The following is a 72,089-nucleotide window of genomic DNA, read 5'->3' as shown; positions in this document are numbered from 1 at the left end:
TTGATTTTATATTCTATCGATGCAGAATAAAGAATATAACAAGAATATAACGTGTTTGCTATGCTTAAATAGGCGTTTTCATATGATTTTTATCGAAAAACTTAACCGACATACGCGAATTTCGCTATACGCGAATTTAATTTCGTGAAATCTTTAGTAATAGTTGCGCCACAGTTTGAAAAATGTTACCAATCGATGCAGAACATTGCATTTCATAAGATCAAACATCTATTTTATATTGGAATAGAAGTTTTAACATTGTTTCGTTCGTATATGAGATTTTTCGCTCATATACGCGTATCGTCGAAAAACCAAAAGTAGATATCTCGTTCAATTTCATTGATTTTATATTCTATCGATGCAGAATAAAGAATATAACAAGAATATAACGTGTTTGCTATGTTTAAATAGGCGTTTTCATATGATTTTTATCGAAAAACGTAATCGGCATACGCGAATTTCGCTATACGCGAAGTTAATTTCGTGAAATCTTTAGTAATACTTGAGCCACAGTTTGAAAAATGATACCAATCGATGCAGAACATTGCATTTCATAAGATCAAACATCTATTTTATATTGGAATCAAAGTTTTAACATTGTTTCGCATCGTATATACGATTTTTCGCTCATATACGCGTATCGTCGAAAAACGAAAAGTTGAAATCTCGTTCAATTTCATTGATTTTATATTCTATCGATGCAGAATAAAGAATATAACAAGAATATAACGTGTTTGCTATGTTTAAATAGGCGTTTTCATATGATTTTTATCGAAAAACTTAATCGACAAACGCGAATTTCGCTATACGCGAAGTTAATTTCGTGAAATCTTTTGTAATACTTGCGCCACAGTTTGAAAAATGTTACCAATCGATGCAGAACATTGCATTTCATAAGATCAAACATCTATTTTATATTGGAATCTAAGTTTTAACATTGTTTCGCATCGCATATACGATTTTTCGCTCATATACGCGTATCGTCGAAAAACGAAAAGTTGAAATCTCCTTCAATTTCATTGATTTTATATTCTATCGATGCAGAATAAAGAATATAACAAGAAGATAACGTTTTTACTATGTTTAAATAGGCGTTTTCATATGATTTTTATCGAAAAACGTAATCGGCATACGCGAATTTCGCTATACGCGAAGTTAATTTCGTGAAATCTTTTGTAATACTTGAGCCACAGTTTGAAAAATGATACCAATCGATGCAGAACATTGCATTTCATAAGATCAAACATCTATTTTATATTGGAATCAAAGTTTTAACATTGTTTCGCATCGTATATACGATTTTTCGCTCATATACGCGTATCGTCGAAAAACGAAAAGTTGAAATCTCGTTCAATTTCATTGATTTTATATTCTATCGATGCAGAATAAAGAATATAACAAGAATATAACGTGTTTGCTATGTTTAAATAGGCGTTTTCATATGATTTTTATCGAAAAACTTAATCGACATACGCGAATTTCGCTATACGCGAAGTTAAATTCGTGAAATCTTTTGTAATACTTGCGCTACAGTTTGAAAAATGATACCAATCGATGCAGAACATTGCATTTCATAAGATCAAATATCTATTTTATATTGGAATCAAAGTTTTAACATTGTTTCGCATCGTATATACGATTTTTCGCTCATATAGTCGTATCGTCGAAAAACGAAAAGTTGAAATCTCGTTCAATTTCATTGATTTTATATTCTATCGATGCAGAATAAAGAATATAACAAGAATATAACGTGTTTGCTATGTTTAAATAGGCGTTTTCATATGATTTTTATCGAAAAACTTAACCGACATACGCGAATTTCGCTATACGCGAAGTTAATTTCGTGAAATCTTTAGTAATAGTTGCGCCACAGTTTGAAAAATGTTACCAATCGATGCAGAACATTGCATTTCATAAGATCAAACATCTATTTTATATTGGAATCAAAGTTTTAACATTGTTTCGCATCGTATATACGATTTTTCGCTCATATACGCGTATCGTCGAAAAACGAAAAGTTGAAATCTCGTTCAATTTCATTGATTTTATATTCTATCGATGCAGAATAAAGAATATAACAAGAATATAACGTGTTTGCTATGCTTAAATAGGCGTTTTCATATGATTTTTATCGAAAAACTTAACCGACATACGCGAATTTCGCTATACGCGAAGTTAATTTCGTGAAATCTTTAGTAATAGTTGCGCCACAGTTTGAAAAATGTTACCAATCGATGCAGAACATTGCATTTCATAAGATCAAACATCTATTTTATATTGGAATCGAAGTTTTAACATTGTTTCGTTCGTATATGAGATTTTTCGCTCATATACGCGTATCGTCGAAAAACGAAAAGTAGATATCTCGTTCAATTTCATTGATTTTATATTCTATCGATGCAGAATAAAGAATATAACAAGAATATAACGTGTTTGCTATGTTTAAATAGGCGTTTTCATATGATTTTTATCGAAAAACGTAATCGGCATACGCGAATTTCGCTATACGCGAAGTTAATTTCGTGAAATCTTTAGTAATACTTGAGCCACAGTTTGAAAAATGATACCAATCGATGCAGAACATTGCATTTCATAAGATCAAACATCTATTTTATATTGGAATCAAAGTTTTAACATTGTTTCGCATCGTATATACGATTTTTCGCTCATATACGCGTATCGTCGAAAAACGAAAAGTTGAAATCTCGTTCAATTTCATTGATTTTATATTCTATCGATGCAGAATAAAGAATATAACAAGAATATAACGTGTTTGCTATGTTTAAATAGGCGTTTTCATATGATTTTTATCGAAAAACTTAATCGACAAACGCGAATTTCGCTATACGCGAAGTTAAATTCGTGAAATCTTTAGTAATACTTGCGCCACAGTTTGAAAAATGTTACCAATCGATGCAGAACATTGCATTTCATAAGATCAAACATCTATTTTATATTGGAATCTAAGTTTTAACATTGTTTCGCATCGCATATACGATTTTTCGCTCATATACGCGTATCGTCGAAAAACGAAAAGTTGAAATCTCCTTCAATTTCATTGATTTTATATTCTATCGATGCAGAATAAAGAATATAACAAGAAGATAACGTTTTTACTATGTTTAAATAGGCGTTTTCATATGATTTTTATCGAAAAACGTAATCGGCATACGCGAATTTCGCTATACGCGAAGTTAATTTCGTGAAATCTTTAGTAATACTTGAGCCACAGTTTGAAAAATGATACCAATCGATGCAGAACATTGCATTTCATAAGATCAAACATCTATTTTATATTGGAATCAAAGTTTTAACATTGTTTCGCATCGTATATACGATTTTTCGCTCATATACGCGTATCGTCGAAAAACGAAAAGTTGAAATCTCGTTCAATTTCATTGATTTTATATTCTATCGATGCAGAATAAAGAATATAACAAGAATATAACGTGTTTGCTATGTTTAAATAGGCGTTTTCATATGATTTTTATCGAAAAACTTAATCGACAAACGCGAATTTCGCTATACGCGAAGTTAAATTCGTGAAATCTTTTGTAATACTTGCGCCACAGTTTGAAAAATGTTACCAATCGATGCAGAACATTGCATTTCATAAGATCAAACATCTATTTTATATTGGAATCTAAGTTTTAACATTGTTTCGCATCGCATATACGATTTTTCGCTCATATACGCGTATCGTCGAAAAACGAAAAGTTGAAATCTCCTTCAATTTCATTGATTTTATATTCTATCGATGCAGAATAAAGAATATAACAAGAAGATAACGTTTTTACTATGTTTAAATAGGCGTTTTCATATGATTTTTATCGAAAAACGTAATCGGCATACGCGAATTTCGCTATACGCGAAGTTAATTTCGTGAAATCTTTAGTAATACTTGAGCCACAGTTTGAAAAATGATACCAATCGATGCAGAACATTGCATTTCATAAGATCAAATATCTATTTTATATTGGAATCAAAGTTTTAACATTGTTTCGCATCGTATATACGATTTTTCGCTCATATACGCGTATCGTCGAAAAACGAAAAGTTGAAATCTCGTTCAATTTCATTGATTTTATATTCTATCGATGCAGAATAAAGAATATAACAAGAATATAACGTGTTTGCTATGTTTAAATAGGCGTTTTCATATGATTTTTATCGAAAAACTTAATCGACATACGCGAATTTCGCTATACGCGAAGTTAAATTCGTGAAATCTTTTGTAATACTTGCGCTACAGTTTGAAAAATGATACCAATCGATGCAGAACATTGCATTTCATAAGATCAAATATCTATTTTATATTGGAATCAAAGTTTTAAAATTGTTTCGCATCGTATATACGATTTTTCGCTCATATACGCGTATCGTCGAAAAACGAAAAGTTGAAATCTCGTTCAATTTCATTGATTTTATATTCTATCGATGCAGAATAAAGAATATAACAAGAATATAACGTGTTTGCTATGTTTAAATAGGCGTTTTCATATGATTTTTATCGAAAAACTTAACCGACATACGCGAATTTCGCTATACGCGAAGTTAATTTCGTGAAATCTTTAGTAATAGTTGCGCCACAGTTTGAAAAATGTTACCAATCGATGCAGAACATTGCATTTCATAAGATCAAACATCTATTTTATATTGGAATCAAAGTTTTAACATTGTTTCGCATCGTATATACGATTTTTCGCTCATATACGCGTATCGTCGAAAAACGAAAAGTTGAAATCTCGTTCAATTTCATTGATTTTATATTCTATCGATGCAGAATAAAGAATATAACAAGAATATAACGTGTTTGCTATGCTTAAATAGGCGTTTTCATATGATTTTTATCGAAAAACTTAACCGACATACGCGAATTTCGCTATACGCGAAGTTAATTTCGTGAAATCTTTAGTAATAGTTGCGCCACAGTTTGAAAACTATTACCAATCGATGCAGAACATTGCATTTCATAAGATCAAACATCTATTTTATATTGGAATCGAAGTTTTAACATTGTTTCGTTCGTATATGAGATTTTTCGCTCATATACGCGTATCGTCGAAAAACGAAAAGTAGATATCTCGTTCAATTTCATTGATTTTATATTCTATCGATGCAGAATAAAGAATATAACAAGAATATAACGTGTTTGCTATCTTTAAATAGGCGTTTTCATATGATTTTTATCGAAAAACGTAATCGGCATACGCGAATTTCGCTATACGCGAAGTTAATTTCGTGAAATCTTTAGTAATACTTGAGCCACAGTTTGAAAAATGATACCAATCGATGCAGAACATTGCATTTCATAAGATCAAACATCTATTTTATATTGGAATCAAAGTTTTAACATTGTTTCGCATCGTATATACGATTTTTCGCTCATATACGCGTATCGTCGAAAAACGAAAAGTTGAAATCTCGTTCAATTTCATTGATTTTATATTCTATCGATGCAGAATAAAGAATATAACAAGAATATAACGTGTTTGCTATGTTTAAATAGGCGTTTTCATATTTTTTATCGAAAAACTTAATCGACAAACGCGAATTTCGCTATACGCGAAGTTAAATTCGTGAAATCTTTTGTAATACTTGCGCCACAGTTTGAAAAATGTTACCAATCGATGCAGAACATTGCATTTCATAAGATCAAACATCTATTTTATATTGGAATCTAAGTTTTAACATTGTTTCGCATCGCATATACGATTTTTCGCTCATATACGCGTATCGTCGAAAAACGAAAAGTTGAAATCTCCTTCAATTTCATTGATTTTATATTCTATCGATGCAGAATAAAGAATATAACAAGAAGATAACGTTTTTACTATGTTTAAATAGGCGTTTTCATATGATTTTTATCGAAAAACGTAATCGGCATACGCGAATTTCGCTATACGCGAAGTTAATTTCGTGAAATCTTTAGTAATACTTGAGCCACAGTTTGAAAAATGATACCAATCGATGCAGAACATTGCATTTCATAAGATCAAACATCTATTTTATATTGGAATCAAAGTTTTAACATTGTTTCGCATCGTATATACGATTTTTCGCTCATATACGCGTATCGTCGAAAAACGAAAAGTTGAAATCTCGTTCAATTTCATTGATTTTATATTCTATCGATGCAGAATAAAGAATATAACAAGAATATAACGTGTTTGCTATGTTTAAATAGGCGTTTTCATATGATTTTTATCGAAAAACTTAATCGACATACGCGAATTTCGCTATACGCGAAGTTAATTTCGTGAAATCTTTAGTAATACTTGAGCCACAGTTTGAAAAATGATACCAATCGATGCAGAACATTGCATTTCATAAGATCAAACATCTATTTTATATTGGAATCAAAGTTTTAACATTGTTTCGCATCGTATATACGATTTTTCGCTCATATACGCGTATCGTCGAAAAACGAAAAGTTGAAATCTCGTTCAATTTCATTGATTTTATATTCTATCGATGCAGAATAAAGAATATAACAAGAATATAACGTGTTTGCTATGTTTAAATAGGCGTTTTCATATGATTTTTAACGAAAAACTTAACCGACATACGCGAATTTCGCTATACGCGAAGTTAATTTCGTGAAATCTTTAGTAATAGTTGCGCCACAGTTTGAAAAATGTTACCAATCGATGCAGAACATTGCATTTCATAAGATCAAACATCTATTTTATATTGGAATCGAAGTTTTAACATTGTTTCGTTCGTATATGAGATTTTTCGCTCATATACGCGTATCGTCGAAAAACGAAAAGTAGATATCTCGTTCAATTTCATTGATTTTATATTCTATCGATGCAGAATAAAGAATATAACAAGAATATAACGTGTTTGCTATGTTTAAATAGGCGTTTTCATATGATTTTTATCGAAAAACTTAATCGACATACGCGAATTTCGCTATACGCGAAGTTAATTTCGTGAAATCTTTAGTAATACTTGAGCCACAGTTTGAAAAATGATACCAATCGATGCAGAATATTGCATTTCATAAGATCAAACATCTATTTTATATTGGAATCAAAGTTTTAACATTGTTTCGCATCGTATATACGATTTTTCGCTCATATACGCGTATCGTCGAAAAACGAAAAGTTGAAATCTCGTTCAATTTCATTGATTTTATATTCTATCGATGCAGAATAAAGAATATAACAAGAATATAACGTGTTTGCTATGCTTAAATAGGCGTTTTCATATGATTTTTATCGAAAAACTTAACCGACATACGCGAATTTCGCTATACGCGAAGTTAATTTCGTGAAATCTTTAGTAATAGTTGCGCCACAGTTTGAAAAATGTTACCAATCGATGCAGAACATTGCATTTCATAAGATCAAACATCTATTTTATATTGGAATCGAAGTTTTAACATTGTTTCGTTCGTATATGAGATTTTTCGCTCATATACGCGTATCGTCGAAAAACGAAAAGTAGATATCTCGTTCAATTTCATTGATTTTATATTCTATCGATGCAGAATAAAGAATATAACAAGAATATAACGTGTTTGCTATGTTTAAATAGGCGTTTTCATATGATTTTTATCGAAAAACGTAATCGGCATACGCGAATTTCGCTATACGCGAAGTTAATTTCGTGAAATCTTTAGTAATACTTGAGCCACAGTTTGAAAAATGATACCAATCGATGCAGAACATTGCATTTCATAAGATCAAACATCTATTTTATATTGGAATCAAAGTTTTAACATTGTTTCGCATCGTATATACGATTTTTCGCTCATATACGCGTATCGTCGAAAAACGAAAAGTTGAAATCTCGTTCAATTTCATTGATTTTATATTCTATCGATGCAGAATAAAGAATATAACAAGAATATAACGTGTTTGCTATGTTTAAATAGGCGTTTTCATATGATTTTTATCGAAAAACTTAATCGACAAACGCGAATTTCGCTATACGCGAAGTTAAATTCGTGAAATCTTTTGTAATACTTGCGCCACAGTTTGAAAAATGTTACCAATCGATGCAGAACATTGCATTTCATAAGATCAAACATCTATTTTATATTGGAATCTAAGTTTTAACATTGTTTCGCATCGCATATACGATTTTTCGCTCATATACGCGTATCGTCGAAAAACGAAAAGTTGAAATCTCCTTCAATTTCATTGATTTTATATTCTATCGATGCAGAATAAAGAATATAACAAGAAGATAACGTTTTTACTATGTTTAAATAGGCGTTTTCATATGATTTTTATCGAAAAACGTAATCGGCATACGCGAATTTCGCTATACGCGAAGTTAATTTCGTGAAATCTTTAGTAATACTTGAGCCACAGTTTGAAAAATGATACCAATCGATGCAGAACATTGCATTTCATAAGATCAAACATCTATTTTATATTGGAATCAAAGTTTTAACATTGTTTCGCATCGTATATACGATTTTTCGCTCATATACGCGTATCGTCGAAAAACGAAAAGTTGAAATCTCGTTCAATTTCATTGATTTTATATTCTATCGATGCAGAATAAAGAATATAACAAGAATATAACGTGTTTGCTATGTTTAAATAGGCGTTTTCATATGATTTTTATCGAAAAACTTAATCGACATACGCGAATTTCGCTATACGCGAAGTTAAATTCGTGAAATCTTTTGTAATACTTGCGCTACAGTTTGAAAAATGATACCAATCGATGCAGAACATTGCATTTCATAAGATCAAATATCTATTTTATATTGGAATCAAAGTTTTAACATTGTTTCGCATCGTATATACGATTTTTCGCTCATATAGTCGTATCGTCGAAAAACGAAAAGTTGAAATCTCGTTCAATTTCATTGATTTTATATTCTATCGATGCAGAATAAAGAATATAACAAGAATATAACGTGTTTGCTATGTTTAAATAGGCGTTTTCATATGATTTTTATCGAAAAACTTAACCGACATACGCGAATTTCGCTATACGCGAAGTTAATTTCGTGAAATCTTTAGTAATAGTTGCGCCACAGTTTGAAAAATGTTACCAATCGATGCAGAACATTGCATTTCATAAGATCAAACATCTATTTTATATTGGAATCAAAGTTTTAACATTGTTTCGCATCGTATATACGATTTTTCGCTCATATACGCGTATCGTCGAAAAACGAAAAGTTGAAATCTCGTTCAATTTCATTGATTTTATATTCTATCGATGCAGAATAAAGAATATAACAAGAATATAACGTGTTTGCTATGCTTAAATAGGCGTTTTCATATGATTTTTATCGAAAAACTTAACCGACATACGCGAATTTCGCTATACGCGAAGTTAATTTCGTGAAATCTTTAGTAATAGTTGCGCCACAGTTTGAAAAATGTTACCAATCGATGCAGAACATTGCATTTCATAAGATCAAACATCTATTTTATATTGGAATCGAAGTTTTAACATTGTTTCGTTCGTATATGAGATTTTTCGCTCATATACGCGTATCGTCGAAAAACGAAAAGTAGATATCTCGTTCAATTTCATTGATTTTATATTCTATCGATGCAGAATAAAGAATATAACAAGAATATAACGTGTTTGCTATGTTTAAATAGGCGTTTTCATATGATTTTTATCGAAAAACGTAATCGGCATACGCGAATTTCGCTATACGCGAAGTTAATTTCGTGAAATCTTTAGTAATACTTGAGCCACAGTTTGAAAAATGATACCAATCGATGCAGAACATTGCATTTCATAAGATCAAACATCTATTTTATATTGGAATCAAAGTTTTAACATTGTTTCGCATCGTATATACGATTTTTCGCTCATATACGCGTATCGTCGAAAAACGAAAAGTTGAAATCTCGTTCAATTTCATTGATTTTATATTCTATCGATGCAGAATAAAGAATATAACAAGAATATAACGTGTTTGCTATGTTTAAATAGGCGTTTTCATATGATTTTTATCGAAAAACTTAATCGACAAACGCGAATTTCGCTATACGCGAAGTTAAATTCGTGAAATCTTTAGTAATACTTGCGCCACAGTTTGAAAAATGTTACCAATCGATTCAGAACATTGCATTTCATAAGATCAAACATCTATTTTATATTGGAATCTAAGTTTTAACATTGTTTCGCATCGCATATACGATTTTTCGCTCATATACGCGTATCGTCGAAAAACGAAAAGTTGAAATCTCCTTCAATTTCATTGATTTTATATTCTATCGATGCAGAATAAAGAATATAACAAGAAGATAACGTTTTTACTATGTTTAAATAGGCGTTTTCATATGATTTTTATCGAAAAACGTAATCGGCATACGCGAATTTCGCTATACGCGAAGTTAATTTCGTGAAATCTTTAGTAATACTTGAGCCACAGTTTGAAAAATGATACCAATCGATGCAGAACATTGCATTTCATAAGATCAAACATCTATTTTATATTGGAATCAAAGTTTTAACATTGTTTCGCATCGTATATACGATTTTTCGCTCATATACGCGTATCGTCGAAAAACGAAAAGTTGAAATCTCGTTCAATTTCATTGATTTTATATTCTATCGATGCAGAATAAAGAATATAACAAGAATATAACGTGTTTGCTATGTTTAAATAGGCGTTTTCATATGATTTTTATCGAAAAACTTAATCGACATACGCGAATTTCGCTATACGCGAAGTTAAATTCGTGAAATCTTTTGTAATACTTGCGCTACAGTTTGAAAAATGATACCAATCGATGCAGAACATTGCATTTCATAAGATCAAATATCTATTTTATATTGGAATCAAAGTTTTAAAATTGTTTCGCATCGTATATACGATTTTTCGCTCATATACGCGTATCGTCGAAAAACGAAAAGTTGAAATCTCGTTCAATTTCATTGATTTTATATTCTATCGATGCAGAATAAAGAATATAACAAGAATATAACGTGTTTGCTATGTTTAAATAGGCGTTTTCATATGATTTTTATCGAAAAACTTAACCGACATACGCGAATTTCGCTATACGCGAAGTTAATTTCGTGAAATCTTTAGTAATAGTTGCGCCACAGTTTGAAAAATGTTACCAATCGATGCAGAACATTGCATTTCATAAGATCAAACATCTATTTTATATTGGAATCGAAGTTTTAACATTGTTTCGTTCGTATATGAGATTTTTCGCTCATATACGCGTATCGTCGAAAAACGAAAAGTAGATATCTCGTTCAATTTCATTGATTTTATATTCTATCGATGCAGAATAAAGAATATAACAAGAATATAACGTGTTTGCTATGTTTAAATAGGCGTTTTCATATGATTTTTATCGAAAAACGTAATCGGCATACGCGAATTTCGCTATACGCGAAGTTAATTTCGTGAAATCTTTAGTAATACTTGAGCCACAGTTTGAAAAATGATACCAATCGATGCAGAACATTGCATTTCATAAGATCAAACATTTATTTTATATTGGAATCAAAGTTTTAACATTGTTTCGCATCGTATATACGATTTTTCGCTCATATACGCGTATCGTCGAAAAACGAAAAGTTGAAATCTCGTTCAATTTCATTGATTTTATATTCTATCGATGCAGAATAAAGAATATAACAAGAATATAACGTGTTTGCTATGTTTAAATAGGCGTTTTCATATGATTTTTATCGAAAAACTTAATCGACATACGCGAATTTCGCTATACGCGAAGTTAAATTCGTGAAATCTTTTGTAATACTTGCGCTACAGTTTGAAAAAAGATACCAATCGATGCAGAACATTGCATTTCATAAGATCAAACATCTATTTTATATTGGAATCGAAGTTTTAACATTGTTTCGTTCGTATATGAGATTTTTCGCTCATATACGCGTATCGTCGAAAAACGAAAAGTAGATATCTCGTTCAATTTCATTGATTTTATATTCTATCGATGCAGAATAAAGAATATAACAAGAATATAACGTGTTTGCTATGTTTAAATAGGCGTTTTCATATGATTTTTATCGAAAAACGTAATCGGCATACGCGAATTTCGCTATACGCGAAGTTAATTTCGTGAAATCTTTAGTAATACTTGAGCCACAGTTTGAAAAATGATACCAATCGATGCAGAACATTGCATTTCATAAGATCAAACATCTATTTTATATTGGAATCAAAGTTTTAACATTGTTTCGCATCGTATATACGATTTTTCGCTCATATACGCGTATCGTCGAAAAACGAAAAGTTGAAATCTCGTTCAATTTCATTGATTTTATATTCTATCGATGCAGAATAAAGAATATAACAAGAATATAACGTGTTTGCTATGTTTAAATAGGCGTTTTCATATGATTTTTATCGAAAAACTTAATCGACAAACGCGAATTTCGCTATACGCGAAGTTAAATTCGTGAAATCTTTTGTAATACTTGCGCCACAGTTTGAAAAATGTTACCAATCGATGCAGAACATTGCATTTCATAAGATCAAACATCTATTTTATATTGGAATCAAAGTTTTAACATTGTTTCGCATCGTATATACGATTTTTCGCTCATATACGCGTATCGTCGAAAAACGAAAAGTTGAAATCTCGTTCAATTTCATTGATTTTATATTCTATCGATGCAGAATAAAGAATATAACAAGAATATAACGTGTTTGCTATGTTTAAATAGGCGTTTTCATATGATTTTTATCGAAAAACTTAATCGACATACGCGAATTTCGCTATACGCGAAGTTAAATTCGTGAAATCTTTTGTAATACTTGCGCTACAGTTTGAAAAATGATACCAATCGATGCAGAACATTGCATTTCATAAGATCAAATATCTATTTTATATTGGAATCAAAGTTTTAAAATTGTTTCGCATCGTATATACGATTTTTCGCTCATATACGCGTATCGTCGAAAAACGAAAAGTTGAAATCTCGTTCAATTTCATTGATTTTATATTCTATCGATGCAGAATAAAGAATATAACAAGAATATAACGTGTTTGCTATGTTTAAATAGGCGTTTTCATATGATTTTTATCGAAAAACTTAACCGACATACGCGAATTTCGCTATACGCGAAGTTAATTTCGTGAAATCTTTAGTAATAGTTGCGCCACAGTTTGAAAAATGTTACCAATCGATGCAGAACATTGCATTTCATAAGATCAAACATCTATTTTATATTGGAATCGAAGTTTTAACATTGTTTCGTTCGTATATGAGATTTTTCGCTCATATACGCGTATCGTCGAAAAACGAAAAGTAGATATCTCGTTCAATTTCATTGATTTTATATTCTATCGATGCAGAATAAAGAATATAACAAGAATATAACGTGTTTGCTATGTTTAAATAGGCGTTTTCATATGATTTTTATCGAAAAACGTAATCGGCATACGCGAATTTCGCTATACGCGAAGTTAATTTCGTGAAATCTTTAGTAATACTTGAGCCACAGTTTGAAAAATGATACCAATCGATGCAGAACATTGCATTTCATAAGATCAAACATCTATTTTATATTGGAATCAAAGTTTTAACATTGTTTCGCATCGTATATACGATTTTTCGCTCATATACGCGTATCGTCGAAAAACGAAAAGTTGAAATCTCGTTCAATTTCATTGATTTTATATTCTATCGATGCAGAATAAAGAATATAACAAGAATATAACGTGTTTGCTATGTTTAAATAGGCGTTTTCATATGATTTTTATCGAAAAACTTAATCGACATACGCGAATTTCGCTATACGCGAAGTTAAATTCGTGAAATCTTTTGTAATACTTGCGCTACAGTTTGAAAAATGATACCAATCGATGCAGAACATTGCATTTCATAAGATCAAACTTCTATTTTATATTGGAATCAAAGTTTTAACATTGTTTCGCATCGTATATACGATTTTTCGCTCATATACGCGTATCGTCGAAAAACGAAAAGTTGAAATCTCGTTCAATTTTATTGATTTTATATTCTATCGATGCAGAATAAAGAATATAACAAGAATATAACGTGTTTGCTATGTTTTAATAGGCGTTTTCATATGATTTTTATCGAAAAACTTAACCGACATACGCGAATTTCGCTATACGCGAAGTTAATTTCGTGAAATCTTTAGTAATAGTTGCGCCACAGTTTGAAAAATGTTACCCATCGATGCAGAACATTGCATTTCATAAGATCAAACATCTATTTTATATTGGAATCGAAGTTTTAACATTGTTTCGTTCGTATATGAGATTTTTCGCTCATATACGCGTATCGTCGAAAAACGAAAAGTAGATATCTCGTTCAATTTCATTGATTTTATATTCTATCGATGCAGAATAAAGAATATAACAAGAATATAACGTGTTTGCTATGTTTAAATAGGCGTTTTCATATGATTTTTATCGAAAAACTTAATCGACATACGCGAATTTCGCTATACGCGAAGTTAAATTCGTGAAATCTTTTGTAATGCTTGCGCCACAGTTTGAAAAATGTTACCAATCGATGCAGAACATTGCATTTCATAAGATCAAACATCTATTTTATATTGGAATCAAAGTTTTAACATTGTTTCGCATCGTATATACGATTTTTCGCTCATATACGCGTATCGTCGAAAAACGAAAAGTTGAAATCTCGTTCAATTTCATTGATTTTATATTCTATCGATGCAGAATAAAGAATATAACAAGAATATAACGTGTTTGCTATGTTTAAATAGGCGTTTTCATATGATTTTTATCGAAAAACTTAATAGACATACGCGAATTTCGCTACACGCGAAGTTAAATTCGTGAAATCTTTTGTAATACTTGCGCTACAGTTTGAAAAATGATACCAATCGATGCAGAACATTGCATTTCATAAGATCAAATATCTATTTTATATTGGAATCAAAGTTTTAACATTGTTTCGCATCGTATATACGATTTTTCGCTCATATACGCGTATCGTCGAAAAACGAAAAGTAGATATCTCGTTCAATTTCATTGATTTTATATTCTATCGATGCAGAATAAAGAATATAACAAGAATATAACGTGTTTGCTATGTTTAAATAGGCGTTTTCATATGATTTTTATCGAAAAACTTAATCGACATACGCGAATTTCGCTATACGCGAAGTTAAATTCGTGAAATCTTTTGTAATATTGCGCCACAGTTTGAAAAATGTTACCAATCGATGCAGAACATTGCATTTCATAAGATCAAACATCTATTTTATATTGGAATCTAAGTTTTAACATTGTTTCGCATCGCATATACGATTTTTCGCTCATATACGCGTATCGTCGAAAAACGAAAAGTTGAAATCTCCTTCAATTTCATTGATTTTATATTCTATCGATGCAGAATAAAGAATATAACAAGAAGATAACGTTTTTACTATGTTTAAATAGGCGTTTTCATATGATTTTTATCGAAAAACGTAATCGGCATACCCGAATTTCGCTATACGCGAAGTTAATTTCGTGAAATCTTTAGTAATACTTGAGCCACAGTTTGAAAAATGATACCAATCGATGCAGAACATTGCATTTCATAAGATCAAACATCTATTTTATATTGGAATCTAAGTTTTAACATTGTTTCGCATCGCATATACGATTTTTCGCTCATATACGCGTATCGTCGATAAACGAAAAGTTGAAATCTCGTTCAATTTCATTGATTTTATATTCTATCGATGCAGAATAAAGAATATAACAAGAATATAACGTGTTTGCTATGTTTAAATAGGCGTTTTCATATGATTTTTATCGAAAAACTTAATAGACATACGCGAATTTCGCTAAACGCGAAGTTAAATTCGTGAAATCTTTTGTAATACTTGCGCTACAGTTTGAAAAATGATACCAATCGATGCAGAACATTGCATTTCATAAGATCAAATATCTATTTTATATTGGAATCAAAGTTTTAACATTGTTTCGCATCGTATATACGATTTTTCGCTCATATACGCGTATCGTCGAAAAACGAAAAGTAGATATCTCGTTCAATTTCATTGATTTTATATTCTATCGATGCAGAATAAAGAATATAACAAGAATATAACGTGTTTGCTATGTTTAAATAGGCGTTTTCATATGATTTTTATCGAAAAACTTAATCGACATACGCGAATTTCGCTATACGCGAAGTTAAATTCGTGAAATCTTTTGTAATATTGCGCCACAGTTTGAAAAATGTTACCAATCGATGCAGAACATTGCATTTCATAAGATCAAACATCTATTTTATATTGGAATCTAAGTTTTAACATTGTTTCGCATCGCATATACGATTTTTCGCTCATATACGCGTATCGTCGAAAAACGAAAAGTTGAAATCTCCTTCAATTTCATTGATTTTATATTCTATCGATGCAGAATAAAGAATATAACAAGAAGATAACGTTTTTACTATGTTTAAATAGGCGTTTTCATATGATTTTTATCGAAAAACGTAATCGGCATACCCGAATTTCGCTATACGCGAAGTTAATTTCGTGAAATCTTTAGTAATACTTGAGCCACAGTTTGAAAAATGATACCAATCGATGCAGAACATTGCATTTCATAAGATCAAACATCTATTTTATATTGGAATCAAAGTTTTAACATTGTTTCGCATCGTATATACGATTTTTCGCTCATATACGCGTATCGTCGAAAAACGAAAAGTTGAAATCTCGTTCAATTTCATTGATTTTATATTCTATCGATGCAGAATAAAGAATATAACAAGAATATAACGTGTTTGCTATGTTTAAATAGGCGTTTTCATATGATTTTTATCGAAAAACTTAACCGACATACGCGAATTTCGCTATACGCCAAGTTAATTTCGTGAAATCTTTAATAATAGTTGCGCCACAGTTTGAAAAATGTTACCAATCGATGCAGAACATTGCATTTCATAAGATCAAACATCTATTTTATATTGGAATCGAAGTTTTAACATTGTTTCGTTCGTATATGAGATTTTTCGCTCATATACGCGTATCGTCGAAAAACGAAAAGTAGATATCTCGTTCAATTTCATTGATTTTATATTCTATCGATGCAGAATAAAGAATATAACAAGAATATAACGTGTTTGCTATGTTTAAATAGGCGTTTTCATTTGATTTTTATCGAAAAACTTAATCGACATACGCGAATTTCGCTATACGCGAAGTTAAATTCGTGAAATCTTTTGTAATACTTGCGCTACAGTTTGAAAAATGATACCAATCGATGCAGAACATTGCATTTCATAAGATCAAATATCTATTTTATATTGGAATCAAAGTTTTAACATTGTTTCGCATCGTATATACGATTTTTCGCTCATATACGCGTATCGTCGAAAAACGAAAAGTTGAAATCTCGTTCAATTTCATTGATTTTATATTCTATCGATGCAGAATAAAGAATATAACAAGAATATAACGTGTTTGCTATGTTTAAATAGGCGTTTTCATATGATTTTTATCGAAAAACTTAACCGACATACGCGAATTTCGCTATACGCCAAGTTAATTTCGTGAAATCTTTAATAATAGTTGCGCCACAGTTTGAAAAATGTTACCAATCGATGCAGAACATTGCATTTCATAAGATCAAACATCTATTTTATATTGGAATCGAAGTTTTAACATTGTTTCGTTCGTATATGAGATTTTTCGCTCATATACGCGTATCGTCGAAAAACGAAAAGTAGATATCTCGTTCAATTTCATTGATTTTATATTCTATCGATGCAGAATAAAGAATATAACAAGAATATAACGTGTTTGCTATGTTTAAATAGGCGTTTTCATATGATTTTTATCGAAAAACTTAATCGACATACGCGAATTTCGCTACACGCGAAGTTAAATTCGTGAAATCTTTTGTAATACTTGCGCTACAGTTTGAAAAATGATACCAATCGATGCAGAACATTGCATTTCATAAGATCAAATATCTATTTTATATTGGAATCAAAGTTTTAACATTGTTTCGCATCGTATATACGATTTTTCGCTCATATACGCGTATCGTCGAAAAACGAAAAGTTGAAATCTCGTTCAATTTTATTGATTTTATATTCTATCGATGCAGAATAAAGAATATAACAAGAATATAACGTGTTTGCTATGTTTAAATAGGCGTTTTCATATGATTTTTATCGAAAAACTTAACCGACATACGCGAATTTCGCTATACGCGAAGTTAATTTCGTGAAATCTTTAGTAATAGTTGCGCCACAGTTTGAAAAATGTTACCCATCGATGCAGAACATTGCATTTCATAAGATCAAACATCTATTTTATATTGGAATCGAAGTTTTAACATTGTTTCGTTCGTATATGAGATTTTTCGCTCATATACGCGTATCGTCGAAAAACGAAAAGTAGATATCTCGTTCAATTTCATTGATTTTATATTCTATCGATGCAGAATAAAGAATATAACAAGAATATAACGTGTTTGCTATGTTTAAATAGGCGTTCTCATATGATTTTTATCGAAAAACGTAATCGGCATACGCGAATTTCGCTATACGCGAAGTTAAATTCGTGAAATCTTTTGTAATACTTGCGCTACAGTTTGAAAAATGATACCAATCGATGCAGAACATTGCATTTCATAAGATCAAATATCTATTTTATATTGGAATCAAAGTTTTAACATTGTTTCGCATCGTATATACGATTTTTCGCTCATATACGCGTATCGTCGAAAAACGAAAAGTTGAAATCTCGTTCAATTTCATTGATTTTATATTCTATCGATGCAGAATAAAGAATATAACAAGAATATAACGTGTTTGCTATGTTTAAATAGGCGTTTTCATATGATTTTTATCGAAAAACTTAACCGACATACGCGAATTTCGCTATACGCCAAGTTAATTTCGTGAAATCTTTAATAATAGTTGCGCCACAGTTTGAAAAATGTTACCAATCGATGCAGAACATTGCATTTCATAAGATCAAACATCTATTTTATATTGGAATCGAAGTTTTAACATTGTTTCGTTCGTATATGAGATTTTTCGCTCATATACGCGTATCGTCGAAAAACGAAAAGTAGATATCTCGTTCAATTTCATTGATTTTATATTCTATCGATGCAGAATAAAGAATATAACAAGAATATAACGTGTTTGCTATGTTTAAATAGGCGTTTTCATTTGATTTTTATCGAAAAACTTAATCGACATACGCGAATTTCGCTATACGCGAAGTTAATTTCGTGAAATCTTTTGTAATACTTGCGCTACAGTTTGAAAAATGTTACCAATCGATGCAGAACATTGCATTTCATAAGATCAAATATCTATTTTATATTGGAATCGAAGTTTTAACATTGTTTCGTTCGTATATGAGATTTTTCGCTCATATACGCGTATCGTCGAAAAACGAAAAGTAGATATCTCGTTCAATTTCATTGATTTTATATTCTATCGATGCAGAATAAAGAATATAACAAGAATATAACGTGTTTGCTATGTTTAAATAGGCGTTTTCATATGATTTTTATCGAAAAACTTAATCGACATACGCGAATTTCGCTATACGCGAAGTTAAATTCGTGAAATCTTTTGTAATACTTGCGCCACAGTTTGAAAAATGTTACCAATCGATGCAGAACATTGCATTTCATAAGATCAAACATCTATTTTATATTGGAATCAAAGTTTTAACATTGTTTCGCATCGTATATACGATTTTTCGCTCATATACGCGTATCGTCGAAAAACGAAAAGTTGAAATCTCGTTCAATTTCATTGATTTTATATTCTATCGATGCAGAATAAAGAATATAACAAGAATATAACGTGTTTGCTATGTTTAAATAGGCGTTTTCATATGATTTTTATCGAAAAACTTAATCGACATACGCGAATTTCGCTACACGCGAAGTTAAATTCGTGAAATCTTTTGTAATACTTGCGCTACAGTTTGAAAAATGATACCAATCGATGCAGAACATTGCATTTCATAAGATCAAATATCTATTTTATATTGGAATCAAAGTTTTAACATTGTTTCGCATCGTATATAAGATTTTTCGCTCATATACGCGTATCGTCGAAAAACGAAAAGTAGATATCTCGTTCAATTTCATTGATTTTATATTCTATCGATGCAGAATAAAGAATATAACAAGAATATAACGTGTTTGCTATGTTTAAATAGGCGTTTTCATATGATTTTTATCGAAAAACTTAATCGACATACGCGAATTTCGCTATACGCGAAGTTAAATTCGTGAAATCTTTTGTAATACTTGCGCTACAGTTTGAAAAATGATACCAATCGATGCAGAACATTGCATTTCATAAGATCAAACTTCTATTTTATATTGGAATCAAAGTTTTAACATTGTTTCGCATCGTATATACGATTTTTCGCTCATATACGCGTATCGTCGAAAAACGAAAAGTTGAAATCTCGTTCAATTTTATTGATTTTATATTCTATCGATGCAGAATAAAGAATATAACAAGAATATAACGTGTTTGCTATGTTTAAATAGGCGTTTTCATATGATTTTTATCGAAAAACTTAACCGACATACGCGAATTTCGCTATACGCGAAGTTAATTTCGTGAAATCTTTAGTAATAGTTGCGCCACAGTTTGAAAAATGTTACCCATCGATGCAGAACATTGCATTTCATAAGATCAAACATCTATTTTATATTGGAATCGAAGTTTTAACATTGTTTCGTTCGTATATGAGATTTTTCGCTCATATACGCGTATCGTCGAAAAACGAAAAGTAGATATCTCGTTCAATTTCATTGATTTTATATTCTATCGATGCAGAATAAAGAATATAACAAGAATATAACGTGTTTGCTATGTTTAAATAGGCGTTTTCATATGATTTTTATCGAAAAACTTAATCGACATACGCGAATTTCGCTATACGCGAAGTTAAATTCGTGAAATCTTTTGTAATACTTGCGCCACAGTTTGAAAAATGTTACCAATCGATGCAGAACATTGCATTTCATAAGATCAAACATCTATTTTATATTGGAATCAAAGTTTTAACATTGTTTCGCATCGTATATACGATTTTTCGCTCATATACGCGTATCGTCGAAAAACGAAAAGTTGAAATCTCGTTCAATTTCATTGATTTTATATTCTATCGATGCAGAATAAAGAATATAATAAGAATATAACGTGTTTGCTATGTTTAAATAGGCGTTTTCATATGATTTTTATCGAAAAACTTAATCGACATACGCGAATTTCGCTACACGCGAAGTTAAATTCGTGAAATCTTTTGTAATACTTGCGCTACAGTTTGAAAAATGATACCAATCGATGCAGAACATTGCATTTCATAAGATCAAATATCTATTTTATATTGGAATCAAAGTTTTAACATTGTTTCGCATCGTATATACGATTTTTCGCTCATATACGCGTATCGTCGAAAAACGAAAAGTAGATATCTCGTTCAATTTCATTGATTTTATATTCTATCGATGCAGAATAAAGAATATAACAAGAATATAACGTGTTTGCTATGTTTAAATAGGCGTTTTCATATGATTTTTATCGAAAAACTTAATCGACATACGCGAATTTCGCTATACGCGAAGTTAAATTCGTGAAATCTTTTGTAATATTGCGCCACAGTTTGAAAAATGTTACCAATCGATGCAGAACATTGCATTTCATAAGATCAAACATCTATTTTATATTGGAATCTAAGTTTTAACATTGTTTCGCATCGCATATACGATTTTTCGCTCATATACGCGTATCGTCGAAAAACGAAAAGTTGAAATCTCCTTCAATTTCATTGATTTTATATTCTATCGATGCAGAATAAAGAATATAACAAGAAGATAACGTTTTTACTATGTTTAAATAGGCGTTTTCATATGATTTTTATCGAAAAACGTAATCGGCATACGCGAATTTCGCTATACGCGAAGTTAATTTCGTGAAATCTTTAGTAATACTTGAGCCACAGTTTGAAAAATGATACCAATCGATGCAGAACATTGCATTTCATAAGATCAAACATCTATTTTATATTGGAATCAAAGTTTTAACATTGTTTCGTTCGTATATGAGATTTTTCGCTCATATACGCGTATCGTCGAAAAACGAAAAGTAGATATCTCGTTCAATTTCATTGATTTTATATTCTATCGATGCAGAATAAAGAATATAACAAGAATATAACGTGTTTGCTATGTTTAAATAGGCGTTTTCATTTGATTTTTATCGAAAAACTTAACCGACATACGCGAATTTCGCTATACGCCAAGTTAATTTCGTGAAATCTTTAATAATAGTTGCGCCACAGTTTGAAAAATGTTACCAATCGATGCAGAACATTGCATTTCATAAGATCAAACATCTATTTTATATTGGAATCGAAGTTTTATCATTGTTTCGTTCGTATATGAGATTTTTCGCTCATATACGCGTATCGTCGAAAAACGAAAAGTAGATATCTCGTTCAATTTCATTGATTTTATATTCTATCGATGCAGAATAAAGAATATAACAAGAATATAACGTGTTTGCTATGTTTAAATAGGCGTTTTCATTTGATTTTTATCGAAAAACTTAATCGACATACGCGAATTTCGCTATACGCGAAGTTAAATTCGTGAAATCTTTTGTAATACTTGCGCTACAGTTTGAAAAATGATACCAATCGATGCAGAACATTGCATTTCATAAGATCAAATATCTATTTTATATTGGAATCAAAGTTTTAACATTGTTTCGCATCGTAAATACGATTTTTCGCTCATATACGCGTATCGTCGAAAAACGAAAAGTTGAAATCTCGTTCAATTTCATTGATTTTATATTCTATCGATGCAGAATAAAGAATATAACAAGAATATAACGTGTTTGCTATGTTTAAATAGGCGTTTTCATATGATTTTTATCGAAAAACTTAACCGACATACGCGAATTTCGCTATACGCCAAGTTAATTTCGTGAAATCTTTAATAATAGTTGCGCCACAGTTTGAAAAATGTTACCAATCGATGCAGAACATTGCATTTCATAAGATCAAACATCTATTTTATATTGGAATCGAAGTTTTAACATTGTTTCGTTCGTATATGAGATTTTTCGCTCATATACGCGTATCGTCGAAAAACGAAAAGTAGATATCTCGTTCAATTTCATTGATTTTATATTCTATCGATGCAGAATAAAGAATATAACAAGAATATAACGTGTTTGCTATGTTTAAATAGGCGTTTTCATTTGATTTTTATCGAAAAACTTAATCGACATACGCGAATTTCGCTATACGCGAAGTTAAATTCGTGAAATCTTTTGTAATACTTGCGCTACAGTTTGAAAAATGTTACCAATCGATGCAGAACATTGCATTTCATAAGATCAAATATCTATTTTATATTGGAATCAAAGTTTTAACATTGTTTCGCATCGTATATACGATTTTTCGCTCATATACGCGTATCGTCGAAAAACGAAAAGTTGAAATCTCGTTCAATTTCATTGATTTTATATTCTATCGATGCAGAATAAAGAATATAACAAGAATATAACGTGTTTGCTATGTTTAAATAGGCGTTTTCATATGATTTTTATCGAAAAACTTAACCGACATACGCGAATTTCACTATACGCGAAGTTAATTTCGTGAAATCTTTAGTAATAGTTGCGCCACAGTTTGAAAAATGTTACCCATCGATGCAGAACATTGCATTTCATAAGATCAAACATCTATTTTATATTGGAATCGAAGTTTTAACATTGTTTCGTTCGTATATGAGATTTTTCGCTCATATACGCGTATCGTCGAAAAACGAAAAGTAGATATCTCGTTCAATTTCATTGATTTTATATTCTATCGATGCAGAATAAAGAATATAACAAGAATATAACGTGTTTGCTATGATTAAATAGGCGTTTTCATATGATTATTATCGAAAAACTTAATCGACATACGCGAATTTCGCTATACGCGAAGTTAAATTCGTGAAATCTTTTGTAATACTTGCGCCACAGTTTGAAAAATGTTACCAATCGATGCAGAACATTGCATTTCATAAGATCAAACATCTATTTTATATTGGAATCAAAGTTTTAACATTGTTTCGCATCGTATATACGATTTTTCGCTCATATACGCGTATCGTCGAAAAACGAAAAGTTGAAATCTCGTTCAATTTCATTGATTTTATATTCTATCGATGCAGAATAAAGAATATAACAAGAATATAACGTGTTTGCTATGTTTAAATAGGCGTTTTCATATGATTTTTATCGAAAAACTTAATCGACATACGCGAATTTCGCTACACGCGAAGTTAAATTCGTGAAATCTTTTGTAATACTTGCGCTACAGTTTGAAAAATGATACCAATCGATGCAGAACATTGCATTTCATAAGATCAAATATCTATTTTATATTTAACATTGTTTTAACATTGTTTCGCATCGTATATACGATTTTTCGCTCATATACGCGTATCGTCGAAAAACGAAAAGTAGATATCTCGTTCAATTTCATTGATTTTATATTCTATCGATGCAGAATAAAGAATATAACAAGAATATAACGTGTTTGCTATGTTTAAATAGGCGTTTTCATATGATTTTTATCGAAAAACTTAATCGACATACGCGAATTTCGCTATACGCGAAGTTAAATTCGTGAAATCTTTTGTAATATTGCGCCACAGTTTGAAAAATGTTACCAATCGATGCAGAACATTGCATTTCATAAGATCAAACATCTATTTTATATTGGAATCTAAGTTTTAACATTGTTTCGCATCGCATATACGATTTTTCGCTCATATACGCGTATCGTCGAAAAACGAAAAGTTGAAATCTCGTTCAATTTCATTGATTTTATATTCTATCGATGCAGAATAAAGAATATAACAAGAATATAACGTGTTTGCTATGTTTAAATAGGCGTTTTCATATGATTTTTATCGAAAAACTTAATCGACATACGCGAATTTCGCTATACGCGAAGTTAAATTCGTGAAATCTTTTGTAATATTGCGCCACAGTTTGAAAAATGTTACCAATCGATGCAGAACATTGCATTTCATAAGATCAAACATCTATTTTATATTGGAATCTAAGTTTTAACATTGTTTCGCATCGCATATTCGATTTTTCGCTCATATACGCGTATCGTCGAAAAACGAAAAGTTGAAATCTCCTTCAATTTCATTGATTTTATATTCTATCGATGCAGAATAAAGAATATAACAAGAAGATAACGTTTTTACTATGTTTAAATAGGCGTTTTCATATGATTTTTATCGAAAAACGTAATCGGCATACGCGAAGTTAATTTCGTGAAATCTTTAGTAATACTTGAGCCACAGTTTGAAAAATGATACCAATCGATGCAGAACATTGCATTTCATAAGATCAAACATCTATTTTATATTGGAATCAAAGTTTTAACATTGTTTCGCATCGTATATACGATTTTTCGCTCATATACGCGTATCGTCGAAAAACGAAAAGTTGAAATCTCGTTCAATTTCATTGATTTTATATTCTATCGATGCAGAATAAAGAATATAACAAGAATATAACGTGTTTGCTATGTTTAAATAGGCGTTTTCATATGATTTTTATCGAAAAACTTAACCGACATACGCGAATTTCGCTATACGCCAAGTTAATTTCGTGAAATCTTTAATAATAGTTGCGCCACAGTTTGAAAAATGTTACCAATCGATGCAGAACATTGCATTTCATAAGATCAAACATCTATTTTATATTGGAATCGAAGTTTTAACATTGTTTCGTTCGTATATGAGATTTTTCGCTCATATACGCGTATCGTCGAAAAACGAAAAGTAGATATCTCGTTCAATTTCATTGATTTTATATTCTATCGATGCAGAATAAAGAATATAACAAGAATATAACGTGTTTGCTATGTTTAAATAGGCGTTTTCATTTGATTTTTATCGAAAAACTTAATCGACATACGCGAATTTCGCTATACGCGAAGTTAAATTCGTGAAATCTTTTGTAATACTTGCGCTACAGTTTGAAAAATGATACCTATCGATGCAGAACATTGCATTTCATAAGATCAAATATCTATTTTATATTGGAATCAAAGTTTTAACATTGTTTCGCATCGTATATACGATTTTTCGCTCATATACGCGTATCGTCGAAAAACGAAAAGTTGAAATCTCGTTCAATTTTATTGATTTTATATTCTATCGATGCAGAATAAAGAATATAACAAGAATATAACGTGTTTGCTATGTTTAAATAGGCGTTTTCATATGATTTTTATCGAAAAACTTAACCGACATACGCGAATTTCGCTATACGCGAAGTTAATTTCGTGAAATCTTTAGTAATAGTTGCGCCACAGTTTGAAAAATGTTACCCATCGATGCAGAACATTGCATTTCATAAGATCAAACATTTATTTTATATTGGAATCGAAGTTTTAACATTGTTTCGCTCGTATATGAGATTTTTCGCTCATATACGCGTATCGTCGAAAAACGAAAAGTAGATATCTCGTTCAATTTCATTGATTTTATATTCTATCGATGCAGAATAAAGAATATAACAAGAATATAACGTGTTTGCTATGTTTAAATAGGCGTTTTCATATGATTTTTATCGAAAAACTTAATCGACATACGCGAATTTCGCTATACGCGAAGTTAAATTCGTGAAATCTTTTGTAATACTTGCGCCACAGTTTGAAAAATGTTACCAATCGATGCAGAACATTGCATTTCATAAGATCAAACATCTATTTTATATTGGAATCAAAGTTTTAACATTGTTTCGCATCGTATATACGATTTTTCGCTCATATACGCGTATCGTCGAAAAACGAAAAGTTGAAATCTCGTTCAATTTCATTGATTTTATATTCTATCGATGCAGAATAAAGAATATAACAAGAATATAACGTGTTTGCTATGTTTTAATAGGCGTTTTCATATGATTTTTATCGAAAAACTTAATCGACATACGCGAATTTCGCTACACGCGAAGTTAATTTCGTGAAATCTTTTGTAATACTTGCGCTACAGTTTGAAAAATGATACCAATCGATGCAGAACATTGCATTTCATAAGATCAAATATCTATTTTATATTGGAATCAAAGTTTTAACATTGTTTCGCATCGTATATACGATTTTTCGCTCATATACGCGTATCGTCGAAAAACGAAAAGTTGAAATCTCGTTCAATTTCATTGATTTTATATTCTATCGATGCAGAATAAAGAATATAACAAGAATATAACGTGTTTGCTATGTTTAAATAGGCGTTTTCATATGATTTTTATCGAAAAACTTAACCGACATACGCGAATTTCGCTATACGCCAAGTTAATTTCGTGAAATCTTTAATAATAGTTGCGCCACAGTTTGAAAAATGTTACCAATCGATGCAGAACATTGCATTTCATAAGATCAAACATCTATTTTATATTGGAATCGAAGTTTTAACATTGTTTCGTTCGTATATGAGATTTTTCGCTCATATACGCGTATCGTCGAAAAACGAAAAGCAGATATCTCGTTCAATTTCATTGATTTTATATTCTATCGATGCAGAATAAAGAATATAACAAGAATATAACGTGTTTGCTATGTTTAAATAGGCGTTTTCATTTGATTTTTATCGAAAAACTTAATCGACATACGCGTATTTCGCTATACGCGAAGTTAAATTCGTGAAATCTTTTGTAATACTTGCGCTACAGTTTGAAAAATGTTACCAATCGATGCAGAACATTGCATTTCATAAGATCAAATATCTATTTTATATTGGAATCAAAGTTTTAACATTGTTTCGCATCGTATATACGATTTTTCGCTCATATACGCGTATCGTCGAAAAACGAAAAGTTGAAATCTCGTTCAATTTCATTGATTTTATATTCTATCGATGCAGAATAAAGAATATAACAAGAATATAACGTGTTTGCTATGTTTAAATAGGCGTTTTCATATGATTTATATCGAAAAATTTAACCGACATACGCGAATTTCGCTATACGCGAAGTTAATTTCGTGAAATCTTTAGTAATAGTTGCGCCACAGTTTGAAAAATGTTACCCATCGATGCAGAACATTGCATTTCATAAGATCAAACATCTATTTTATATTGGAATCGAAGTTTTAACATTGTTTCGTTCGTATATGAGATTTTTCGCTCATATACGCGTATCGTCGAAAAACGAAAAGTAGATATCTCGTTCAATTTCATTGATTTTATATTCTATCGATGCAGAATAAAGAATATAACAAGAAGATAACGTTTTTACTATGTTTAAATAGGCGTTTTCATATGATTTTTATCGAAAAACGTAATCGGCATACGCGAATTTCGCTATACGCGAAGTTAATTTCGTGAAATCTTTAGTAATACTTGAGCCACAGTTTGAAAAATGATACCAATCGATGCAGAACATTGCATTTCATAAGATCAAACATCTATTTTATATTGGAATCAAAGTTTTAACATTGTTTCGCATCGTATATACGATTTTTCGCTCATATACGCGTATCGTCGAAAAACGAAAAGTTGAAATCTCGTTCAATTTCATTGATTTTATATTCTATCGATGCAGAATAAAGAATATAACAAGAATATAACGTGTTTGCTATGTTTAAATAGGCGTTTTCATATGATTTTTATCGAAAAACTTAATCGACATACGCGAATTTCGCTATACGCGAAGTTAAATTCGTGAAATCTTTTGTAATACTTGCGCTACAGTTTGAAAAATGTTACCAATCGATGCAGAACATTGCATTTCATAAGATCAAATATCTATTTTCTATTGGAATCAAAGTTTTAACATTGTTTCGCATCGTATATACGATTTTTCGCTCATATACGCGTATCGTCGAAAAACGAAAAGTTGAATTCTCGTTCAATTTCATTGATTTTATATTCTATCGATGCAGAATAAAGATTATAACAAGAATATAACTATTTACTATGTTTAAATAGGCGTTTTCATATGATTTTTATCGAAAAACGTAATCGGCATACGCGAATTTCGCTATTCGCGAAGTTAATTTCGTGAAATCTTTAGTAATAGTTGCGCCACAGTTTGAAAAATGTTACCAATCGATGCAGAACATTGCATTTCATAAGATCAAACATCTATTTTATATTGGAATCGAAGTTTTAACATTGTTTCGTTCGTATATAAGATTATTCGCTCATATACGCGTATCGTCGAAAAACGAAAAGTAGATAACTCGTTCAATTTCATTGATTTTATATTCTATCGATGCAGAATAAAGAATATAACAAGAATATAACGTTTTTACTATGTATAAATAGGCGTTTTCATATGATTTTTATCGAAAAACGTAATCGGCATACGCGAATTTCGCTATACGCGAAGTTAATTTCGTGAAATCTTTTGTAATACTTGCGCCACAGTTTGAAAAATGTTACCAATCGATGCAGAACATTGCATTTCATAAGATCAAACATCTATTTTATATTGGAATCGAAGTTTTAACATTGTTTCGTTCGTATATGTGATTTTTCGCTCATATACGCGTATCGTCGAAAAACGAAAAGTAGATATCTCGTTCAATTTCATTGATTTTATATTCTATCGATGCAGAATAAAGAATATAACAAGAATATAACGTGTTTGCTATGTTTAAATAGGCGTTTTCATATGATTTTTATCGAAAAACTTAATCGACATACGCGAATTTCGCTATACGCGAAGTAAAATTCGTGAAATCTTCTGTAATACTTGCGCCACAGATTGAAAAATGTTACCAATCGATGCAGAACATTGCATTTCATAAGATCAAACATCTATTTTATATTGGAATCTAAGTTTTAACATTGTTTCGCATCGCATATACGATTTTTCGCTCATATACGCGTATCGTCGAAAAACGAAAAGTTGAAATCTCCTTCAATTTCATTGATTTTATATTCTATCGATGCAGAATAAAGAATATAACAAGAATATAACGTTTTTACTATGTTTAAATAGGCGTTTTCATATGATTTTTATCGAAAAACGTAATCGGCATACGCGAATTTCGCTATACGCGAAGTTAATATCGTGAAATCTTTTGTAATACTTGCGCCACAGTTTGAAAAATGTTACCAATCGATGCAGAACATTGCATTTCATAAGATCAAACATCTATTTTATATTGGAATCAAAGTTTTAACATTGTTTCGCATCGTATATACGATTTTTCGCTCATATACGCGTTTCGTCGAAAAACGAAAAGTTGAAATCTCGTTCAATTTCATTGATTTTATATTCTATCGATGCAGAATAAAGAATATAACAAGAATATAACGTTTTTTCTATGTTTAAATAGGCGTTTTCATATGATTTTTATCGAAAAACGTAATCGGCATACGCGAATTTCGCTATACGCGAAGTTAATTTCGTGAAATCTTTTGTAATACTTGAGCCACAGTTTGAAAAATGATACCAATTGATGCAGAACATTGCATTTCATAAGATCAAACATCTATTTTATATTGGAATCTAAGTTTTAACATTGTTTCGCATCGTATATACGATTTTTCGCTCATATACGCGTATCGTCGAAAAACGAAAAGTTGAAATCTCGTTCAATTTCATTGATTTTATATTCTATCGATGCAGAATAAAGAATATAACAAGAATATAACGTTTTTACTATGTTTAAATAGGCGTTTTCATATGATTTTTATCGAAAAACGTAATCGGCATACGCGAATTTCGCTATACGCGAAGTTAATTTCGTGAAATCTTTTGTAATACTTGCGCCACAGTTTGAAAAATGTTACCAATAGATGCAGAACATTGCATTTCATAAGATCAAACATCTATTTTATATTGGAATCAAAGTTTTAACATTGTTTCGCATCGTATATACGATTTTTCGCTCATATACGCGTATCGTCGAAAAACGAAAAGTTGAAATCTCGTTCAATTTCATTGATTTTATATTCTATCGATGCAGAATAAAGAATATAACAAGAATATAACGTGTTTGCTATGTTTAAATAGGCGTTTTCATATGATTTTTATCGAAAAACTTAACCGACATACGCGAATTTCGCTATACGCCAAGTTAATTTCGTGAAATCTTTAGTAATAGTTGCGCCACAGTTTGAAAAATGTTACCAATCGATGCAGAACATTGCATTTCATAAGATCAAACATCTATTTTATATTGGAATCGAAGTTTTAACATTGTTTCGTTCGTATATGAGATTTTTCGCTCATATACGCTTATCGTCGAAAAACGAAAAGTAGATATCTCGTTCAATTTCATTGATTTTATATTCTATCGATGCAGAATAAAGAATATAACAAGAATATAACGTGTTTGCAATGTTTAAATAGGCGTTTTCATATGATTTTTATCGAAAAACTTAATCGACATACGCGAATTTCGCTATACGCGAAGTTAAATTCGTGAAATCTTTTGTAATACTTGCGCTACAGTTTGAAAAATGTTACCAATCGATGCAGAACATTGCATTTCATAAGATCAAACATCTATTTTATATTGGAATCGAAGTTATAACATTGTTTCGTTCGTATATGAGATTTTTCGCTCATATACGCGTATCGTCGAAAAACGAAAAGTAGATATCTCGTTCTATTTCATTGATTTTATATTCTATCGATGCAGAATAAAGAATATAACAAGAATATAACGTGTTTGCTATGTTTAAATAGGCGTTTTCATATGATTTTTATCGAAAAACTTAACCGACATACACGAATTTCGCTATACGCGAAGTTAATTTCGTGAAATCTTTAGTAATAGTTGCGCCACAGTTTGAAAAATGTTACCAATCGATGCAGAACATTGCATTTCATAAGATCAAACATCTATTTTATATTGGAATCGAAGTTTTAACATTGTTTCGTTCGTATATGAGATTTTTCGCTCATATACGCGTATCGTCGAAAAACGAAAAGTAGATATCTCGTTCAATTTCATTGATTTTATATCCTATCGATGCAGAATAAAGAATATAACAAGAATATAACGTGTTTGCTATGTTTAAATAGGCGTTTTCATATGATTTTTATCGAAAAACTTAATCGACATACGCGAATTTCGCTATACGCGAAGTTAATTTCGTGAAATCTTTAGTAATACTTGAGCCACAGTTTGAGAAATGATACCAATCTATGCAGAATATTGCATTTCATAAGATCAAACATCTATTTTATATTGGAATCAAAGTTTTAACATTGTTTCGCATCGTATATACGATTTTTCGCTCATATACGCGTATCGTCGAAAAACGAAAAGTTGAAATCTCGTTCAATTTCATTGATTTTATATTCTATCGATGCAGAATAAAGAATATAACAAGAATATAACGTGTTTGCTATGTTTAAATAGGCGTTTTCATATGATTTTTATCGAAAAACTTAACCGACATACGCGAATTTCGCTATACGCCAAGTTAATTTCGTGAAATCTTTAGTAATAGTTGCGCCACAGTTTGAAAAATGTTACCAATCGATGCAGAACATTGCATTTCATAAGATCAAACATCTATTTTATATTGGAATCGAAGTTTTAACATTGTTTCGTTCGTATATGAGATTTTTCGCTCATATACGCTTATCGTCGAAAAACGAAAAGTAGATATCTCGTTCAATTTCATTGATTTTATATTCTATCGATGCAGAATAAAGAATATAACAAGAATATAACGTGTTTGCAATGTTTAAATAGGCGTTTTCATATGATTTTTATCGAAAAACTTAATCGACATACGCGAATTTCGCTATACGCGAAGTTAAATTCGTGAAATCTTTTGTAATACTTGCGCTACAGTTTGAAAAATGTTACCAATCGATGCAGAACATTGCATTTCATAAGATCAAACATCTATTTTATATTGGAATCGAAGTTATAACATTGTTTCGTTCGTATATGAGATTTTTCGCTCATATACGCGTATCGTCGAAAAACGAAAAGTAGATATCTCGTTCTATTTCATTGATTTTATATTCTATCGATGCAGAATAAAGAATATAACAAGAATATAACGTGTTTGCTATGTTTAAATAGGCGTTTTCATATGATTTTTACCGAAAAACGTAATCGGCATACGCGAATTTCGCTATACGCGAAGTTAATTTCGTGAAATCTTTAGTAATAGTTGCGCCACAGTTTGAAAAATGTTACCAATCGATGCAGAACATTGCATTTCATAAGATCAAACATCTATTTTATATTGGAATCGAAGTTTTAACATTGTTTCGTTCGTATATGAGATTTTTCGCTCATATACGCGTATCGTCGAAAAACGAAAAGTAGATATCTCGTTCAATTTCATTGATTTTATATTCTATCGATGCAGAATAAAGAATATAACAAGAATATAACGTGTTTGCTATGTTTAAATAGGCGTTTTCATATGATTTTTATCGAAAAACTTAATCGACATACGCGAATTTCGCTATACGCGAAGTTAATTTCGTGAAATCTTTAGTAATACTTGCGCCACAGTTTGAAAAATGTTACCAATCGATTCAGAACATTGCATTTCATAAGATCAAACATCTATTTTATATTGGAATCAAAGTTTTAACATTGTTTCGCATCGTATATACGATTTTTCGCTCATATACGCGTTTCGTCGAAAAACGAAAAGTTGAAATCTCGTTCAATTTCATTGATTTTATATTCTATCGATGCAGAATAAAGAATATAACAAGAATATAACGTGTTTGCTATGTTTAAATAGGCGTTTTCATATGATTTTTATCGAAAAACTTAATCGACATACGCGAATTTCGCTATACACGAAGTTAATTTCGTGAAATCTTTAGTAATAGTTGCGCCACAGTTTGAAAAATGTTACCAATCGATGCAGAACATTGCATTTCATAAGATCAAACATCTATTTTATATTGGAATCTAAGTTTTAACATTGTTTCGCATCGTATATACGATTTTTCGCTCATATACGCGTATCGTCGAAAAACGAAAAGTTGAAATCTCGTTCAATTTCATTGATTTTATATTCTATCGATGCAGAATAAAGAATATAACAAGAAAATAACGTTTTTACTATGTTTAAATAGGCGTTTTCATATGATTTTTATCGAAAAACGTAATCGGCATACGCGAATTTCGCTATACGCGAAGTTAATTTCGTGAAATCTTTTGTAATACTTGAGCCACAGTTTGAAAAATGATACCAATTGATGCAGAACATTGCATTTCATAAGATCAAACATCTATTTTATATTGGAATCTAAGTTTTAACATTGTTTCGCATCGTATATACGATTTTTCGCTCATATACGCGTATCGTCGAAAAACGAAAAGTTGAAATCTCGTTCAATTTCATTGATTTTATATTCTATCGATGCAGAATAAAGAATATAACAAGAATATAACGTTTTTACTATGTTTAAATAGGCGTTTTCATATGATTTTTATCGAAAAACGTAATCGGCATACGCGAATTTCGCTATACGCGAAGTTAATTTCGTGAAATCTTTTGTAATACTTGCGCCACAGTTTGAAAAATGTTACCAATAGATGCAGAACATTGCATTTCATAAGATCAAACATCTATTTTATATTGGAATCAAAGTTTTAACATTGTTTCGCATCGTATATACGATTTTTCGCTCATATACGCGTATCGTCGAAAAACGAAAAGTTGAAATCTCGTTCAATTTCATTGATTTTATATTCTATCGATGCAGAATAAAGAATATAACAAGAATATAACGTGTTTGCTATGTTTAAATAGGCGTTTTCATATGATTTTTATCGAAAAACTTGACCGACATACGCGAAGTTAATTTCGTGAAATCTTTAGTAATAGTTGCGCCACAGTTTGAAAAATGTTACCCATAAATGCAGAACATTGCATTTCATAAGATCAAACATCTATTTTATATTGGAATCGAAGTTTTAACATTGTTTCGTTCGTATATGAGATTTTTCGCTCATATACGCGTATCGTCGAAAAACGAAAAGTAGATATCTCGTTCAATTTCATTGATTTTATATTCTATCGATGCAGAATAAAGAATATAACAAGAATATAACGTGTTTGCTATGTTTAAATAGGCGTTTTCATATGATTTTTATCGAAAAACTTAATCGACATACGCGAATTTCGCTATACGCGAAGTTAAATTCGTGAAATCTTTTGTAATACTTGCGCTACAGTTTGAAAAATGTTACCAATCGATGCAGAACATTGCATTTCATAAGATCAAATATCTATTTTATATTGGAATCAAAGTTTTAACATTGTTTCGCATCGTATATACGATTTTTCGCTCATATACGCGTATCGTCGAAAAACGAAAAGTTGAAATCTCTTTCAATTTCATTGATTTTATATTCTATCGATGCAGAATAAAGAATATAACAAGAATATAACGTGTTTGCTATGTTTAAATAGGCGTTTTCATATGATATTTATCGAAAAACTTAACCGACATACGCGAATTTCGCTATACGCGAAGTTAATTTCGTGAAATCTTTAGTAATAGTTGCGCCACAGTTTGAAAAATGTTACCCATCGATGCAGAACATTGCATTTCATAAGATCAAACATCTATTTTATATTGGAATCGAAGTTTTAACATTGTTTCGTTCGTATATGAGATTTTTCGCTCATATACGCGTATCGTCGTAAAACGAAAAGTAGATATCTCGTTCAATTTCATTGATTTTATATTCTTTCGATGCAGAATAAAGAATATAACAAGAATATAACGTGTTTGCTATGTTTAAATAGGCGTTTTCATATGATTTTTATCGAAAAACTTAATCGACATACGCGAATTTCGCTATACGCGAAGTAAAATTCGTGAAATCTTTTGTAATACTTGCGCCACAGTTTGAAAAATGTTACCAATCGATGCAGAACATTGCATTTCATAAGATCAAACATCTATTTTATATTGGAATCTAAGTTTTAACATTGTTTCGCATCGCATATACGATTTTTCGCTCATATACGCGTATCGTCGAAAAACGAAAAGTTGAAATCTCCTTCAATTTCATTGATTTTATATTCTATCGATGCAGAATAAAGAATATAACAAGAAGATAACGTTTTTACAATGTTTAAATAGGCGTTTTCATATGATTTTTATCGAAAAACGTAATCGGCATACGCGAATTTCGCTATACGCGAAGTTAATTTCGTGAAATCTTTAGTAATACTTGAGCCACAGTTTGAAAAATGATACCAATCGATGCAGAACATTGCATTTCATAAGATCAAACATCTATTTTATATTGGAATCAAAGTTTTAACATTGTTTCGCATCGTATATACGATTTTTCGCTCATATACGCGTATCGTCGAAAAACGAAAAGTTGAAATCTCGTTCAATTTCATTGATTTTATATTCTATCGATGCAGAATAAAGAATATAACAAGAATATAACGTGTTTGCTATGTTTATATAGGCGTTTTCATATGATTTTTATCGAAAAACTTAATCGACATACGCGAATTTCGCTATACGCGAAGTTAAATTCGTGAAATCTTTTGTAATACTTGCGCTACAGTTTGAAAAATGTTACCAATCGATGCAGAACATTGCATTTCATAAGATCAAATATCTATTTTATATTGGAATCTAAGTTTTAACATTGTTTCGCATCGTATATACGATTTTTCGCTCATATACGCGTATCGTCGAAAAACGAAAAGTTGAAATCTCGTTCAATTTCATTGATTTTATATTCTATCGATGCAGAATAAAGAATATAACAAGAATATAACGTGTTTGCTATGTTTAAATAGGCGTTTTCATATGATTTTTATCGAAAAACTTAATCGACATACGCGAATTTCGCTATACGCGAAGTTAAATTCGTGAAATCTTTTGTAATATTGCGCCACAGTTTGAAATATGTTACCAATCGATGCAGAACATTGCATTTCATAAGATCAAACATCTATTTTATATTGGAATCTAAGTTTTAACATTGTTTCGCATCGTATATACGATTTTTCGCTCATATACGCCTATCGTCGAAAAACGAAAAGTTGAAATCTCGTTCAATTTCATTGATTTTATATTCTATCGATGCAGAATAAAGAATATAACAAGAATATAACGTGTTTGCTGTGTTTAAATAGGCGTTTTCATATGATTTTTATCGAAAAACTTAATCGACATACGCGAATTTCGCTATACGCGAAGTTAAATTCGTGAAATCTTTTGTAATACTTGCGCTACAGTTTGAAAAATGTTACCAATCGATGCAGAACATTGCATTTCATAAGATCAAATATCTATTTTATATTGGAATCAAAGTTTTAACATTGTTTCGCATCGTATATACGATTTTTCGCTCATATACGCGTATCGTCGAAAAACGAAAAGTTGAAATCTCGTTCAATTTCATTGATTTTATATTCTATCGATGCAGAATAAAGAATATAACAAGAATATAACTATTTACTATGTTTAAATAGGCGTTTTCATATGATTTTTATCGAAAAACGTAAACGGCATACGCGAATTTCGCTATACGCGAAGTTAATTTCGTGAAATCTTTAGTAATAGTTGCGCCACAGTTTGAAAAATGTTACCAATCGATGCAGAACATTGCATTTCATAAGATCAAACATCTATTTTATATTGGAATCGAAGTTTTAACATTGTTTCGTTCGTATATGAGATTATTCGCTCATATACGCGTATCGTCGAAAAACGAAAAGTAGATAACTCGTTCAATTTCATTGATTTTATATTCTATCGATGCAGAATAAAGAATATAACAAGAATATAACGTTTTTACTATGTTTAAATAGGCGTTTTCATATGATTTTTATCGAAAAACGTAATCGGCATACGCGAAGTTAATTTCGTGAAATCTTTTGTAATACTTGCGCCACAGTTTGAAAAATGTTACCAATCGATGCAGAACATTGCATTTCATAAGATCAAACATCTATTTTATATTGGAATCTAAGTTTTAACATTGTTTCGCATCGCATATACGATTTTTCGCTCATATACGCGTATCGTCGAAAAACGAAAAGTTGAAATTTCCTTCAATTTCATTGATTTTATATTCTATCGATGCAGAATAAAGAATATAACAAGAAGATAACGTTTTTACTATGTTTAAATAGGCGTTTTCATATGATTTTTATCGAAAAACGTAATCGGCATACGCGAATTTCGCTATACGCGAAGTTAATTTCGTGAAATCTTTAGTAATACTTGAGCCACAGTTTGAAAAATGATACCAATCGATGCAGAACATTGCATTTCATAAGATCAAACATCTATTTTATATTGGAATCAAAGTTTTAACATTGTTTCGCATCGTATATACGATTTTTCGGTCATATACGCGTATCGTCGAAAAACGAAAAGTTGAAATCTCGTTCAATTTCATTGATTTTATATTCTATCGATGCAGAATTAAGAATATAACAAGAATATAACCTGTTTGCTATGTTTAAATAGGCGTTTTCATATGATTTTTATCGAAAAACTTAATCGACATACGCGAATTTCGCTATACGCGAAGTTAAATTCGTGAAATCTTTTGTAATACTTGCGCTGCAGTTTGAAAAATGTTACCAATCGATGCAGAACATTGCATTTCATAAGATTAAATATCTATTTTATATTGGAATCAAAGTTTTAACATTGTTTCGCATCGTATATACGATTTTTCGCTCATATACGCGTATCGTCGAAAAACGAAAAGTTGAAATCTCGTTCAATTTCATTGATTTTATATTCTATCGATGCAGAATAAAGAATATAACAAGAATATAACGTTTTTACTATGTTTAAATAGGCGTTTTCATATGATTTTTATCGAAAAACGTAATCGGCATACGCGAATTTCGCTATACGCGAAGTTAATTTCGTGAAATCTTTTGTAATACTTGCGCCACAGTTTGAAAAATGTTACCAATCGATGCAGAACATTGCATTTCATAAGATCAAACATCTATTTTATATTGGAATCGAAGTTTTAACATTGTTTCGCATCGCATATACGATTTTTCGCTCATATACGCGTATCGTCGAAAAACGAAAAGTTGAAATCTCGTTCAATTTCATTGATTTTATATTCTATCGATGCAGAATAAAGAATATAACAAGAAGATAACGTTTTTACTATGTTTAAATAGGCGTTTTCATATGATTTTTATCGAAAAACGTAATCGGCATACGCGAATTTCGCTATACGCGAAGTTAATTTCGTGAAATCTTTAGTAATACTTGAGCCACAGTTTGAAAAATGATACCAATCGATGCAGAACATTGCATTTCATAAGATCAAACATCTATTTTATATTGGAATCAAAGTTTTAACATTGTTTCGCATCGTATATACGATTTTTCGCTCATATACGCGTATCGTCGAAAAACGAAAAGTTGAAATCTCGTTCAATTTCATTGATTTTATATTCTATCGATGCAGAATAAAGAATATAACAAGAATATAACGTGTTTGCTATGTTTAAATAGGCGTTTTCATATGATTTTTATCGAAAAACTTAACCGACATACGCGAATTTCGCTATACGCGAAGTTAATTTCGTGAAATCTTTTGTAATACTTGCGCTACAGTTTGAAAAATGTTACCAATCGATGCAGAACATTGCATTTCATAAGATCAAATATCTATTTTATATTGGAATCAAAGTTTTAACATTGTTTCGCATCGTATATACGATTTTTCGCTCATATACGCGTATCGTCGAAAAACGAAAAGTTGAAATCTCGTTCAATTTCATTGATTTTATATTCTATCGATGCAGAATAAAGAATATAACAAGAATATAACTATTTACTATGTTTAAATAGGCGTTTTCATATGATTTTTATCGAAAAACGTAATCGGCATACGCGAATTTCGCTATACGCGAAGTTAATTTCGTGAAATCTTTAGTAATAGTTGCGCCACAGTTTGAAAAATGTTACCAATCGATGCAGAACATTGCATTTCATAAGATCAAACATCTATTTTATATTGGAATCGAAGTTTTAACATTGTTTCGTTCGTATATGAGATTATTCGCTCATATACGCGTATCGTCGAAAAACGAAAAGTAGATAACTCGTTCAATTTCATTGATTTTATATTCTATCGATGCAGAATAAAGAATATAACAAGAATATAACGTTTTTACTATGTTTAAATAGGCGTTTTCATATGATTTTTATCGAAAAACGTAATCGGCATACGCGAAGTTAATTTCGTGAAATCTTTTGTAATACTTGCGCCACAGTTTGAAAAATGTTACCAATCGATGCAGAACATTGCATTTCATAAGATCAAACATCTATTTTATATTGGAATCTAAGTTTTAACATTGTTTCGCATCGCATATACGATTTTTCGCTCATATACGCGTATCGTCGAAAAACGAAAAGTTGAAATTTCCTTCAATTTCATTGATTTTATATTCTATCGATGCAGAATAAAGAATATAACAAGAAGATAACGTTTTTACTATGTTTAAATAGGCGTTTTCATATGATTTTTATCGAAAAACGTAATCGGCATACGCGAATTTCGCTATACGCGAAGTTAATTTCGTGAAATCTTTAGTAATACTTGAGCCACAGTTTGAAAAATGATACCAATCGATGCAGAACATTGCATTTCATAAGATCAAACATCTATTTTATATTGGAATCAAAGTTTTAACATTGTTTCGCATCGTATATACGATTTTTCGGTCATATACGCGTATCGTCGAAAAACGAAAAGTTGAAATCTCGTTCAATTTCATTGATTTTATATTCTATCGATGCAGAATAAAGAATATAACAAGAATATAACCTGTTTGCTATGTTTAAATAGGCGTTTTCATATGATTTTTATCGAAAAACTTAATCGACATACGCGAATTTCGCTATACGCGAAGTTAAATTCGTGAAATCTTTTGTAATACTTGCGCTGCAGTTTGAAAAATGTTACCAATCGATGCAGAACATTGCATTTCATAAGATTAAATATCTATTTTATATTGGAATCAAAGTTTTAACATTGTTTCGCATCGTATATACGATTTTTCGCTCATATACGCGTATCGTCGAAAAACGAAAAGTTGAAATCTCGTTCAATTTCATTGATTTTATATTCTATCGATGCAGAATAAAGAATATAACAAGAATATAACGTTTTTACTATGTTTAAATAGGCGTTTTCATATGATTTTTATCGAAAAGCGTAATCGGCATACGCGAATTTCGCTATACGCGAAGTTAATTTCGTGAAATCTTTTGTAATACTTGCGCCACAGTTTGAAAAATGTTACCAATCGATGCAGAACATTGCATTTCATAAGATCAAACATCTATTTTATATTGGAATCGAAGTTTTAACATTGTTTCGCATCGCATATACGATTTTTCGCTCATATACGCGTATCGTCGAAAAACGAAAAGTTGAAATCTCGTTCAATTTCATTGATTTTATATTCTATCGATGCAGAATAAAGAATATAACAAGAAGATAACGTTTTTACTATGTTTAAATAGGCGTTTTCATATGATTTTTATCGAAAAACGTAATCGGCATACGCGAATTTCGCTATACGCGAAGTTAATTTCGTGAAATCTTTAGTAATACTTGAGCCACAGTTTGAAAAATGATACCAATCGATGCAGAACATTGCATTTCATAAGATCAAACATCTATTTTATATTGGAATCAAAGTTTTAACATTGTTTCGCATCGTATATACGATTTTTCGCTCATATACGCGTATCGTCGAAAAACGAAAAGTTGAAATCTCGTTCAATTTCATTGATTTTATATTCTATCGATGCAGAATAAAGAATATAACAAGAATATAACGTGTTTGCTATGTTTAAATAGGCGTTTTCATATGATTTTTATCGAAAAACTTAACCGACATACGCGAATTTCGCTATACGCGAAGTTAATTTCGTGAAATCTTTAGTAATAGTTGCGCCACAGTTTGAAAAATGTTACCAATCGATGCAGAACATTGCATTTCATAAGATCAAACATCTATTTTATATTGGAATCGAAGTTTTAACATTGTTTCGTTCGTATATGAGATTATTCGCTCATATACGCGTATCGTCGAAAAACGAAAAGTAGATAACTCGTTCAATTTCATTGATTTTAAATTCTATCGATGCAGAATAAAGAATATAACAAGAATATAACGTTTTTAATATGTTTAAATAGGCGTTCTCATATGATTTTTATCGAAAAACGTAATCGGCATACGCGAATTTCGCTATACGCGAAGTTAATTTCGTGAAATCTTTAGTAATAGTTGCGCCACAGTTTGAAAAATGTTACCAATCGATGCAGAACATTGCATTTCATAAGATCAAACATCTATTTTATATTGGAATCGAAGTTTTAACATTGTTTCGTTCGTATATGAGATTTTTCGCTCATATACGCGTATCGTCGAAAAACGAAAAGTTGAAATCTCGTTCAATTTCATTGATTTTATATTCTATCGATGTAGAATAAAGAATATAACAAGAATATAACGTGTTTGCTATGTTTAAATAGGCGTTTTCATATGATTTTTATCGAAAAACTTAATCGACATACGCGAATTTCGCTATACGCGAAGTTAATTTCGTGAAATCTTTAGTAATAGTTGCGCCACAGTTTGAAAAATGTTACCAATCGATGCAGAACATTGCATTTCATAAGATCAAACATCTATTTTATATTGGAATCGAAGTTTTATCATTGTTTCGTTCGTATATGAGATTTTTCGCTCATATACGCGTTTCGTCGAAAAACGAAAAGTTGAAATCTCGTTCAATTTCATTGATTTTATATTCTATCGATGCAGAATAAAGAATATAACAAGAATATAACGTGTTTGCTATGTTTAAATAGGCGTTTTCATATGATTTTTATCGAAAAACTTAATCGACATACGCGAATTTCGCTATACGCGAAGTTAAATTCGTGAAATCTTTTGTAATACTTGCGCCACAGTTTGAAAAATGTTACCAATCGATGCAGAACATTGCATTTCATAAGATCAAACATCTATTTTATATTGGAATCGAAGTTTTAACATTGTTTCGTTCGTATATGAGATTATTCGCTCATATACGCGTATCGTCGAAAAACGAAAAGTAGATAACTCGTTCAATTTCATTGATTTTATATTCTATCGATGCAGAATAAAGAATATAACAAGAATATAACGTTTTTACTATGTTTAAATAGGCGTTTTCATATGATTTTTATCGAAAAACGTAATCGGCATACGCGAATTTCGCTATACGCGAAGTTAATTTCGTGAAATCTTTTGTAATACTTGCGCCACAGTTTGAAAAATGTTACCAATCGATGCAGAACATTGCATTTCATAAGATCAAACATCTATTTTATATTGGAATCAAAGTTTTAACATTGTTTCGCATCGTATATACGATTTTTCGCTCATATACGCGTATCGTCGAAAAACGAAAAGTTGAAATCTCGTTCAATTTCATTGATTTTATATTCTATCGATGCAGAATAAAGAATATAACAAGAATATAACGTGTTTGCTATGTTTAAATAGGCGTTTTCATATGATTTTTATCGAAAAACTTAATCGACATACGCGAATTTCGCTATACGCGAAGTTAATTTCGTGAAATCTTTAGTAATACTTGCGCCACAGTTTGAAAAATGTTACCAATCGATTCAGAACATTGCATTTCATAAGATCAAACATCTATTTTATATTGGAATCAAAGTTTTAACATTGTTTCGCATCGTATATACGATTTTTCGCTCATATACGCGTTTCGTCGAAAAACGAAAAGTTGAAATCTCGTTCAATTTCATTGATTTTATATTCTATCGATGCAGAATAAAGAATATAACAAGAATATAAAGTGTTTGCTATGTTTAAATAGGCGTTTTCATATGATTTTTATCGAAAAACTTAATCGACATACGCGAATTTCGCTATACGCGAAGTTAATTTCGTGAAATCTTTAGTAATAGTTGCGCCACAGTTTGAAAAATGTTACCAATCGATGCAGAACATTGCATTTCATAAGATCAAACATCTATTTTATATTGGAATCTAAGTTTTAACATTGTTTCGCATCGTATATACGATTTTTCGCTCATATACGCGTATCGTCGAAAAACGAAAAGTTGAAATCTCGTTCAATTTCATTGATTTTATATTCTATCGATGCAGAATAAAGAATATAACAAGAATATAACGTGTTTGCTATGTTTAAATAGGCGTTTTCATATGATTTTTATCGAAAAACTTAACCGACATACGCGAATTTCGCTATACGCGAAGTTAATTTCGTGAAATCTTTTGTAATACTTGAGCCACAGTTTGAAAAATGATAACAATTGATGCAGAACATTGCATTTCATAAGATCAAACATCTATTTTATATTGGAATCTAAGTTTTAACATTGTTTCGCATCGTATATACGATTTTTCGCTCATATACGCGTATCGTCGAAAAACGAAAAGTTGAAATCTCGTTCAATTTCATTGATTTTATATTCTATCGATGCAGAATAAAGAATATAACAAGAATATAACGTTTTTACTATGTTTAAATAGGCGTTTTCATATGATTTTTATCGAAAAACGTAATCGGCATACGCGAATTTCGCTACACGCGAAGTTAATTTCGTGAAATCTTTTGTAATACTTGCGCCACAGTTTGAAAAATGTTACCAATCGATGCAGAACATTGCATTTCATAAGATCAAACATCTATTTTATATTGGAATCAAAGTTTTAACATTGTTTCGCATCGTATATACGATTTTTCGCTCATATACGCGTATCGTCGAAAAACGAAAAGTTGAAATCTCGTTCAATTTCATTGATTTTATATTCTATCGATGCAGAATAAAGAATATAACAAGAATATAACGTGTTTGCTATGTTTAAATAGGCGTTTTCATATGATTTTTATCGAAAAACTTAATCGACATACGCGAATTTCGCTATACGCGAAGTTAATTTCGTGAAATCTTTTGTAATATTGCGCCACAGTTTGAAAAATGTTACCAATCGATGCAGAACATTGCATTTCATAAGATCAAACATCTATTTTATATTGGAATCAAAGTTTTAACATTGTTTCGCATCGTATATACGATTTTTCGCTCATATACGCGTTTCGTCGAAAAACGAAAAGTTGAAATCTCGTTCAATTTCATTGATTTTATATTCTATCGATGCAGAATAAAGAATATAACAAGAATATAAAGTGTTTGCTATGTTTAAATAGGCGTTTTCATATGATTTTTATCGAAAAACTTAATCGACATACGCGAATTTCGCTATACGCGAAGTTAATTTCGTGAAATCTTTAGTAATAGTTGCGCCACAGTTTGAAAAATGTTACCAATCGATGCAGAACATTGCATTTCATAAGATCAAACATCTATTTTATATTGGAATCTAAGTTTTAACATTGTTTCGCATCGTATATACGATTTTTCGCTCATATACGCGTATCGTCGAAAAACGAAAAGTTGAAATCTCGTTCAATTTCATTGATTTTATATTCTATCGATGCAGAATAAAGAATATAACAAGAATATAACGTTTTTACTATGTTTAAATAGGCGTTTTCATATGATTTTTATCGAAAAACGTAATCGGCATACGCGAATTTCGCTATACGCGAAGTTAATTTCGTGAAATCTTTTGTAATACTTGAGCCACAGTTTGAAAAATGATAACAATTGATGCAGAACATTGCATTTCATAAGATCAAACATCTATTTTATATTGGAATCTAAGTTTTAACATTGTTTCGCATCGTATATACGATTTTTCGCTCATATACGCGTATCGTCGAAAAACGAAAAGTTGAAATCTCGTTCAATTTCATTGATTTTATATTCTATCGATGCAGAATAAAGAATATAACAAGAATATAACGTTTTTACTATGTTTAAATAGGCGTTTTCATATGATTTTTATCGAAAAACGTAATCGGCATACGCGAATTTCGCTACACGCGAAGTTAATTTCGTGAAATCTTTTGTAATACTTGCGCCACAGTTTGAAAAATGTTACCAATCGATGCAGAACATTGCATTTCATAAGATCAAACATCTATTTTATATTGGAATCAAAGTTTTAACATTGTTTCGCATCGTATATACGATTTTTCGCTCATATACGCGTATCGTCGAAAAACGAAAAGTTGAAATCTCGTTCAATTTCATTGATTTTATATTCTATCGATGCAGAATAAAGAATATAACAAGAATATAACGTGTTTGCTATGTTTAAATAGGCGTTTTCATATGATTTTTATCGAAAAACTTAATCGACATACGCGAATTTCGCTATACGCGAAGTTAATTTCGTGAAATCTTTTGTAATATTGCGCCACAGTTTGAAAAATGTTACCAATCGATGCAGAACATTGCATTTCATAAGATCAAACATCTATTTTATATTGGAATCTAAGTTTTAACATTGTTTCGCATCGCATATACGATTTTTCGCTCATATACGCGTATCGTCGAAAAACGAAAAGTTGAAATCTCCTTCAATTTCATTGATTTTATATTCTATCGATGCAGAATAAAGAATATAACAAGAAGATAACGTTTTTACTATGTTTAAATAGGCGTTTTCATATGATTTTTATCGAAAAACGTAATCGGCATACGCGAATTTCGCTATACGCGAAGTTAATTTCGTGAAATCTTTAGTAATACTTGAGCCACAGTTTGAAAAATGATACCAATCGATGCAGAACATTGCATTTCATAAGATCAAACATCTATTTTATATTGGAATCAAAGTTTTAACATTGTTTCGCATCGTATATACGATTTTTCGCTCATATACGCGTATCGTCGAAAAACGAAAAGTTGAAATCTCGTTCAATTTCATTGATTTTACATTCGATCGATGCAGAATAAAGAATATAACAAGAATATAACGTGTTTGCTATGTTTAAATAGGCGTTTTCATATGATTTTTATCGAAAAACTTAACCGACATACGCGAATTTCGCTATACGCGAAGTTAATTTCGTGAAATCTTTAGTAATAGTTGCGCCACAGTTTGAAAAATGTTACCAATCGATGCAGAACATTGCATTTCATAAGATCAAACATCTATTTTATATTGGAATCGAAGTTTTAACATTGTTTCGTTCGTATATGAGATTATTCGCTCATATACGCGTATCGTCGAAAAACGAAAAGTAGATAACTCGTTCAATTTCATTGATTTTAAATTCTATCGATGCAGAATAAAGAATATAACAAGAATATAACGTTTTTACTATGTTTAAATAGGCGTTCTCATATGATTTTTATCGAAAAACGTAATCGGCATACGCGAATTTCGCTATACGCGAAGTTAATTTCGTGAAATCTTTAGTAATAGTTGCGCCACAGTTTGAAAAATGTTACCAATCGATGCAGAACATTGCATTTCATAAGATCAAACATCTATTTTATATTGGAATCGAAGTTTTAACATTGTTTCGTTCGTATATGAGATTATTCGCTCATATACGCGTATCGTCGAAAAACGAAAAGTAGATAACTCGTTCAATTTCATTGATTTTATATTCTATCGATGCAGAATAAAGAATATAACAAGAATATAACGTTTTTACTATGTTTAAATAGGCGTTTTCATATGATTTTTATCGAAAAACGTAATCGGCATACGCGAATTTCGCTATACGCGAAGTTAATTCGTGAAATCTTTTGTAATACTTGCGCCACAGTTTGAAAAATGTTACCAATCGATGCAGAACATTGCATTTCATAAGATCAAACATCTATTTTATATTGGAATCGAAGTTTTAACATTGTTTCGCATCGCATATACGATTTTTCGCTCATATACGCGTATCGTCGAAAAACGAAAAGTTGAAATCTCCTTCAATTTCATTGATTTTATATTCTATCGATGCAGAATAAAGAATAAAACAAGAAGATAACGTTTTTACTATGTTTAAATAGGCGTTTTCATATGATTTTTATCGAAAACCGTAATCGGCATACACGAATTTCGCTATACGCGAAGTTAATTTCGTGAAATCTTTAGTAATACTTGAGCCACAGTTTGAAAAATGATACCAATCGATGCAGAACATTGCATTTCATAAGATCAATCATCTATTTTATATTGGAATCAAAGTTTTAACATTGTTTCGCATCGTATATACGATTTTTCGCTCATATACGGGTATCGTCGAAAAACGAAAAGTTGAAATCTCGTTCAATTTCATTGATTTTATATTCTATCGATGCAGAATAAAGAATATAACAAGAATATAACGTGTTTGCTATGTTTAAATAGGCGTTTTCATATGATTTTTATCGAAAAACTTAACCGACATACGCGAATTTCGCTATACGCGAAGTTAATTTCGTGAAATCTTTAGTAATAGTTGCGCCACAGTTTGAAAAATGTTACCCATCGATGCAGAACATTGCATTTCATAAGATCAAACATCTATTTTATATTGGAATCGAAGTTTTAACATTGTTTCGTTCGTATATGAGATTTTTCGCTCATATACGCGTATCGTCGAAAAACGAAAAGTTGAAATCTCGTTCAATTTCATTGATTTTATATTCTATCGATGCAGAATAAAGAATATAACAAGAATATAACTATTTACTATGTTTAAATAGGCGTTTTCATATGATTTTTATCGAAAAACGTAATCGGCATACGCGAATTTCGCTATACGCGAAGTTAATTTCGTGAAATCTTTAGTAATAGTTGCGCCACAGTTTGAAAAATGTTACCAATCGATGCAGAACATTGCATTTCATAAGATCAAACATCTATTTTATATTGGAATCTAAGTTTTAACATTGTTTCGCATCGCATATACGATTTTTCGCTCATATACGCGTATCGTCGAAAAACGAAAAGTTGAAATTTCCTTCAATTTCATTGATTTTATATTCTATCGATGCAGAATAAAGAATATAACAAGAAGATAACGTTTTTACTATGTTTAAATAGGCGTTTTCATATGATTTTTATCGAAAAACGTAATCGGCATACGCGAATTTCGCTATACGCGAAGTTAATTTCGTGAAATCTTTTGTAATACTTGCGCCACAGTTTGAAAAATGTTACCAATCGATGCAGAACATTGCATTTCATAAGATCAAACATCTATTTTATATTGGAATCAAAGTTTTAACATTGTTTCGCATCGTATATACGATTTTTCGCTCATATACGCGTATCGTCGAAAAACGAAAAGTTGAAATCTCGTTCAATTTCATTGATTTTATATTCTATCGATGCAGAATAAAGAATATAACAAGAATATAACGTGTTTGCTATGTTTAAATAGGCGTTTTCATATGATTTTTATCGAAAAACTTAATCGACATACGCGAATTTCGCTATACGCGAAGTTAATTTCGTGAAATCTTTAGTAATACTTGCGCCACAGTTTGAAAAATGTTACCATTCGATTCAGAACATTGCATTTCATAAGATCAAACATCTATTTTATATTGGAATCAAAGTTTTAACATTGTTTCGCATCGTATATACGATTTTTCGGTCATATACGCGTTTCGTCGAAAAACGAAAAGTTGAAATCTCGTTCAATTTCATTGATTTTATATTCTATCGATGTAGAATAAAGAATATAACAAGAATATAACGTGTTTGCTATGTTTAAATAGGCGTTTTCATATGATTTTTATCGAAAAACTTAATCGACATACGCGAATTTCGCTATACGCGAAGTTAATTTCGTGAAATCTTTAGTAATAGTTGCGCCACAGTTTGAAAAATGTTACCAATCGATGCAGAACATTGCATTTCATAAGATCAAACATCTATTTTATATTGGAATCGAAATTTTATCATTGTTTCGTTCGTATATGAGATTTTTCGCTCATATACGCGTTTCGTCGAAAAACGAAAAGTTGAAATCTCGTTCAATTTCATTGATTTTATATTCTATCGATGCAGAATAAAGAATATAACAAGAATATAACGTGTTTGCTATGTTTAAATAGGCGTTTTCATATGATTTTTATTGAAAAACTTAATCGACATACGCGAATTTCGCTATACGCGCAGTTAAATTCGTGAAATCTTTTGTAATACTTGCGCCACAGTTTGAAAAATGTTACCAATCGATGCAGAACATTGCATTTCATAAGATCAAACATCTATTTTATATTGGAATCTAAGTTTTAACATTGTTTCGCATCGCATATACGATTTTTCGCTCATATACGCGTATCGTCGAAAAACGAAAAGTTGAAATCTCCTTCAATTTCATTGATTTTATATTCTATCGATGCAGAATAAAGAATATAACAAGAAGATAACGTTTTTACTATGTTTAAATAGGCGTTTTCATATGATTTTTATCGAAAAACGTAATCGGCATACGCGAATTTCGCTATACGCGAAGTTAATTTCGTGAAATCTTTAGTAATAGTTGCGCCACAGTTTGAAAAATGTTACCAATCGATGCAGAACATTGCATTTCATAAGATCAAACATCTATTTTATATTGGAATCGAAGTTTTAACATTGTTTCGTTCGTATATGAGATTATTCGCTCATATACGCGTATCGTCGAAAAACGAAAAGTAGATAACTCGTTCAATTTCATTGATTTTATATTCTATCGATGCAGAATAAAGAATATAACAAGAATATAACGTTTTTACTATGTTTAAATAGGCGTTTTCATATGATTTTTATCGAAAAACGTAATCGGCATACGCGAATTTCGCTATACGCGAAGTTAATTTCGTGAAATCTTTTGTAATACTTGCGCCACAGTTTGAAAAATGTTACCAATCGATGCAGAACATTGCATTTCATAAGATCAAACATCTATTTTATATTGGAATCAAAGTTTTAACATTGTTTCGCATCGTATATACGATTTTTCGCTCATATACGCGTATCGTCGAAAAACGAAAAGTTGAAATCTCGTTCAATTTCATTGATTTTATATTCTATCGATGCAGAATAAAGAATATAACAAGAATATAACGTGTTTGCTATGTTTAAATAGGCGTTTTCATATGATTTTTATCGAAAAACTTAATCGACATACGCGAATTTCGCTATACGCGAAGTTAATTTCGTGAAATCTTTAGTAATACTTGCGCCACAGTTTGAAAAATGTTACCAATCGATTCAGAACATTGCATTTCATAAGATCAAACATCTATTTTATATTGGAATCAAAGTTTTAACATTGTTTCGCATCGTATATACGATTTTTCGCTCATATACGCGTTTCGTCGAAAAACGAAAAGTTGAAATCTCGTTCAATTTCATTGATTTTATATTCTATCGATGCAGAATAAAGAATATAACAAGAATATAACGTGTTTGCTATGTTTAAATAGGCGTTTTCATATGATTTTTATCGAAAAACTTAATCGACATACGCGAATTTCGCTATACGCGAAGTTAATTTCGTGAAATCTTTAGTAATAGTTGCGCCACAGTTTGAAAAATGTTACCAATCGATGCAGAACATTGCATTTCATAAGATCAAACATCTATTTTATATTGGAATCTAAGTTTTAACATTGTTTCGCATCGTATATACGATTTTTCGCTCATATACGCGTATCGTCGAAAAACGAAAAGTTGAAATCTCGTTCAATTTCATTGATTTTATATTCTATCGATGCAGAATAAAGAATATAACAAGAATATAACGTTTTTACTATGTTTAAATAGGCGTTTTCATATGATTTTTATCGAAAAACGTAATCGGCATACGCGAATTTCGCTATACGCGAAGTTAATTTCGTGAAATCTTTTGTAATACTTGAGCCACAGTTTGAAAAATGATAACAATTGATGCAGAACATTGCATTTCATAAGATCAAACATCTATTTTATATTGGAATCTAAGTTTTAACATTGTTTCGCATCGTATATACGATTTTTCGCTCATATACGCGTATCGTCGAAAAACGAAAAGTTGAAATCTCGTTCAATTTCATTGATTTTATATTCTATCGATGCAGAATAAAGAATATAACAAGAATATAACGTTTTTACTATGTTTAAATAGGCGTTTTCATATGATTTTTATCGAAAAACGTAATCGGCATACGCGAATTTCGCTACACGCGAAGTTAATTTCGTGAAATCTTTTGTAATACTTGCGCCACAGTTTGAAAAATGTTACCAATCGATGCAGAACATTGCATTTCATAAGATCAAACATCTATTTTATATTGGAATCAAAGTTTTAACATTGTTTCGCATCGTATATACGATTTTTCGCTCATATACGCGTATCGTCGAAAAACGAAAAGTTGAAATCTCGTTCAATTTCATTGATTTTATATTCTATCGATGCAGAATAAAGAATATAACAAGAATATAACGTGTTTGCTATGTTTAAATAGGCGTTTTCATATGATTTTTATCGAAAAACTTAATCGACATACGCGAATTTCGCTATACGCGAAGTTAATTTCGTGAAATCTTTTGTAATATTGCGCCACAGTTTGAAAAATGTTACCAATCGATGCAGAACATTGCATTTCATAATATCAAACATCTATTTTATATTGGAATCTAAGTTTTAACATTGTTTCGCATCGCATATACGATTTTTCGCTCATATACGCGTATCGTCGAAAAACGAAAAGTTGAAATCTCCTTCAATTTCATTGATTTTATATTCTATCGATGCAGAATAAAGAATATAACAAGAAGATAACGTTTTTACTATGTTTAAATAGGCGTTTTCATATGATTTTTATCGAAAAACGTAATCGGCATACGCGAATTTCGCTATACGCGAAGTTAATTTCGTGAAATCTTTAGTAATACTTGAGCCACAGTTTGAAAAATGATACCAATCGATGCAGAACATTGCATTTCATAAGATCAAACATCTATTTTATATTGGAATCTAAGTTTTAACATTGTTTCGCATCGTATATACGATTTTTCGCTCATATACGCGTATCGTCGAAAAACGAAAAGTTGAAATCTCGTTCAATTTCATTGATTTTATATTCTATCGATGCAGAATAAAGAATATAACAAGAATATAACGTTTTTACTATGTTTAAATAGGCGTTTTCATATGATTTTTATCGAAAAACGTAATCGGCATACGCGAATTTCGCTATACGCGAAGTTAATTTCGTGAAATCTTTTGTAATACTTGAGCCACAGTTTGAAAAATGTTACCCATCGATGCAGAACATTGCATTTCATAAGATCAAACATCTATTTTATATTGGAATCGAAGTTTTAACATTGTTTCGTTCGTATATGAGATTTTTCGCTCATATACGCGTATCGTCGAAAAACGAAAAGTAGATATCTCGTTCAATTTCATTGATTTTATATTCTATCGATGCAGAATAAAGAATATAACAAGAATATAACGTGTTTGCTATGTTTAAATAGGCGTTTTCATATGATTTTTATCGAAAAACTTAATCGACATACGCGAATTTCGCTATACGCGAAGTAAAATTCGTGAAATCTTTTGTAATACTTGCGCCACAGTTTGAAAAATGTTACCAATCGATGCAGAACATTGCATTTCATAAGATCAAACATCTATTTTATATTGGAATCTAAGTTTTAACATTGTTTCGCATCGCATATACGATTTTTCGCTCATATACGCGTATCGTCGAAAAACGAAAAGTTGAAATCTCGTTCAATTTCATTGATTTTATATTCTATCGATGCAGAATAAAGAATATAACAAGAATATAACGTGTTTGCTATGTTTAAATAGGCGTTTTCATATGATTTTTATCGAAAAACTTAATCGACATACGCGAATTTCGCTATACGCGAAGTTAATTTCGTGAAATCTTTAGTAATAGTTGCGCCACAGTTTGAAAAATGTTACCAATCGATGCAGAACATTGCATTTCATAAGATCAAACATCTATTTTATATTGGAATCTAAGTTTTAACATTGTTTCGCATCGTATATACGATTTTTCGCTCATATACGCGTATCGTCGAAAATCGAAAAGTTGAAATCTCGTTCAATTTCATTGATTTTATATTCTATCGATGCAGAATAAAGAATATAACAAGAATATAACGTTTTTACTATGTTTAAATAGGCGTTTTCATATGATTTTTATCGAAAAACGTAATCGGCATACGCGAATTTCGCTACACGCGAAGTTAATTTCGTGAAATCTTTTGTAATACTTGCGCCACAGTTTGAAAAATGTTACCAATCGATGCAGAACATTGCATTTCATAAGATCAAACATCTATTTTATATTGGAATCAAAGTTTTAACATTGTTTCGCATCGTTTATACGATTTTTCGCTCATATACGCGTATCGTCGAAAAACGAAAAGTTGAAATCTCGTTCAATTTCATTGATTTTATATTCTATCGATGCAGAATAAAGAATATAACAAGAATATAACGTGTTTGCTATGTTTAAATAGGCGTTTTCATATGATTTTTATCGAAAAACTTAATCGACATACGCGAATTTCGCTATACGCGAAGTTAAATTCGTGAAATCTTTTGTAATACTTGCGCCACAGTTTGAAAAATGTTACCAATCGATGCAGAACATTGCATTTCATAAGATCAAACATCTATTTTATATTGGAATCAAAGTTTTAACATTGTTTCGCATCGTATATGAGATTTTTCGCTCATATACGCGTATCGTCGAAAAACGAAAAGTTGAAATCTCGTTCAATTTCATTGATTTTATATTCTATCGATGCAGAATAAAGAATATAACAAGAATATAACGTGTTTGCTATGTTTAAATAGGCGTTTTCATATGATTTTTATCGAAAAACTTAAACGACATACGCGAATTTCGCTATACGCGAAGTTAATTTCGTGAAATCTTTAGTAATAGTTGCGCCACAGTTTGAAAAATGTTACCAATCGATGCAGAACATTGCATTTCATAAGATCAAACATCTATTTTATATTGGAATCGAAGTTTTTAACATTGTTTCGTTCGTATATGAGATTTTTCGCTCATATACGCGTTTCGTCGAAAAACGAAAAGTTGAAATCTCGTTCAATTTCATTGATTTTATATTCTATCGATGCAGAATAAAGAATATAACAAGAATATAACGTGTTTGCTATGTTTAAATAGGCGTTTTCATATGATTTTTATCGAAAAACTTAATCGACATACGCGAATTTCGCTATACGCGAAGTTAAATTCGTGAAATCTTTTGTAATACTTGCGCCACAGTTTGAAAAATGTTACCAATCGATGCAGAACATTGCATTTCATAAGATCAAACATCTATTTTATATTGGAATCAAAGTTTTAACATTGTTTCGCATCGTATATACGATTTTTCGCTCATATACGCGTTTCGTCGAAAAACGAAAAGTTGAAATCTCGTTCAATTTCATTGATTTTATATTCTATCGATGCAGAATAAAGAATATAACAAGAATATAACGTTTTTACTATGTTTAAATAGGCGTTTTCATATGATTTTTATCGAAAAACGTAATCGGCATACGCGAATTTCGCTACACGCGAAGTTAATTTCGTGAAATCTTTTGTAATACTTGCGCCACAGTTTGAAAAATGTTACCAATCGATGCAGAACATTGCATTTCATAAGATCAAACATCTATTTTATATTGGAATCAAAGTTTTAACATTGTTTCGCATCGTATATACGATTTTTCGCTCATATACGCGTATCGTCGAAAAACGAAAAGTTGAAATCTCGTTCAATTTCATTGATTTTATATTCTATCGATGCAGAATAAAGAATATAACAAGAATATAACGTGTTTGCTATGTTTAAATAGGCGTTTTCATATGATTTTTATCGAAAAACTTAATCGACATACGCGAATTTCGCTATACGCGAAGTTAAATTCGTGAAATCTTTTGTAATACTTGCGCCACAGTTTGAAAAATGTTACCAATCGATGCAGAACATTGCATTTCATAAGATCAAACATCTATTTTATATTGGAATCTAAGTTTTAACATTGTTTCGCATCGCATATACGATTTTTCGCTCATATACGCGTATCGTCGAAAAACGAAAAGTTGAAATCTCCTTCAATTTCATTGATTTTATATTCTATCGATGCAGAATAAAGAATATAACAAGAAGATAACGTTTTTACTATGTTTAAATAGGCGTTTTCATATGATTTTTATCGAAAAACGTAATCGGCATACGCGAATTTCGCTATACGCGAAGTTAATTTCGTGAAATCTTTAGTAATAGTTGCGCCACAGTTTGAAAAATGTTACCAATCGATGCAGAACATTGCATTTCATAAGATCAAACATCTATTTTATATTGGAATCAAAGTTTTAACATTGTTTCGCATCGTATATACGATTTTTCGCTCATATACGCGTATCGTCGAAAAACGAAAAGTTGAAATCTCGTTCAATTTCATTGATTTTATATTCTATCGATGCAGAATAAAGAATATAACAAGAATATAACGTTTTTACTATGTTTAAATAGGCGTTTTCATATGATTTTTATCGAAAAACGTAATCGGCATGCGCGAATTTCGCTATACGCGAAGTTAATTTCGTGAAATCTTTTGTAATACTTGAGCCACAGTTTGAAAAATGATACCAATTGATGCAGAACATTGCATTTCATAAGATCAAACATCTATTTTATATTGGAATCTAAGTTTTAACATTGTTTCGCATCGTATATACGATTTTTCGCTCATATACGCGTATCGTCGAAAAACGAAAAGTTGAAATCTCGTTCAATTTCATTGATTTTATATTCTATCGATGCAGAATAAAGAATATAACAAGAATATAACGTTTTTACTATGTTAAAATAGGCGTTTTCATATGATTTTTATCGAAAAACGTAATCGGCATACGCGAATTTCGCTATACGCGAAGTTAATTTCGTGAAATCTTTTGTAATACTTGCGCCACAGTTTGAAAAATGTTACCAATCGATGCAGAACATTGCATTTCATAAGATCAAACATCTATTTTATATTGGAATCGAAGTTTTAACATTGTTTCGCATCGCATATACGATTTTTCGCTCATATACGCGTATCGTCGAAAAACGAAAAGTTGAAATCTCCTTCAATTTCATTGATTTTATATTCTATCGATGCAGAATAAAGAATATAACAAGAAGATAACGTTTTTACTATGTTTAAATAGGCGTTTTCATATGATTTTTATCGAAAAACGTAATCGGCATACGCGAATTTCGCTATACGCGAAGTTAATTTCGTGAAATCTTTAGTAATACTTGAGCCACAGTTTGAAAAATGATACCAATCGATGCAGAACATTGCATTTCATAAGATCAAACATCTATTTTATATTGGAATCAAAGTTTTAACATTGTTTCGCATCGTATATACGATTTTTCGCTCATATACGGGTATCGTCGAAAAACGAAAAGTTGAAATCTCGTTCAATTTCATTGATTTTATATTCTATCGATGCAGAATAAAGAATATAACAAGAATATAACGTGTTTGCTATGTTTAAATAGGCGTTTTCATATGATTTTTATCGAAAAACTTAACCGACATACGCGAATTTCGCTATACGCGAAGTTAATTTCGTGAAATCTTTAGTAATAGTTGCGCCACAGTTTGAAAAATGTTACCCATCGATGCAGAACATTGCATTTCATAAGATCAAACATCTATTTTATATTGGAATCGAAGTTTTAACATTGTTTCGTTCGTATATGAGATTTTTCGCTCATATACGCGTATCGTCGAAAAACGAAAAGTTGAAATCTCGTTCAATTTCATTGATTTTATATTCTATCGATGCAGAATAAAGAATATAACAAGAATATAACTATTTACTATGTTTAAATAGGCGTTTTCATATGATTTTTATCGAAAAACGTAATCGGCATACGCGAATTTCGCTATACGCGAAGTTAATTTCGTGAAATCTTTAGTAATAGTTGCGCCACAGTTTGAAAAATGTTACCAATCGATGCAGAACATTGCATTTCATAAGATCAAACATCTATTTTATATTGGAATCGAAGTTTTAACATTGTTTCGTTCGTATATGAGATTATTCGCTCTTATACGCGTATCGTCGAAAAACGAAAAGTAGATAACTCGTTCAATTTCATTGATTTTATATTCTATCGATGCAGAATAAAGAATATAACAAGAATATAACGTTTTTACTATGTTTAAATAGGCGTTTTCATATGATTTTTATCGAAAAACGTAATCGGCATACGCGAATTTCGCTATACGCGAAGTTAATTTCGTGAAATCTTTTGTAATACTTGCGCCACAGTTTGAAAAATGTTACCAATCGATGCAGAACTTTGCATTTCATAAGATCAAACATCTATTTTATATTGGAATCAAAGTTTTAACATTGTTTCGCATCGTATATACGATTTTTCGCTCATATACGCGTATCGTCGAAAAACGAAAAGTTGAAATCTCGTTCAATTTCATTGATTTTATATTCTATCGATGCAGAATAAAGAATATAACAAGAATATAACGTGTTTGCTATGTTTAAATAGGCGTTTTCATATGATTTTTATCGAAAAACTTAATCGACATACGCGAATTTCGCTATACGCGAAGTTAATTTCGTGAAATCTTTAGTAATACTTGCGCCACAGTTTGAAAAATGTTACCAATCGATGCAGAACATTGCATTTCATAAGATCAAACATCTATTTTATATTGGAATCAAAGTTTTAACATTGTTTCGCATCGTATATACGATTTTTCGCTCATATACGCGTTTCGTCGAAAAACGAAAAGTTGAAATCTCGTTCAATTTCATTGATTTTATATTCTATCGATGCAGAATAAAGAATATAACAAGAATATAACGTGTTTGCTATGTTTAAATAGGCGTTTTCATATGATTTTTATCGAAAAACTTAATCGACATACGCGAATTTCGCTATACGCGAAGTTAATTTCGTGAAATCTTTAGTAATAGTTGCGCCACAGTTTGAAAAATGTTACCAATCGATGCAGAACATTGCATTTCATAAGATCAAACATCTATTTTATATTGGAATCTAAGTTTTAACATTGTTTCGCATCGTATATACGATTTTTCGCTCATATACGCGTATCGTCGAAAAACGAAAAGTTGAAATCTCGTTCAATTTCATTGATTTTATATTCTATCGATGCAGAATAAAGAATATAACAAGAATATAACGTTTTTACTATGTTTAAATAGGCGTTTTCATATGATTTTTATCGAAAAACGTAATCGGCATACGCGAATTTCGCTACACGCGAAGTTAATTTCGTGAAATCTTTTGTAATACTTGCGCCACAGTTTGAAAAATGTTACCAATCGATGCAGAACATTGCATTTCATAAGATCAAACATCTATTTTATATTGGAATCAAAGTTTTAACATTGTTTCGTTCGTATATGAGATTTTTCGCTCATATACGCGTATCGTCGAAAAACGAAAAGTAGATATCTCGTTCAATTTCATTGATTTTATATTCTTTCGATGCAGAATAAAGAATATAACAAGAATATAACGTGTTTGCTATGTTTAAATAGGCGTTTTCATATGATTTTTATCGAAAAACTTAATCGACATACGCGAATTTCGCTATACGCGAAGTTAATTTCGTGAAATCTTTAGTAATACTTGCGCCACAGTTTGAAAAATGTTACCAATCGATTCAGAACATTGCATTTCATAAGATAAAACATCTATTTTATATTGGAATCAAAGTTTTAACATTGTTTCGCATCGTATATGAGATTTTTCGCTCATATACGCGTATCGTCGAAAAACGAAAAGTTGAAATCTCGTTCAATTTCATTGATTTTATATTCTATCGATGCAGAATAAAGAATATAACAAGAATATAACGTGTTTGCTATGTTTAAATAGGCGTTTTCATATGATTTTTATCGAAAAACTTAAACGACATACGCGAATTTCGCTATACGCGAAGTTAATTTCGTGAAATCTTTAGTAATAGTTGCGCCACAGTTTGAAAAATGTTACCAATCGATGCAGAACATTGCATTTCATAAGATCAAACATCTATTTTATATTGGAATCGAAGTTTTATCATTGTTTCGTTCGTATATGAGATTTTTCGCTCATATACGCGTTTCGTCGAAAAACGAAAAGTTGAAATCTCGTTCAATTTCATTGATTTTATATTCTATCGATGCAGAATAAAGAATATAACAAGAATATAACGTGTTTGCTATGTTTAAATAGGCGTTTTCATATGATTTTTATCGAAAAACTTAATCGACATACGCGAATTTCGCTATACGCGAAGTTAAATTCGTGAAATCTTTTGTAATACTTGCGCCACAGTTTGAAAAATGTTACCATTCGATGCAGAACATTGCATTTCATAAGATCAAACATCTATTTTATATTGGAATCTAAGTTTTAACATTGTTTCGCATCGCATATACGATTTATCGCTCATATACGCGTATCGTCGAAAAACGAAAAGTAGATATCTCGTTCAATTTCATTGATTTTATATTCTATCGATGCAGAATAAAGAATATAACAAGAAGATAACGTTTTTACTATGTTTAAATAGGCGTTTTCATATGATTTTTATCGAAAAACGTAATCGGCATACGCGAATTTCGCTATACGCGAAGTTAATTTCGTGAAATCTTTAGTAATAGTTGCGCCACAGTTTGAAAAATGTTACCCATCGATGCAGAACATTGCATTTCATAAGATCAAATATCTATTTTATATTGGAATCGAAGTTTTAACATTGTTTCGCATCGTATATACGATTTTTCGCTCATATACGCGTATCGTCGAAAAACGAAAAGTTGAAATCTCGTTCAATTTCATTGATTTTATATTCTATCGATGCAGAATAAAGAATATAACAAGAATATAACGTTTTTACTATGTTAAAATAGGCGTTTTCATATGATTTTTATCGAAAAACGTAATCGGCATACGCGAATTTCGCTATACGCGAAGTTAATTTCGTGAAATCTTTTGTAATACTTGCGCCACAGTTTGAAAAATGTTACCAATCGATGCAGAACATTGCATTTCATAAGATCAAACATCTATTTTATATTGGAATCGAAGTTTTAACATTGTTTCGCATCGCATATACGATTTTTCGCTCATATACGCGTATCGTCGAAAAACGAAAAGTTGAAATCTCCTTCAATTTCATTGATTTTATATTCTATCGATGCAGAATAAAGAATATAACAAGAAGATAACGTTTTTACTATGTTTAAATAGGCGTTTTCATATGATTTTTATCGAAAAACGTAATCGGCATACGCGAATTTCGCTATACGCGAAGTTAATTTCGTGAAATCTTTAGTAATACTTGAGCCACAGTTTGAAAAATGATACCAATCGATGCAGAACATTGCATTTCATAAGATCAAACATCTATTTTATATTGGAATCAAAGTTTTAACATTGTTTCGCATCGTATATACGATTTTTCGCTCATATACGGGTATCGTCGAAAGACGAAAAGTTGAAATCTCGTTCAATTTCATTGATTTTATATTCTATCGATGCAGAATAAAGAATATAACAAGAATATAACGTGTTTGCTATGTTTAAATAGGCGTTTTCATATGATTTTTATCGAAAAACTTAACCGACATACGCGAATTTCGCTATACGCGAAGTTAATTTCGTGAAATCTTTAGTAATAGTTGCGCCACAGTTTGAAAAATGTTACCCATCGATGCAGAACATTGCATTTCATAAGATCAAACATCTATTTTATATTGGAATCGAAGTTTTAACATTGTTTCGTTCGTATATGAGATTTTTCGCTCATATACGCGTATCGTCGAAAAACGAAAAGTTGAAATCTCGTTCAATTTCATTGATTTTATATTCTATCGATGCAGAATAAAGAATATAACAAGAATATAACTATTTACTATGTTTAAATAGGCGTTTTCATATGATTTTTATCGAAAAACGTAATCGGCATACGCGAATTTCGCTATACGCGAAGTTAATTTCGTGAAATCTTTAGTAATAGTTGCGCCACAGTTTGAAAAATGTTACCAATCGATGCAGAACATTGCATTTCATAAGATCAAACATCTATTTTATATTGGAATCGAAGTTTTAACATTGTTTCGTTCGTATATGAGATTATTCGCTCATATACGCGTATCGTCAAAAAACGAAAAGTAGATAACTCGTTCAATTTCATTGATTTTATATTCTATCGATGCAGAATAAAGAATATAACAAGAATATAACGTTTTTACTATGTTTAAATAGGCGTTTTCATATGATTTTTATCGAAAAACGTAATCGGCATACGCGAATTTCGCTATACGCGAAGTTAATTTCGTGAAATCTTTTGTAATACTTGCGCCACAGTTTGAAAAATGTTACCAATCGATGCAGAACTTTGCATTTCATAAGATCAAACATCTATTTTATATTGGAATCAAAGTTTTAACATTGTTTCGCATCGTATATACGATTTTTCGCTCATATACGCGTATCGTCGAAAAACGAAAAGTTGAAATCTCGTTCAATTTCATTGATTTTATATTCTATCGATGCAGAATAAAGAATATAACAAGAATATAACGTGTTTGCTATGTTTAAATAGGCGTTTTCATATGATTTTTATCGAAAAACTTAAACGACATACGCGAATTTCGCTATACGCGAAGTTAATTTCGTGAAATCTTTAGTAATAGTTGCGCCACAGTTTGAAAAATGTTACCAATCGATGCAGAACATTGCATTTCATAAGATCAAACATCTATTTTATATTGGAATCGAAGTTTTATCATTGTTTCGTTCGTATATGAGATTTTTCGCTCATATACGCGTTTCGTCGAAAAACGAAAAGTTGAAATCTCGTTCAATTTCATTGATTTTATATTCTATCGATGCAGAATAAAGAATATAACAAGAATATAACGTGTTTGCTATGTTTAAATAGGCGTTTTCATATGATTTTTATCGAAAAACTTAATCGACATACGCGAATTTCGCTATACGCGAAGTTAAATTCGTGAAATCTTTTGTAATACTTGCGCCACAGTTTGAAAAATGTTACCAATCGATGCAGAACATTGCATTTCATAAGATCAAACATCTATTTTATATTGGAATCTAAGTTTTAACATTGTTTCGCATCGCATATACGATTTATCGCTCATATACGCGTATCGTCGAAAAACGAAAAGTAGATATCTCGTTCAATTTCATTGATTTTATATTCTATCGATGCAGAATAAAGAATATAACAAGAAGATAACGTTTTTACTATGTTTAAATAGGCGTTTTCATATGATTTTTATCGAAAAACGTAATCGGCATACGCGAATTTCGCTATACGCGAAGTTAATTTCGTGAAATCTTTAGTAATAGTTGCGCCACAGTTTGAAAAATGTTACCCATCGATGCAGAACATTGCATTTCATAAGATCAAACATCTATTTTATATTGGAATCGAAGTTTTAACATTGTTTCGCATCGTATATACGATTTTTCGCTCATATACGCGTATCGTCGAAAAACGAAAAGTTGAAATCTCGTTCAATTTCATTGATTTTATATTCTATCGATGCAGAATAAAGAATATAACAAGAATATAACGTTTTTACTATGTTAAAATAGGCGTTTTCATATGATTTTTATCGAAAAATGTAATCGGCATACGCGAATTTCGCTATACGCGAAGTTAATTTCGTGAAATCTTTTGTAATACTTGCGCCACAGTTTGAAAAATGTTACCAATCGATGCAGAACATTGCATTTCATAAGATCAAACATCTATTTTATATTGGAATCGAAGTTTTAACATTGTTTCGCATCGCATATACGATTTTTCGCTCATATACGCGTATCGTCGAAAAACGAAAAGTTGAAATCTCCTTCAATTTCATTGATTTTATATTCTATCGATGCAGAATAAAGAATATAACAAGAAGATAACGTTTTTACTATGTTTAAATAGGCGTTTTCATATGATTTTTATCGAAAAACGTAATCGGCATACGCGAATTTCGCTATACGCGAAGTTAATTTCGTGAAATCTTTAGTAATACTTGAGCCACAGTATGAAAAATGATACCAATCGATGCAGAACATTGCATTTCATAAGATCAAACATCTATTTTATATTGGAATCAAAGTTTTAACATTGTTTCGCATCGTATATACGATTTTTCGCTCATATACGGGTATCGTCGAAAAACGAAAAGTTGAAATCTCGTTCAATTTCATTGATTTTATATTCTATCGATGCAGAATAAAGAATATAACAAGAATATAACGTGTTTGCTATGTTTAAATAGGCGTTTTCATATGATTTTTATCGAAAAACTTAACCGACATACGCGAATTTCGCTATACGCGAAGTTAATTTCGTGAAATCTTTAGTAATAGTTGCGCCACAGTTTGAAAAATGTTACCCATCGATGCAGAACATTGCATTTCATAAGATCAAACATCTATTTTATATTGGAATCGAAGTTTTAACATTGTTTCGTTCGTATATGAGATTTTTCGCTCATATACGCGTATCGTCGAAAAACGAAAAGTTGAAATCTCGTTCAATTTCATTGATTTTATATTCTATCGATGCAGAATAAAGAATATAACAAGAATATAACTATTTACTATGTTTAAATAGGCGTTTTCATATGATTTTTATCGAAAAACGTAATCGGCATACGCGAATTTCGCTATACGCGAAGTTAATTTCGTGAAATCTTTAGTAATAGTTGCGCCACAGTTTGAAAAATGTTACCAATCGATGCAGAACATTGCATTTCATAAGATCAAACATCTATTTTATATTGGAATCTAAGTTTTAACATTGTTTCGCATCGCATATACGATTTATCGCTCATATACGCGTATCGTCGAAAAACGAAAAGTAGATATCTCGTTCAATTTCATTGATTTTATATTCTATCGATGCAGAATAAAGAATATAACAAGAAGATAACGTTTTTACTATGTTTAAATAGGCGTTTTCATATGATTTTTATCGAAAAACGTAATCGGCATACGCGAATTTCGCTATACGCGAAGTTAATTTCGTGAAATCTTTAGTAATAGTTGCGCCACAGTTTGAAAAATGTTACCCATCGATGCAGAACATTGCATTTCATAAGATCAAACATCTATTTTATATTGGAATCGAAGTTTTAACATTGTTTCGCATCGTATATACGATTTTTCGCTCATATACGCGTATCGTCGAAAAACGAAAAGTTGAAATCTCGTTCAATTTCATTGATTTTATATTCTATCGATGCAGAATAAAGAATATAACAAGAATATAACGTTTTTACTATGTTAAAATAGGCGTTTTCATATGATTTTTATCGAAAAACGTAATCGGCATACGCGAATTTCGCTATACGCGAAGTTAATTTCGTGAAATCTTTTGTAATACTTGCGCCACAGTTTGAAAAATGTTACCAATCGATGCAGAACATTGCATTTCATAAGATCAAACATCTATTTTATATTGGAATCGAAGTTTTAACATTGTTTCGCATCGCATATACGATTTTTCGCTCATATACGCGTATCGTCGAAAAACGAAAAGTTGAAATCTCCTTCAATTTCATTGATTTTATATTCTATCGATGCAGAATAAAGAATATAACAAGAAGATAACGTTTTTACTATGTTTAAATAGGCGTTTTCATATGATTTTTATCGAAAAACGTAATCGGCATACGCGAATTTCGCTATACGCGAAGTTAATTTCGTGAAATCTTTAGTAATACTTGAGCCACAGTATGAAAAATGATACCAATCGATGCAGAACATTGCATTTCATAAGATCAAACATCTATTTTATATTGGAATCAAAGTTTTAACATTGTTTCGCATCGTATATACGATTTTTCGCTCATATACGGGTATCGTCGAAAAACGAAAAGTTGAAATCTCGTTCAATTTCATTGATTTTATATTCTATCGATGCAGAATAAAGAATATAACAAGAATATAACGTGTTTGCTATGTTTAAATAGGCGTTTTCATATGATTTTTATCGAAAAACTTAACCGACATACGCGAATTTCGCTATACGCGAAGTTAATTTCGTGAAATCTTTAGTAATAGTTGCGCCACAGTTTGAAAAATGTTACCCATCGATGCAGAACATTGCATTTCATAAGATCAAACATCTATTTTATATTGGAATCGAAGTTTTAACATTGTTTCGTTCGTATATGAGATTTTTCGCTCATATACGCGTATCGTCGAAAAACGAAAAGTTGAAATCTCGTTCAATTTCATTGATTTTATATTCTATCGATGCAGAATAAAGAATATAACAAGAATATAACTATTTACTATGTTTAAATAGGCGTTTTCATATGATTTTTATCGAAAAACGTAATCGGCATACGCGAATTTCGCTATACGCGAAGTTAATTTCGTGAAATCTTTAGTAATAGTTGCGCCACAGTTTGAAAAATGTTACCAATCGATGCAGAACATTGCATTTCATAAGATCAAACATCTATTTTATATTGGAATCGAAGTTTTAACATTGTTTCGTTCGTATATGAGATTATTCGCTCATATACGCGTATCGTCAAAAAACGAAAAGTAGATAACTCGTTCAATTTCATTGATTTTATATTCTATCGATGCAGAATAAAGAATATAACAAGAATATAACGTTTTTACTATGTTTAAATAGGCGTTTTCATATGATTTTTATCGAAAAACGTAATCGGCATACGCGAATTTCGCTATACGCGAAGTTAATTTCGTGAAATCTTTTGTAATACTTGCGCCACAGTTTGAAAAATGTTACCAATCGATGCAGAACTTTGCATTTCATAAGATCAAACATCTATTTTATATTGGAATCAAAGTTTTAACATTGTTTCGCATCGTATATACGATTTTTCGCTCATATACGCGTATCGTCGAAAAACGAAAAGTTGAAATCTCGTTCAATTTCATTGATTTTATATTCTATCGATGCAGAATAAAGAATATAACAAGAATATAACGTGTTTGCTATGTTTAAATAGGCGTTTTCATATGATATTTATCGAAAAACTTAACCGACATACGCGAATTTCGCTATACGCGAAGTTAATTTCGTGAAATCTTTAGTAATACTTGCGCCACAGTTTGAAAAATGTTACCAATCGATGCAGAACATTGCATTTCATAAGATCAAACATCTATTTTATATTGGAATCAAAGTTTTAACATTGTTTCGTTCGTATATGAGATTTTTCGCTCATATACGCGTATCGTCGAAAAACGAAAAGTAGATATCTCGTTCAATTTCATTGATTTTATATTCTTTCGATGCAGAATAAAGAATATAACAAGAATATAACGTGTTTGCTATGTTTAAATAGGCGTTTTCATATGATTTTTATCGAAAAACTTAACCGACATACGCGAATTTCGCTATACGCGAAGTTAATTTCGTGAAATCTTTAGTAATAGTTGCGCCACAGTTTGAAAAATGTTACCCATCGATGCAGAACATTGCATTTCATAAGATCAAACATCTATTTTATATTGGAATCGAAGTTTTAACATTGTTTCGTTCGTATATGAGATTTTTCGCTCATATACGCGTATCGTCGAAAAACGAAAAGTTGAAATCTCGTTCAATTTCATTGATTTTATATTCTATCGATGCAGAATAAAGAATATAACAAGAATATAACTATTTACTATGTTTAAATAGGCGTTTTCATATGATTTTTATCGAAAAACGTAATCGGCATACGCGAATTTCGCTATACGCGAAGTTAATTTCGTGAAATCTTTAGTAATAGTTGCGCCACAGTTTGAAAAATGTTACCAATCGATGCAGAACATTGCATTTCATAAGATCAAACATCTATTTTATATTGGAATCGAAGTTTTAACATTGTTTCGTTCGTATATGAGATTATTCGCTCATATACGCGTATCGTCAAAAAACGAAAAGTAGATAACTCGTTCAATTTCATTGATTTTATATTCTATCGATGCAGAATAAAGAATATAACAAGAATATAACGTTTTTACTATGTTTAAATAGGCGTTTTCATATGATTTTTATCGAAAAACGTAATCGGCATACGCGAATTTCGCTATACGCGAAGTTAATTTCGTGAAATCTTTTGTAATACTTGCGCCACAGTTTGAAAAATGTTACCAATCGATGCAGAACTTTGCATTTCATAAGATCAAACATCTATTTTATATTGGAATCAAAGTTTTAACATTGTTTCGCATCGTATATACGATTTTTCGCTCATATACGCGTATCGTCGAAAAACGAAAAGTTGAAATCTCGTTCAATTTCATTGATTTTATATTCTATCGATGCAGAATAAAGAATATAACAAGAATATAACGTGTTTGCTATGTTTAAATAGGCGTTTTCATATGATTTTTATCGAAAAACTTAAACGACATACGCGAAGTTAATTTCGTGAAATCTTTAGTAATAGTTGCGCCACAGTTTGAAAAATGTTACCAATCGATGCAGAACATTGCATTTCATAAGATCAAACATCTATTTTATATTGGAATCGAAGTTTTATCATTGTTTCGTTCGTATATGAGATTTTTCGCTCATATACGCGTTTCGTCGAAAAACGAAAAGTTGAAATCTCGTTCAATTTCATTGATTTTATATTCTATCGATGCAGAATAAAGAATATAACAAGAATATAACGTGTTTGCTATGTTTAAATAGGCGTTTTCATATGATTTTTATCGAAAAACTTAATCGACATACGCGAATTTCGCTATACGCGAAGTTAAATTCGTGAAATCTTTTGTAATACTTGCGCCACAGTTTGAAAAATGTTACCAATCGATGCAGAACATTGCATTTCATAAGATCAAACATCTATTTTATATTGGAATCTAAGTTTTAACATTGTTTCGCATCGCATATACGATTTTTCGCTCATATACGCGTATCGTCGAAAAACGAAAAGTAGATATCTCGTTCAATTTCATTGATTTTATATTCTATCGATGCAGAATAAAGAATATAACAAGAAGATAACGTTTTTACTATGTTTAAATAGGCGTTTTCATATGATTTTTATCGAAAAACGTAATCGGCATACGCGAATTTCGCTATACGCGAAGTTAATTTCGTGAAATCTTTAGTAATAGTTGCGCCACAGTTTGAAAAATGTTACCCATCGATGCAGAACATTGCATTTCATAAGATCAAACATCTATTTTATATTGGAATCGAAGTTTTAACATTGTTTCGTTCGTATATGAGATTTTTCGCTCATATACGCGTATCGTCGAAAAACGAAAAGTAGATATCTCGTTCAATTTCATTGATTTTATATTCTATCGATGCAGAATAAAGAATATAACAAGAATATAACGTGTTTGCTATGTTTAAATAGGCGTTTTCATATGATTTTTATCGAAAAACTTAATCGACATACGCGAATTTCGCTATACACGAAGTAAAATTCGTGAAAACTTTTGTAATACTTGCGCCACAGTTTGAAAAATGTTACCAATCGATGCAGAACATTGCATTTCATAAGATCAAACATCTATTTTATATTGGAATCTAAGTTTTAACATTGTTTCGCATCGCATATACGATTTTTCGCTCATATACGCGTATCGCCGAAAAACGAAAAGTTGAAATCTCCTTCAATTTCATTGATTTTATATTCTATCGATGCAGAATAAAGAATATAACAAGAAGATAACGTTTTTACTATGTTTAAATAGGCGTTTTCATATGATTTTTATCGAAAAACGTAATCGGCATACGCGAATTTCGCTATACGCGAAGTTAATTTCGTGAAATCTTTAGTAATACTTGAGCCACAGTTTGAAAAATGATACCAATCGATGCAGAACATTGCATTTCATAAGATCAAACATCTATTTTATATTGGAATCAAAGTTTTAACATTGTTTCGCATCGTATATACGATTTTTCGCTCATATACGCGTATCGTCGAAAAACGAAAAGTTGAAATCTCGTTCAATTTCATTGATTTTATATTCTATCGATGCAGAATAAAGAATATAACAAGAATATAACGTGTTTGCTATGTTTAAATAGGCGTTTTCATATGATTTTTATCGAAAAACTTATCCGACATACGCGAATTTCGCTATACGCGAAGTTAATTTCGTGAAATCTTTAGTAATAGTTGCGCCACAGTTTGAAAAATGTTACCAATCGATGCAGAACATTGCATTTCATAAGATCAAACATCTATTTTATATTGGAATCAAAGTTTTAACATTGTTTCGCATCGTATATACGATTTTTCGCTCATATACGCGTATCGTCGAAAAACGAAAAGTTGAAATCTCGTTCAATTTCATTGATTTTATATTCTATCGATGCAGAATAAAGAATATAACAAGAATATAACGTTTTTACTATGTTTAAATAGGCGTTTTCATATGATTTTTATCGAAAAACGTAATCGGCATGCGCGAATTTCGCTATACGCGAAGTTAATTTCGTGAAATCTTTTGTAATACTTGAGCCACAGTTTGAAAAATGATACCAATTGATGCAGAACATTGCATTTCATAAGATCAAACATCTATTTTATATTGGAATCTAAGTTTTAACATTGTTTCGCATCGTATATACGATTTTTCGCTCATATACGCGTATCGTCGAAAAACGAAAAGTTGAAATCTCGTTCAATTTCATTGATTTTATATTCTATCGATGAAGAATAAAGAATATAACAAGAATATAACGTGTTTGCTATGTTTAAATAGGCGTTTTCATATGATTTTTATCGAAAAACTTAATCGACATACGCGAATTTCGCTATACGCGAAGTTAAATTCGTGAAATCTTTTGTAATACTTGCGCCACAGTTTGAAAAATGTTACCAATCGATGCAGAACATTGCATTTCATAAGATCAAACATCTATTTTATATTGGAATCTAAGTTTTAACATTGTTTCGCATCGCATATACGATTTTTCGCTCATATACGCGTATCGTCGAAAAACGAAAAGTAGATATCTCGTTCAATTTCATTGATTTTATATTCTATCGATGCAGAATAAAGAATATAACAAGAAGATAACGTTTTTACTATGTTTAAATAGGCGTTTTCATATGATTTTTATCGAAAAACGTAATCGGCATACGCGAATTTCGCTATACGCGAAGTTAATTTCGTGAAATCTTTAGTAATACTTGAGCCACAGTTTGAAAAATGATACCAATCGATGCAGAACATTGCATTTCATAAGATCAAACATCTATTTTATATTGGAATCAAAGTTTTAACATTGTTTCGCATCGTATATACGATTTTTCGCTCATATACGCGTATCGTCGAAAAACGAAAAGTTGAAATCTCGTTCAATTTCATTGATTTTATATTCTATCGATGCAGAATAAAGAATATAACAAGAATATAACGTGTTTGCTATGTTTAAATAGGCGTTTTCATATGATTTTTATCGAAACCTTATCCGACATACGCGAATTTCGCTATACGCGAAGTTAATTTCGTGAAATCTTTAGTAATAGTTGCGCCACAGTTTGAAAAATGTTACCAATCGATGCAGAACATTGCATTTCATAAGATCAAACATCTATTTTATATTGGAATCGAAGTTTTAACATTGTTTCGTTCGTATATGAGATTTTTCGCTCATATACGCGTATCGTCGAAAAACGAAATGTAGATATCTCGGTGAATTTCATTGATTTTATATTCTATCGATGCAGAATAAAGAATATAACAAGAATATAACGTGTTTGCTATGTTTAAATAGGCGTTTTCATATGATTTTTATCGAAAAACTTAATCGACATACGCGAATTTCGCTATACGCGAAGTTAATTTCGTGAAATCTTTAGTAATACTTGCGCCACAGTTTGAAAAATGTTACCAATCGATTCAGAACATTGCATTTCATAAGATCAAATATCTATTTTATATTGGAATCAAAGTTTTAACATTGTTTCGCATCGTATATACGATTTTTCGGTCATATACGCGTTTCGTCGAAAAACGAAAAGTTGAAATCTCGTTCAATTTCATTGATTTTATATTCTATCGATGTAGAATAAAGAATATAACAAGAATATAACGTGTTTGCTATGTTTAAATAGGCGTTTTCATATGATTTTTATCGAAAAACTTAATCGACATACGCGAATTTCGCTATACGCGAAGTTAAATTCGTGAAATCTTTTGTAATACTTGCGCCACAGT

The sequence above is a fragment of the Vespa crabro genome, chromosome 1 (assembly GCF_910589235.1).
Source record: "Vespa crabro chromosome 1, iyVesCrab1.2, whole genome shotgun sequence".
In the NCBI taxonomy this organism is placed as follows: domain Eukaryota; kingdom Metazoa; phylum Arthropoda; class Insecta; order Hymenoptera; family Vespidae; genus Vespa; species Vespa crabro.
This window is presented reverse-complemented; position numbering follows the sequence as displayed.